We start from the raw sequence: 72,089 nt of genomic DNA, 5'->3' as shown, positions 1-72,089 counted from the left end.
TCATGTCTGCTTTACATACTGGGATCAAGTCTACTTTACGTACTGGGATAATGTCTACTTTATAATCCGGGATCATGTCTACTCTATATACTGGGATAATGCCTACTTTATAATCTGGGATCATGTCTACTCTATATACTGGGATAATGCCTACTTTATATTTGCTAAATGTCCCTATTTATGTAGCACAACTGAAAAAAAGAAAATTAAAAATTGCAGCTTACCTTTTTTGGATGTTCCAGTGTTTGGATGTTTCCAGTGAGTTGAAAGGTTTTGGGAAGCTACGTTTACCACAAGTAACTCCGTCTGGAGGCAGATATCTCATCAGTTGTTCTAGATTTGAATACTGTCTGTCTTAACGGAAGGTTAAAGGCTTAGGAGCTGGGCTCCTTCTCTATTGTATGTTGATAAGAACTGGACTCAGCCAATCCCTAACCCAGCTATTGGGACAGATCAAACTGAGCAAGACACGGTTGCAGTCAGGCATGACACCGTCTCCTCAGAAACATCTAAGAAATGAAAAATGTTTGTTTAAACTTTCTTTTAGGTATGCTATATACATAACATACGGCGTGGTTTTCACAAATTTGAAACTTTGATTTTTTGAGAGGCTGCTATTTTTGTATCCTTTATTCATAATGATTTTTTCGTATTATCACCTTGACCTGAATTGTTTAAATATTTTTCATATCTAACTTCTTTGCATATTTTTGTAGGTCATTGTGTCCATTGAACCTATTTATACTATTCTTTGTAGCAAACTTTAACCCTTCATTTCAGAGGGTTAGACAAATCTTAATGCTTGAAACCAGTTTTGCAACTTTGTGTTGGTAAAACCATGAATATCATTGCATCTGCTTAGTGTATCCAGATATATTATAACTTTTTTTTTCCCAGGACACATTGTCACTTTATTTGGTGGTAACCAGTAATGGAAATCTGTTGCTTTTGTAAATATAAAGCAATGTTAGATGCAGGGCTGCTGTAGAAACCACGGGGCCCCATACAGCCAACCTGACAGGGCCCCCCAAACCACGGGCCCCATACAGCCAACTTGACAAGCCCCCCCCCCATTCCCACAAGAAAACAGTTTACTATGCTTCAATTACGAATGAACACAGTGATTGATTGGTACCAATCACTCATTGAGTTCATTCAGGAAAGGAAGGGGCTGATAAATGTGACTTATTTACCAGACCCTTCCCCCACTCTCCATCCTGAAGGATCCTATTGTGAGCTTGCAGCTGCTGGTGGAAATGAGAGGAGGGAAGCCGACAACATTACAGGGGTGGGGGAAGCAGGGGGAAATGTATGGTGTACAGGGAGGGTGATGAGTGCAATGGGGTGGGGTAGTTACCGTAACCATTTCCCTGTATGGCTCTCTCTGCAGCAGCTGAAAGCCATCGGGAGGGAGAGGGAAGAAGCCAGCTTTCAGCTGCTGCAGAGAGAGCCATACAGGTAAACGGTTTCAGTAATTGCCCCCCCGCCATGCCGGCCAAGTGCATTATCTTTAAAAATGTGATTTATTGATAAAAAGTAAAATACTGACAAAGGAATACAATCAAATGAAGGGCATGTCACAAGAAATGCAGCCTGGTCAGGTCATCCTGAAGGATGTCTGGTGGGGAACTGTAGAGCTCTAGGTGGCTGTTGGCTGATGCGTTTGGAGGCTGTGCCTCTTCCTCAGAGCCTCCGCCATGCCGATCACTCTCCCTGCCCACATCTGATTCACCTAGCTGCCTGGGCCCCTCTGCTGGCCTGGGCCCCGTACAAGAGGACTGGTGGTACCCCCTTATCCACAGCTCTGGTTAGATGTGACAGAGTTGATGTTGCTGGCAATTGTTCTTAATCACTTGCCCTCCAGAGGATTTATCCCCTTCCTGATCATTTTTTGCATTACGGCACTGCGTTACTTTAACTGACAATTGTACGGTCATGCGCTATGTAAAGCCATACAAAATAGTGTGCAGGAGCTGACAGGGGAGAGAACTGTATTGTTTACATACAGTTCTCTCCCTCTGTCAGTAATGCTCCTCAATCAGCGGGTGCCGGCGAGTAATCACCAGCTGGGATCCGGTGATTGACAGCCAAGGCCATGAATTATGGCACGGGTAGGGCATGCGTGCTGCTCTCATACCCCCTACCTGGAAATACAAATCACGTATATATACGTGATTTTGTGCACCCCTGCTACCACCCTGTAGCAGTATATCTGCTCTAGGGCGGTGGGAACGTGGTTATGGAGTGAAAACAGCCAGTACAGTAGAAAGTAGCTGACATTCGGTGCACGTGTACAGGTCCTTGGCTGACAGAAGCTGATCTAATGACCGGCTTCTGTCGATGGAGCATCCTGGAAAACCAGCAGTCAGTTGGCATTCCATCAACACTATCAGTCAATGGCTGCAAGCTCTGACCGGTGTGCTCTGGTGGGGGTTAAAGACATTAGGGTATGAACAAGGTTCAGAAGGGAAGTATTTTCAAAATGAAGTTAAAAGAAAAGAACATGGGGACATGAACTGAAATTAGCAGGGGGAAAGTTCAAAACTAGAAATTTGTTCTATAGGCAACCGTTGGATGGCAGTGTGGTAAAATGGGCAACCGTTGGATGGTAGTGCGGTAAAATGGGCAACCATTAGATGGTAGTGTGGGGTAAAGACATTAGGGTAGGACAAGGTTCAGAAGGGAAGTATTTTCAAAATGAAGTTAAGATAAAGAACATGGGAACATGAACTGAAATTAGCAGGAGGAAAGTTCAAAACTAGAAAATTGTTCTACGGGCAACCGTTGGATGGTAGTGCGATAAAATGGGAAACCGTTAGATGGTAGTGCAGTAAGATGGGCAACCGTTGGAAGGCAGTGTGGTAAGATGGGCAACCGTTGGATGGTAGTGTGGGGTAAAGACATTAGGTAGGAACAAGGTTCAGAAGGGAAGTATTTTCAAAATGAAGTTAAGATAAAGAACATGGGAACATGAACTGAAATTAGCAGGAGGAAAGTTCAAAACTAGAAAATTGTTCTACGGGCAACCGTTGGATGGTAGTGCGATAAAATGGGAAACCGTTAGATGGTAGTGCAGTAAGATGGGCAACCGTTGGATGGCAGTGTGGTAAGATGGGCAACCGTTGGATGGTAGTGCGGTAAAATGGGCAACCGTTGGATGGTAGTGTGGTAAAATGGGCAACGTTTGATGGTAGTGCGGTAAAATGGGAAACCGTTAGATGGTAGTGCAGTAAGATGGGCAACCGTTGGATGGCAGTGTGGTAAGATGGGGAACCGTTGGATGGCAGTGTGGTAAGATCGGCAACCGTTGGATGGTAGTGCGGTAAAATGGGCAACCGTTGGATGGTAGTGTGGTAAAATGGGCAACATTTGATGGTAGTGCGGTAAAATGGGAAACCGTTAGATGGTAGTGCAGTAAAATGGGCAACCGTTGGATGCTAGTGTGGGGTAAAGACATTAGGGTAGGAACAAGGTTCAGAAGGGAAGTATTTTCAAAATGAAGTTAAGATAAAGAACATGGGAACATGAACTGAAATTAGCAGGAGGAAAGTTCAAAACTAGAAAATTGTCCTACGGGCAACCGTTGGATGGTAGTGCGATAAAATGGGAAACCGTTAGATGGTAGTGCAGTAACATGGGCAACCGTTGGATGGCAGTGTGGTAAGATGGGCAACTGTTGGATGGTAGTGCGGTAAAATGGGCAACCGTTGGATGGTAGTGTGGTAAAATGGGCAACGTTTGATGGTAGTGCAGTAAAATGGGAAACCGTTAGATGGTAGTGCAGTAAGATGGGCAACTGTTGGATGGCAGTGTGGTAAGATGGGCAACCGTTGGATGGTAGTGTGGTAAGATGGGCAACCGTTGAATGGTAGTGCGGCAAAATGGGCAGCGTTTGATTTTAGTGCGCTAAATTGGGCAACCGTTGGATGGTACTGCGGTAAAATGGGCAACCGTTGGATGATAGTGCGGTAAAATGGACAACCGTTGGATGATAGTGCGGTAAAATGGGCAACTGTTGGATGGCAGTGCAGTAAAATGGGCAACCTCCTAATTATAGAACAATATTTGTAGGGACAGAAAGTTGGTTAATTAACTTATAATGTTTTTTATACACTTGTCTTTCTGTGCCTATAAAATCCATGATTTTTTCTAGTGTCCTTACTGTTCAAACCCAACCTAGAAAGTGGTATTTTACCAAAAGAGTAGCTGATGCTTGGAATAGACTTCCAGCAAAGGTAGTGAGTGAGTCAGTCCACAGTAAGTGGATTCAAATATGCTTACATTTATGTTTGGAAAAAAAAGAGAAGGCTGACTTGATGGATCACTTGGTCTTTTCTCTGCTGCCACGTCTATGTGTCTGTGATTGGATGCAAAATCCAAACTCCATTGAGATCAATGGCAGCCAAAGTCTAACAAACCAGTAATGGCCATTGTCTAGACTAATAGGCAGCATACTATCAATCAAATGACATGGGAGGCCGGGCACTGCTCCAGGGAACATGTATCAAAGCAAACAATGGTGTTGACTTACTAAAACTGGAGAGTACAAAATCTGATGCTGCCGTAGATGGTCACCAATCAGCTTCTAACTTCTAATATGGTGGGGGCCAGTTGCCTAAATTATGGGGGATGATCTGATGGTAGAAATAAAAATTCAGACGTTTGGCGTGATAGACTTACCTGAAGAGATGGGTGTTTTTCTTTTTTTTATTTAGTATCAGTGTCAGTTAGTGCCAGTGTGTTTTACCCTAGGTTCACACCTAAGCGTTTTCTGCAGCGGTTTGCAGAAACGCAGTACAGTCCATTTAACATGATTTCCTATGGGACATGTTTACATCTCCGTGTTTTCACCCAGTGCGTTTTTTGGAAGGGGTCAGGGACTTTTTTTTAACTCAAAACGTTGCTTGTTTGGTTCTATAGGCTGCAATGGAAATGCTGCAGAAAAGCATGTATTGCGTTTTTGCTGCATTTTTTATTTATTTTGCCGCATTTTTTGATGCGTTTTGCATTTTTAAAGCTACCTAGGAGCAAGAAAAATGGAAAAAAAAAAAACGCAAAATGCATCAAAAACGCAGGTGCAAAAATCAAAAATGCAAGGCTGAAACGGGTCAAATGCAACCTGCATAGGTGTGAACCTAGCCTTAGGTAGGATTAAAAAAATCAAAATACACACTATTATTTCCTGGACCTACTATGGGTACAAACAACAAATAACATATACATATGTGATATTGCTGCAATTGTCAGGAGTAAAACTAGGTTCACACCTATGCAGGTTGCATTTGAGGTGTTCCTGCATTGCGTGTTGAATTTTGCGTTTTGACGCATTTTGCGTTTTTTTTTCTTGTTGCTAGGCAGCTTTCAGCGCTGTCCCATTTTGAATGACAATTGCACAGTCATGCAACATTTTACCCATATGAAATTTGTATCATTTTTTTTTCTCGCAAAAATAGAGCTTTCTTTTGATGGTATTTACTCGCCGCTGGGTGTTTTATTTTTTGTGCTATAAACAAAAAAACTAAAAATTTGAGAAAACAAGTTTTTCTTTGTTTCTATTATAAAATTTTGCAAACAGGTAATTTTTCTCCTTCACTGATGTGCGTTGATGAGGCTGGACTGATAGGTGGCACTGATGGGCACTGATAGGTGGCAGCACTGATGAGGTGGCAGGGATAGGCAGTACTGATGGGCACTGATAGGTTACACTGATGAGCTAATACTGATGAGGCGGCGCTGATATGCTTAAATGATGGGCTCTGATAGTCAGTGCCACCCATCAGTGCTCATCAGTGCTGCCTGACAGTACTGCTGGGAACTGATGGGTGGCACTGGTGGGTGGCACTACTAGGCACTGCTGGGCACAGCTGGGTGGCACTGCTGAGCACAGGTGGATGGCACTACTAGGCACTGATGGACACAAGTGAATGGCACTGATGGGCACTAATGGGCACAGGTAGGTGGCCCTGATGGACACTTGCGAGCAGCACGGTTGGATGGCACTGCTAGGCATTGATCATCAGGGCACTGATCATCCATGCCCTGATGATCGGTGCCGATCCATCCTCTGAGAATTGCCGGTTAACGGCAGTACTTTCCTCATGCTGTGACAGCCAGGGGCGGACTGACCATTTGGAAACTCGGGCACTGCCCGAGGGCCCGGGGTCAGTAGGGGGCCCCATGAGATGCATATATACTATAGGTAGTTATTAAGAGGTTGTTAATTAAGTTATCGTGTCACCCAATGTTTGGTTTCCATTCAGTAGCCAAAAAAGGCATTCAAAAAAGGGGGGTTTGTGAAAAGAGATTCACAGAAAAGCGGCTACATTATGAACAGACCGTGACACTCAGAAAATTTTCCAAAAATTATGCTTTATTACACAGATATAAATATGACATATGGGCATTCGCCCTGGTTTACCATCACCTCAGTATGAGACAATAACACACAGACCTAAAACCATATAAAATGACATCAAGACCGGTCTAAATGTATGTGCAACAGAAAAAGTGACTGCAAGAGTCTAATATCTCTGTAGTACAAACACATAGGTAAACACTTCCCTAAAGAGGTGTATCCAAAAATTATACCATAGGTATACCATAATATTGAATAATGAATTTACACCAATATCATAATGGTGAATCCCGAACAGGGAATCCAAAAATTATACTATGGATATACGTATATCACATGTATGAAATGCAGTAAGCACAATAAGCGTGAAGAGGGGAACAGTAAGCCTCAGGCTTGTTTGGAAAAAGACATAAATGTCAAATATATGATGCAATACATTCCTGTGCCGGCACACGTGGTTGGGGCCCGTTCATCTGTAATGTGAACAGCTGTGTCATAAAGCTCTTGAATGGAAATAAGCCCCATTTATTCCCAGGATGGGAGAAAAGGTGCAGATTGCAGCACTCTGCTTGAAATGGTGTCTTCACCACTGTATGTGAACTACACACCACCCTTTGTAGGAAAAGCAAGACATATCCCAAGGAATCTTCTGCCTGTTGAACTATATGCGGTATGTCCTGTATCCTACACAAAGCACCATAATGTCCCCATCCTGTAGTGAAACAAATAATGTGGGAAGTCACTGACAGAGCTTGCACTCAATAAGATATGTAGGTCATATTAATCACAGAGGACCGTATATCTAATGTCCTGTAACAATCCACTCACCACCTGTGCCGTGGATAAAGGGAATGAAAGAGATGTCCTTCATGGATATTGCCAAACACGGCCACAGAGGCCCAGGAGCCACCGCTGACATCCGCCGATGTACCGCGGGTTCCAGCCCCCTCTCAGCGCCTGTGCTGCTCACGCTTGCCTCATAGCATGTGAAGATGGCTTCCTCCTTATGGGTCAGCGTGCGTTCCACCTAGTGCGCATGACCGGAAGTGACGTATCTGACGTATGACGTCAACGCGTTTCGCCGATGGGCGTATCTCACTCAGCTTCGTCAGGACCAATGGGACAACTGCATTTCAATATCCTATTTATAGTGGGTAAAGACCCACCCATTTATGCAAAAGAGGTGACCTGCAGTTGTTCCTAATGGAAGAAAACAAGGGGGGGGGCTAAATACTTAGCACAGCTACTGGTCTTAATTAAAATTAAAAAGGCAGGCGGCTGGAGTCCACAGAGAGGGGAGAGGCTTAATATTTTTACCAAAACATATATTAATCAAAGGTCATAAATTACATATACCAGTCTGTTGGGGCTTTTGTCACACTTTAACCAGGAGATGGCGATATAAATCAGAGAATCACCAATTCCATCCACTGAATCGGGTTTTTGGGGAGACAATATCAATTATCAAAAGGTACCAACAAATACCACAAGATGGCAATATAATCTGAAAATTCACATGAGGGTCATTATAACAAAAATACCCCAGTTTTTTACATCCATCCTATGGTATGGTTATTATTCAGAGACGAAAGATATTAAGGGACATATAACCAGACAGTGAGTCCTTTTGCATTATTTAGAGCTATATAAAAAACTCAGAGGAAGTAGCAGAAGAGAATATTCATGACAAAAAGGTAATTAATTTGGCCAATTTTCCACTCAAAAGGGAACATATCTCTCTACTAAACAAAGGTATGTCCTTCTCACCAGTGACCCCCATGGACGAGTTCGAGGTATTCAAGGATGTGAACTTATTTCTAAGAAAAGTCTTCTTGAGAATGATACATGGTAATCCTACCATTTTGGAGGATATGGCCTCCGACTCGTCCATGGAGGACCGCAAGATACTGGATATGTTGATATCTCTCATAGAGGAAAATGAGGATGGTGATGAAAGTATAACAGACTTGGATAATTCCAACAATATAATTAGAAAGGTTGATCTAAATATTAGATCGACAAAAATGCCGAAAATTCGTTCCAATATGAGGATCTCGACATTTCTAGATTTTGTTGCTGATGACCTTAAAAATCTTGAGTGGAAAATGCCAATTGGCGACAACCTTACCAAAAAAGAAAGAAAAGCTCTTAAAGAACTAAAAGAGACCAAAGATATTGTCATTAAGAGAAGTGACAAAGGGGGCAATGTAGTGATTTTGAATGAACAAGACTATGTCAGGGAGGTGAAGCGCTTATTGAGTGACTCATCCACATATAGGAAAGTGACTGCGAATCCTTTCCATCTGGTGGTTAAAAAATTAAATTCCATTTTGACACTAGGAAAAGAAGTGGGTTTGTTAACTAAGAAAGAATATGACTATTTGAGAACTGAAGAATTCAATCACCCTACGTTTTACATTATCCCTAAAATACATAAAAACCAAGAAAACCCTCCAGGTAGACCTATTGTTTCAGCCATTAATGGTCCCCTAGATAAAACAGGGAAATATATAGATTTGTTTCTTAAGGATATGGTTCCGAATCTCCCCTCTTATGTGAGGGATACTAAGGATGTGTTGGCTAAGATTGAAAATATGACCATTAAGGATAACTCCATTCTAGTGGGAATAGATGTGGAATCACTTTACACCTCTATCCCACATGAATGTGGCGTGAGATCAGTTTCCTATTTTCTTGAAAAAACATATCCTACTTTGGGAGGACAGAATGAATTCATTAGTGAGTTATTGGAGTTTGCTTTAAAACATAACTTTTTTCAATTTAATAATACCTTCTATCAACAAACTAGAGGTACTAGTATGGGAGCACCGTGGGCTCCGGCCTACGCATGTCTCCATTTGGGGTTTTGGGAGGAACAGGTTGTCTTTAAATCATCAAGATTTCTTGCTAATGTCCAGATCTGGTTAAGATATATAGATGATGTGTTCCTTGTGTGGCAAGGAACATCTGAGGAATTAAAATCATTTTTGGGAGAGTTAAATCAGAACTCCTTCAATATTGGACTTACATATATATGTGACGAAAGATGTATTTCTTTTCTGGATCTGGAGATTAGACTTGAAAATGGAAAACTCCTCACTAAGACATATAGGAAACCTACTGCTGCCAATACCCTATTAGAGGCAAGAAGCTACCATCCACGTTCACTGATCTCAGGGATTCCAGTGGGACAGTTTTTGAGATGTCGGAGAAACTGTTCAAACATCAAAGACTTTAAAATGGAAGCTCAGGATCTCTATAGAAGATTTAGAGAAAGGGGATATTCCCACTCCCAAATTAGAAATGCTCGGAGACGGGCATATCAAACTGATCGTGAGGATTTATTATCTACCAAAAAGGAAGTGAAGGCTAGATTGAGTGATCAGCCTGTGAGAATGATTACCCAATTTGGAGCTCAATGGCAAGATGTTAAATCAATATTGGAAAAACACTGGAAGATTCTTACTCAATGCCCCAGGTTGAGTAAGATTGTAGGTGAACGTCCCCAGATGGTAGCAAGAAGAGCACCAAATCTTGGTGACCTCCTTATTCATTCAGATTATCAACCATTAAAACAAACAACATGGTTAAAATCACGTACCAAGGGGATGTTTAAATGTGGAAAATGTCAAATCTGCAAATATGTGGATCGCACGGATTCCTTTTATGATTCAGGAAATAACACTCACTATAAGATTCAGAGTCTTATAAACTGTTCCACAGTAAGGGTATTATATATCTTAACCTGTCCCTGTAAAAAGATGTATGTAGGTAAGACTAAAAGACAACTTAAAGTAAGAATTGGTGAACACTTTAGAGATATTAGATCAAATGATCCTGATAGTAACCTTGCCCAACATTACGCTAAATATCATGGAGGTAAACTGGACGGCACTAAAGTAAAAGGTTTCTATGCACTGCACTTCCCACAGAGGAGAGGTGATTTTGATAGAGAACTGCTTAAAAAGGAGAAACATTGGATATATAAACTTGATACACTGTACCCTAAGGGGTTAAATGTGGAATGTGATCTCCAAGTGTTTTTGGAAAAATAGGTTTATGGGACTATGTACCGGTGTTGGGAATATTAATGAAAATATGGATGATCTTACGATATGAGTTTTTTATATAGCTCTAAACAATGCAAAAGGACTTACTATCTGGTTAAATGTCCCTTAATACCTTCTGTCTCTGAACAATAACCATACCATAGGATGGATGTTAAAAAACTGGGGTATTTCTGTTATTATGACCCTCATGTGATTGTTCAGATTATATTGCCATCTTGTGGTATTTGTTGGTATTTTCTGATAATTGATATTGTCTCCCCCAAAAAACCCGATTCAGTAGATGGAACTGTTGATTCTCTGATTTACTGCCATGTGGCGGTTAGTTGATGGCATTTCTCAGTTTCTCTTAATGGCTGGAATTGCGATAAACCTGTGTATATTGGGAATATTAACGTAAATATGGATGACATTACGATATGAGTTTTTTATATAGCTCTAAATAATGCAAAAGGACTCACTGTCTGGTTATATGTCCCTTAATATCTTTCGTCTCTGAATAATAACCATACCATAGGATGGATGTAAAAAACTGGGGTATTTTTGTTATAATGACCCTCATGTGAATTTTCAGATTATATTGCCATCTTGTGGTATTTGTTGGTACCTTTTGATAATTGATATTGTCTCCCCAAAAACCCGATTCAGTGGATGGAATTGGTGATTCTCTGATTTATATCGCCATCTCCTGGTTAAAGTGTGACAAAAGCCCCAACAGACTGGTATATGTAATTTATGACCTTTGATTAATATATGTTTTGGTAAAAATATTAAGCCTCTCCCCTCTCTGTGGACTCCAGCCGCCTGCCTTTTTAATTTTAATTAAGACCAGTAGCTGTGCTAAGTATTTAGCCCCCCCCCTTGTTTTCTTCCATTAGGAACAACTGCAGGTCACCTCTTTTGCATAAATGGGTGGGTCTTTACCCACTATAAATAGGATATTGAAATGCAGTTGTCCCATTGGTCCTGACGAAGCTGAGTGAGATACGCCCATCGGCGAAACGCGTTGACGTCATACGTCAGATACGTCACTTCCGGTCATGCGCACTAGGTGGAACGCACGCTGACCCATAAGGAGGAAGCCATCTTCACATGCTATGAGGCAAGCGTGAGCAGCACAGGCGCTGAGAGGGGGCTGGAACCCGCGGTATATCGGCGGATGTCAGCGGTGGTTCCTGGGCCTCTGTGGCCGTGTTTGGCAATATCCATGAAGGACATCTCTTTCATTCCCTTTATCCACGGCACAGGTGGTGAGTGGATTGTTACAGGACATTAGATATACGGTCCTCTGTGATTAATATGACCTACATATCTTATTGAGTGCAAGCTCTGTCAGTGACTTCCCACATTATTTGTTTCACTACAGGATGGGGACATTATGGTGCTTTGTGTAGGATACAGGACATACCGCATATAGTTCAACAGGCAGAAGATTCCTTGGGATATGTCTTGCTTTTCCTACAAAGGGTGGTGTGTAGTCCACATACAGTGGTGAAGACACCATTTCAAGCAGAGTGCTGCAATCTGCATCTTTTCTCCCATCCTGGGAATAAATGGGGCTTATTTCCATTCAAGAGCTTTATGACACAGCTGTTCACATTACAGATGAACGGGCCCCAACCACGTGTGCCGGCACAGGAATGTATTGCATCATATATTTGACATTTATGTCTTTTTCCAAACAAGCCTGAGGCTTACTGTTCCCCTCTTCACGCTTATTGTGCTTACTGCATTTCATACATGTGATATACGTATATCCATAGTATAATTTTTGGATTCCCTGTTCGGGATTCACCATTATGATATTGGTGTAAATTCATTATTCAATATTATGGTATACCTATGGTATAATTTTTGGATACACCTCTTTAGGGAAGTGTTTACCTATGTGTTTGTACTACAGAGATATTAGACTCTTGCAGTCACTTTTTCTGTTGCACATACATTTAGACCGGTCTTGATGTCATTTTATATGGTTTTAGGTCTGTGTGTTATTGTCTCATACTGAGGTGATGGTAAACCAGGGCGAATGCCCATATGTCATATTTATATCTGTGTAATAAAGCATAATTTTTGGAAAATTTTCTGAGTGTCACGGTCTGTTCATAATGTAGCCGCTTTTCTGTGAATCTCTTTTCACAAACCCCCCTTTTTTGAAGGCCCCATGAGATGCCCCTGGTACCTTTTTCATAGGCTTTTTTGAGTTTGGGCAAGGACACAGGGGCCCCATGATCCCCTATTGCCGGGGGCCCCATGAGTTGTCAGTCCGCCCCTGGTGACAGCGTGAGGAAAGTGCAGCCAATAACCAGCAACTGTATTTACCTGTGATCAGCTGTGTCATTGGGCACGTCTGATCACATGTTAAAAGGCTGCTGTGATTGGCCTTTTACTATATCACGTGATCAGCTGTGTCTGTAGGACACAGCGATCATGGAGATCACCGGGTGCGCTCCCCCGGAGGCGCATGGGAGGGTTCGTTCTGGGAGGACGTCATATGACACCCTCCCAGAACTGGCCGGCCGCGGTAAAGCCGTCATTTGGCTACCTGCGGTCAGCAAGTGGTTAATAAAGTATAAACCCAGTCGAAGGAACTTATGTTGTCGGAGTGGTTATTTAAGGTTATGTTTTGTTAAGAGAGAAGTGAACAGTGGATCCGTCAAGCTCTATTTGTGGGGGGGAAAAAAAGGACATAAATTTAATTTGGGTGCAGAGTTGCATGACCGCGCAAATGTCAGTTAAAGTAACGCAGCGCCGTGTCGCAAAAAATGGCCTGGTCAGGAAGGGGGAGAAATCCTCTAGAGGGCAAGGGGTTAAATGAGGTACAAATACAGTAAATGACGGATATCATATGCAATGCAAAGGCGACCCCTTAGATCTGTTATAAAAGAACCCTAGAAGAGACAAAGAAACAATAGTAACAACAGGCCGATCTACTCCTGTGATACTAAATAAATTGTTTGTAAATGCCATTCGTTTTTTTTTTCTTTTGGGGGGGTGGGGGGAGGATTTGGAGCATGGTCAGTGTCCATAAATGGTTAATGCATTTGGGGCACAAGAGGGTTCAAATATGCTTGTGTTGCACATCAGCCAATTGACATTCTGTCTTGAAGCCAATGAATAAGAATGTTGCATCATGTATTGAGAAAGAATTTCTACATTTTTTGCAATCCCAATCGGACACTTCTAGTTTATAAGGAAATTCTTTGGAAAAAAAAACATTTCCTTTCTTACGAATTGCATTTTGGCAGAAAATCTAAACACAAAATGCAAAAAGTCCTTCTGGCCAAAAATCAAGGTAAATAAAAACATGATTAATATATACTTTTATATGTGTCTCGCTTCACTGTGAATAAATTATTACTTTAGTGAAAATATATGTATTTATAACACCGTTAAATAAATAAATAATTAAAATATATTAATGTGCAATTAGTGCTCAAATAAATTAATATACTCAAAATTAATAAGATATAATTATGTCTAAATAAAAAATCAATGCAATAAATATTAAATTCACAATATAGTGTTCAAATCAATAAATCAAACAATTCCAATTGTAGTCCACTCCCTGGCTGTAATCAGAATATATCCAGCTAATTTATGCGCTCACCTCAATTTAAAATAAATTAGCTGGATATATTCTGATTACAATCAGGGAGTGGACTACAATTGGAATTGTTTGATTTATTGATTTGGACACTATATTGTGAATTTAAAATTTATTGCATTGATTTTTTATTTAGACATGATTATATCGTATAAATTTTGAGTATATTAATTTATTTGAGCACTTATTGCACATTAATATATTTGAAAATGTGGCACAGGTATTTAATTATTTATTTATTTAATGGTGTTATAAATACATATATTTTCACTAAAGTAATAATTTATTCACAGTGGAGCGAGACACATATAAAAGTATATATTAATCACTTTCGCACAGTTATATGGGTATGTGTAAAAAGCAGTGGCGAACTGACAACTCATGGGGCCCCCGGGCAATAGGGGATCATGGGGCCCCTGTGTTCTTGCCCAAACTCAAAAAACCCTAGATGACCGGAGACTGCGGACACAGTACAGGAGATGACCAGAGACTGCAGACACAGTACAGGAGATGACCAGAGACTGCGGACACAGTACAGGAGATGACCAGAGACTGCGGACACAGTACAGGAGATGACCAGAGACTGCGGACACAGTACAGGAGATGACCGGAGACTGCGGACACAGTACAGGAGATGACCAGAGACTGCGGACACAGTACAGGAGATGACCAGAGACTGCGGACACAGTACAGGAGATGACCAGAGACTGCGGACACAGTACAGGAGATGACCAGAGACTGCAGACACAGTACAGGAGATGAACAGAGACTGCAGACATAGTACAGGAGATGACCAGAGACTGAGGACACAGTACAGGAGATGACCGGAGACTGCGGACACAGTACAGGAGATGACCGGAGACTGCGGACACAGTACAGGAGATGACCGGAGACTGCGGACATACTACAGGAGATGACCAGAGACTGCAGACATAGTACAGGAGATGACCAGAGACTGCGGACATAGTACAGGAGATGACCAGAGACTGCGGACATAGTACAGGAGATGACCAGAGACTGCGGACATAGTACAGGAGATGACCAGAGACTGCGGACATAGTACAGGAGATGACCAGAGACTGCGGACACAGTACAGGAGATGACCAGAGACTGCGGACACAGTACAGGAGATGACCAGAGACTGCGGACACAGTACAGGAGATGACCAGAGACTGCAGACACAGTACAGGAGATGACCAGAGACTGCGGACATAGTACAGGAGATGACCAGAGACTGCGGACACAGTACAGGAGATGACCAGAGACTGCAGACATAGTACAGGAGATGACCAGAGACTGCGGACACAGTACAGGAGATGACCAGAGACTGCAGACATAGTACAGGAGATGACCGGAGACTGCAGACATAGTACAGGAGATGACCAGAGACTGCAGACACACTACAGAGATGACCGGAGACTGCGGACACAGTACAGGAGATGACCGGAGACTGCGGACACAGTACAGGAGGTGACCAGAGACTGCAGACATAGTACAGGAGATGACCAGAGACTGCAGACACAGTACAGGAGATGACCAGACACTGCGGACACAGTACAGGAGATGACCGGAGACTGCGGACACAGTACTGGAGGTGACCGGAGACTGCGGACACAGTACAGGAGATGACCAGAGACTGCGGACACAGTACAGGAGATGACCAGAGACTGCGGACACAGTACAGGAGATGACCGGAGACTGCAGACATAGTACAAGAGATGACCAGAGACTGCAGACATACTACAGGAGATGACCAGAGACTGCAGACATACTACAGGAGATGACCAGAGACTGCAGACATACTACAGGAGATGACTAGAGCAGGGGCGGACTGAAAACTCATGGGGCCCCCGGGCAATAGGGGATCATGGGGCCCCTGTGTCCTTGCCCAAACTCAAAAAAGCCTATGAAAAAGGTACCATGGGCATCTCATGGGGCCCCCTACTGACCCGGGCCCTCGGGCAGTACCCGAGTTTCCAAATGCTCAGTCCGCCCCTTGGTAAAACGTGTCAGTGAACCACAACAATAGGAAATATTTAATTTTTATTTATTTAATACTACATAGTAGCTCACAAGTACACATACTTATTAACCATTAGCCGCCCGGCCAATGGCCGTTTGGCGGCTTCAAATGTGTTCCTGTATTCCGGGTGCACGCCATTTGGCGTGCTCCCGCACATGCGCGGTTTGCGCTAATGCAGAGCGGCGCAGCAGTGCGATCTGTCACCGGCCGTGCACCTCGGACACGGCCGATGACAGATCCGAGTACCGGTTCCCGTTGCTGGTACCATGTGACCTGCTGTGACCAATCACAGCAGGTCACATGACAGTTGTATTCAATGGATGGCTTCATTCATGATGCCATCCATTGTATACTAGTGCCTACCTGTGAATGGTCACAGCTAATCACATGCACATGACATGTGATTAGCTGTGACCAAATCACAGCTAAGCACAAAAAAAAAAAAAAAAAGCTGAATGAATCGATTTCATTCAGGTAAATGCTTGTTTATAGCAAAGTAATTCTTTGCTATAAGCAAATTGTGTAAAAAAAAAAAAATAATACTGATCACTTCCCCAAAGTAGTACAATGTTACTATGGTAACATTGTACTACTTTAGTCATAGTAAAATATGAAAAAAAATCTTAAAAAAAAAAAAAGTAATTAAAAATTAAATATAATAAAAAAATAAAAATAAAATAAAAAAAATATATATATTTTTTTTCATACTGTCACCAGTCAGTGTCGCTGTTCACCGCCATGCCAGTTATATGATGACGCTGTACTGCACTGGTGACAGTATGTAAAAAAAAAAAATAGTGAAAATAATTTTTTTAATTTTTTCATTTTCCGAAAAATTATGACAAAAAAATACAACTTCAAAAAACTCGCCATGCCTCTTATGAAGTACGTCGGACAGTCTACTCTGCAAAAAGGGGTCATTTGGGGGATATCTGTACTATTCTGACATTCTTGGACCTCAAGAAATTAGATTGGCTGTCAGTACTTCAGAATTGATCAATATTCAGATCTATCCCATAGTTTGTGAACTCTATAACTTTCCTACAAACTATATAATACATCCTAATTTGGGTTATTTTCACCAAAGACATGTAGCAGAATACATCTCGGCCTAAATTTATGAAGAACAATTATTTATTTGTAAACTTTTATAACAGAAACAAAGAAAAATGTGTTTTTTTTTCAAAATTTTTGGATGGCACTGCTGGGCACTGATCATCAGGGCACTGATCATCCATGCCCTGATGATCCGTGCTGATCCATCCTCTGAGAATTGCCGGTTAAAGGCAGTACTTTCCTCATGCTGTGACAGCCAGGGGCGGACTGACCATTTGGAAACTCGGGCACTGCCCGAGGGCCCGGGGTCAGTAGGGGGCCCCATGAGATGCCCCTGGTACCTTTTTCATAGGCTTTTTTGAGTTTGGGCAAGGACACAGGGGCCCCATGATCCCCTATTGCCGGGGGCCCCATGAGTTGTCAGTCCGCCCCTGGTGGACAGCATGAGGAAAGTGCAGCCAATAACCAGCAACTGCATTTACCTGTGATCTGCTGTGTCATTGGACACGGCTGATCACATGTTAAAAGGCTGCTGTGATTGGCCTTTTACTATATCACGTGATCAGCTGTGTCCGTAGGACACAGTGATCATGGAGATCACCGGGTGCGCTCCTCCGGAGGCGCATGGGAGGGTTAGTTCTGGGAGGACGTCATATGACACCCTCCCAGAACTGGCCGGCCGCGGTGAAGCCGTCATTTGGCTACCTGCGGTCAGCAAGTGGTTAATAAAGTATAAACCCAGCCGAAGGAACTTTTGTTGTTGGAGTGGTTATTTAAGGTTAGGTTTTGTTAAGAGAGAAGTGAACAGTGGATCCGTCAAGCTCTATTTGTGGGGGGGAAAAAAAGGACATAAATTTCATTTGGGTGCAGCGTTGCATGACCGCGCAAATGTCAGTTAAAGTAACGCAGCGCCGTGTCACAAAAAATGGCCAGGTCAGGAAGGGGGAGAAATCCTCTAGAGGGCAAGGGGTTAAATGAGGTACAAATACAGTAAATGACGGATATCATATGCAATGCAAAGGCGACCCCTTAGATCTGTTATAAAAGAACCAGAGAAGAGACAAAGAAACAATAGTAACAACAGACCGATCTACTCCTGTGATACTAAATAAATTGCTTGTAAATGCCATTCGTTTTTTTTTTCTTTTGGGAGGGTGGGGGGAGGATTTGGAGCATGGTCAGTGTCCATAAATGGTTAATGCATTTGGGGCACAAGAGGGTTCAAATATGCTTGCGTTGCACATCAGCCAATTGACATTCTGTCTTGAAGCCAATGAATAAGAATGTTGCATCATGTATTGAGAAAGAATTTCTACATTTTTTGCAATCCCAATTGGACACTTCTAGTTTATAAGGAAATTCTTTGGAAAAAAAACATTTCCTTTCTTACGAATTGCATTTTGGCAGAAAATCTAAACACAAAATGCAAAAAGTCCTTCTGGCCAAAAGTCAAGGTAAATAAAAACATGATTAATATATACTTTTATATGTGTCTCGCTTCACTGTGAATAAATTATTACTTTAGTGAAAATATATGTATTTATAACACCGTTAAATAAATAAATAATTAAAATATATTAATGTGCAATTAGTGCTCAAATAAATTAATATACTCAAAATTAATAAGATATAATTATGTCTAAATAAAAAAATCAATGCAATAAATATTACATTCACAATATAGTGTTCAAATCAATAAATCAAACAATTCCAATTGTAGTCCACTCCCTGGTTGTAATCAGAATATATCCAGCTAATTTATGCGCTCACCTCAATTTAAATTAAATTAGCTAATCTAATTAGTACTTCAGGATTGATCAATATTCAGATCTATACCATAGTTTGTGAACTCTATAACTTTCCTACAAACTAAATAATACATCCTAATTTGGGTTATTTTCACCAAAGACATGTAGCAGAATACATCTCGGCCTAAATTTATGAAGAACAATTATTTATTTGTAAACTTTTATAACAGAAACAAAGAAAAATGTGTTTTTTTTTCAAAATTTTTGGTCTTTTTTTGTTAATTTAGCAAAAAATAAAAACCCCAGCGGTGATTAAATACCACCAAAAGAAAGCACTGGTTGTGTGAAGAAAATGATAAAATTTTAGTTTGGGTACAATGTTGTATGACCGCGCCATTGTCATTCAAAGTGTGAGAGCGCTGAAACCTGAAAAATGGCCTGGGCAGGAAGGTGTAAAATTGCACGGTATTGAAACGGTTAAATAACAACATGATGTCGTTAGCCCAACCAACTGCTTTTGGACAGAATCCTATTAAATTATATAAATAGCATGGAGTTGGGGTCTGAATGAGGTACCTTGTATTGGGAGAAAATACTCACACACAGTTGATATAAATCAGTCTTTTATATAAATCTTTCACAGAACTTGTTCATTACTGATATAAGCAACTCCGATTAAAACCAATCTCAGTATTTACAGGTATATACAGTGCTATGTAAAAGCTTTAGGAAAAAATGCTGTAAATTAAGATTACTTTCAGAAAAACGTTATTACCCACTTCAATACCGGTCACTTTTACCCCCTTCCTGCCCAGGTCAATTTTCAGGTTTCAGCGCTCGCACATTTTGAATGACAATTGCGCGGTCATGCAACTCTGTAACCAAATTAAAGTAAATAAACAGAAGGGAAATTCAAAGCAAATCAATATTTGCTGTGACCACCTATTGCCTTCAAACCAGCATCAATTCTTCTAGGTAGACTTGCACACAGTTTTTGAAGGAACTCAGCAGGTAGGTTGTTCTAAACATCTTGGAGAACTAACTACAGATCTTCGGTGGATGTCAGCTGCCTCAAATCCTTCTGTCTCTTCATGTAATTTCAGACAGATTCCATGATGCTGAGATCAGGGCTTTCTGGGGGCCAAACCATCACTTCCAAGACTCTTTGTTCTTCTTTATACTGAATAATGTATGTTGGAGTTGTTGTCCTGCTGCAGAATTAATTTGGGGCCAAACACACACTTCCCTGATGGTATGGTATGATGGATAAGTACTGTATCTGCCTGTGTTTCTCAGCATTGAGGACACAATTGAGCCTGATCAAATCTCCAAGTGAGCAACATGTACTGTATAAATACATCAGTGGTTCATATAGTGAACTCGGTGTAGAGTTATTCACCCTGAGGTCATCACAGAGGACAAGGCTCACGCTTTAAGTCTGGAGGAAAATAAATTTAATCTCCAAATATGGAAAGGTTTCTTCACAGTAATAGCTGTGAAAATGTAGAATAGACTCCCTCAAGAGTTGGTTCTGGCCAGCTCAGCGGATTTCCTTAAAAAAGGCCTGGATTCTCTCCAGGCCTTTTCACGGTTGAAAAACACGAAACAAGAGGAAATCTCCCTAATAGGGACCTAGACAGCTACACTGGATGGACGTTTGTCTTTTTTCAGCCAGACTAACTATGTAACTATATAACTGGATACTAACATTTATAGGTAAAGTTGATCCAGGGAATATCCGATTGTCTCTCGGGGGATCAGGAAGGATTTTTTTCCCAGCAGGAGCAAATTGGATCATGTTTTGCTGGGGTTTTTTTGCCTTCCTCTGGATCAATGGTGGGTATAGGATTATAACTTTTTATGGTTGAACTGGATGGACTTTTGTCTTTTTCCAGACAGACTAACCATGTAACTAAGTCCATTTGCAGAGGAACAACCCCAAACTTGCAAGGAACCTTCACCATGCTTCACTGTTGCCTGCTGACACTCATTTTTGTACCTCTCCCCAGCCCTTTGGTGAACAAACTGCCTCCTGATACAGCTGAATATTTCAAACTTTGACTCAACATCAGGGGCGGACTGACAACTCATGGGGCCCCCAGGCAAAAGTGGTCATGGGGCCCCTGTGTCCTTGCCGAAACTCAAAAAAGCCTATGAAAAAGGTACCCGCAGGCATCTAATGGGGCCCCCTACTGACCCCGGGACCTTGGGCAGTGCCCGAGTTTCCAAATGGTCAGTCCGCCCCTGCTCAACAGTCCAGAGCACCTGCTGCCATTTCTCTGCACCCCAATTCATATATTTTCAAGCATAGTTGAGTCGCTTAACCTTGCTTCCATGTTGGAGGTATGGCTTTTTTGGCCACAATTCTGTCTCATTTAGACCACTTCTGGTCAGACTTTTCCAGACAGTAGATGGGTGTACTGGGTCCCACTGTTTTCCACCAGTTCTGTGCTGATGGCACTGCTGGCCATCTTCTGATGTCAAAGGGAAGTAAGCATGATTTGTCTTTCATGTGCTACATTAAGTTTCCTCGGCCAGCCACTGCGTGTATGGTCCTCAGCGTTGCACGTTTCTTTGTGCTTCTTTAAAAGAGCTTGATGAATTGAACTCATGCTGATTTGAAGCCAAAGTGTACTCACACCAAATATTGATTTGTTTTTGATTTTTATTCTGTTTGAAAACTTGAAATTTTGTAAATTTGTAAATCTCTTCACACCTGCCTATAATGTTTGACAGCACTGTACACTGTATGTTATCAGAGAATGGCTTCTGTTATCAAGGGTAGGGTTTCTTCTTCTTGAATTGGCAGAGGATGTGCTTGCAGTCTGCATTGGCTCCACATCTCTGCCCTGCTTACTGGAGTTTTTCACGTAAAGAAGGAGCCTTCCCTGAGCTATTGTCAGGATCTGGATCACCTTCTGGAGGCACTAGGGTTCCCTGGGCAGAGGGTTTTAATTTGTGACCATTAGCAGGCATCTTCCAGCAGCTAGCAGATCCCAGCAATCAGTCTCCACCTAGTGCTGGCTGCTGGGAGGGTATTTAATTTCCCCTCTATTAGTGCCTCTCACTCCCATCCCTGCTGCTGATTCCTAGCATAAAACTGATGCCCACTAATGATTAGACCAGCTGTACTTGGGAACTGTGAGGCATTTGCTCTGAGTATTTGCTGTCCCTTAAGCTTGTAGGGGAGGCTATTTGTCATGTGGAATTGACATTAGGGAATTAAGACATTTTCTGCTAGATTTTGAAGTTGAATTGTACTAGGGAAAAACTGCTGGAGTATATTTAGATAGCATATTTCTTACTTGATCAGGGCAGATTTTATTTTGGAGAAATACAGCCTTTTGTTTGGGTTTGTTCTGAATTAGGTTTGCCTGCTACATTTCATGGCCACAATGTGTTCACGCTTCCATTTAGTATACTTCAGGTGGAATCTTTGGTATGGTTACTGGAAGATGGCACAGGTTCCTTCTTTGAGCTCTACTCAGCTTGCTCACAACAGGTGCTGTTAGGATGTATTCATTTTTCAAGTCAGACAAGGAAGCTGTAAACTAAACTGTGTTCAGCATCTGCTCCAAGCCTGGTCAAAATTATCCCCAGTTTCAGTTGATTCACACCAATTCAGATCTGCCTCTAAACATCCAGAATCTCTTTGTTTTCCTTAGCAACTACAGCTGCTACTTGGTATTTCTTTCCCCCTGTATAACAGCACCCTGCTTCCATGCTTTGCACATCCTGTGCATTTAACCCATTAAGGGCTCCCTCTCTAGTGCTTTAACCCATAGCAACCTCTCAGACACCTTCTGCTCCCTTTTCCTCTGTGTACCCCAGTACTGTTACTACACTCCCACCAGTAGCTCAATCTGTTCAGCACTCTGCAACCACTCGTAGGACTCCAGCATCTAATACCAAAAAGAAACCTAAGTTTTTACCTACCCATACAATTCTGCCCATATCCACTACTGCCTCCATGCTGCCTGCTCATGGGGTTCAGTCTGCCTCAAAGCCTTCTGATTGGGAACAATCTGCTACCAAGCCTGCATCTGGTAATCCCCTGCCCACTGACAAGCCTGCCTCTAGTGATCTGCTATCCACTGCCAAGCCTACCTCTGTTGATCCCCTGCCAAGCCTGCCTCTGGTGATCTTCTGTCCCTGCCCTCTAGGAGCTTACAACCTAAAGTCCCTAACTCACATTCATACATACACATACTAGGGCCAATTTAGACAGAAGCCAATTAAATTGCTGGGATGTCTTTAGAGTGTGGGGCAAAACCAGTGTACCTGGAGGAAACCAATGCAGGCACAGGAAGAACATGCAAACTCCATGAAGACAGTGCCTAGGTTGGTGATTTAAACCACCTACCCTAATGCTGCTAGGCAGAAGTGCTAATCACTTAGCAAATGTGCTGCCCAATAAACTTCATAGAAACCCTCTGTGACAACAAAAGCGCTTAAATGGAAAAGCAAAGAGAAAAGAACAAAAATTGTCACTCTATAACGGGGTCTGAATAATGACAGGATAACCAGGTATTACTTTAACTATAACTAAGAGTTAAAAATATTGAAAATAACTTTTGTAAGTACATTAGCATGTAAAGTTCATAAAAGGGGTTACATCTACTTCACTAGGTTCACATCTACTTTAACTAGTTGCCGACTGCAGGTAGCTGAATGACAGCGGCACTGCGGCCGTCCAGTTCTAGGAGGCTGTCATATGATGTCCTTCCAGAATGCGCTCTCCTGCGTGCCCCTGGCAATCTCCGTGATCACTGCGTCCTACAGACAGAGCTGATCACATGATGTGGTAAAAGGCCAATCACAGCGGCCTTTTATCACATGATCAGCTGTGTCCAATGACATGCTGATCACTGGCAAATGCCATTGCCGGTTCTTGGTTGCACTTTCCTCACGCTTTCATCGCGTGAGGAAAGTACTGCCAAGAACTGGCAGTTGTCAAGCAGGGATCGGCACCAATCATCAGGACACTGATGATCAATGCCCTGATGATCTGTGCCCAGCAGTGCCACACACCAGTGTTGCCCACCTGTGCCCAGCAGTGCCACCCACCTGTGCCCAACAGTGTCCAGTGCCACCCACCAGTGTCCATCAGTGCCACCCACCTGTGCCCATCAGTGCCCATCAGTGCAGCCCGTCAGTGCCCAGCAGTGCCACCAGTCAGTGCCCAGCAGGGCCACCAGTCTGTGCCGACTATCAGTACCCATCATCAGTGCCAGATCATCAGTGCCAGCTCATTAGTGTTGCCTATCAGTGCTGCGTATCAGTACCCATCAGTGCCCATCAGTGCCTCCTATCAGTGTCTATCAGCGCCTCCTATCAGTGTCTATCAGTGTCTATCAGTGCCTCCTATCAGTGTCTATCAGTGCCCATCAGTGTCTATCAGTGCCCATCAGTGTCTATCAGTGCCCATCAGTGCCTCCTATCAGTGTCTATCAGTGCTGAATATCACTGCAGCTTCAACACACATCAGTGAAGGAGAAAAATTACCTGTTTGCAAAATTTTATAATAGAAACAAAGAAACTTTATTTTTTCAAATTATTTGCTTTTTTTATCTATAGTTATTTGTTTATAGCGCAAAAAATAAAACACCCAGCGGTGAGTAAATACCACCAAAAGAAAGCACTATTTGTGAGAAAAAAATTATAAAATTTCAAATGAGTACAATGTTGCATGACTGCGCAATTGTCATTCAAAGTGCGACAGCTCTGAAAGCTGAAAATTGGCCTGGTAAGGAAGGGGGTATAAGTGCCCTGTAGGCAAGGGGTTGCACTATTTATATCTATGCATTGGCAAATTTGAAAAAAATGGATCGGCCAAAGAAATAAACAGAAAGGCATGAATTTTCACAGCAGCGTGCACCACAAAGTACCTGCTATTATATTTATAAAACAGAACTCTCTCTTCTGTGTCACTTTGTGTTTAGCTTCACTATGTTACTCGGGTCTGACTCTTCCTTACATCATGGCTACATTCTTTGAACTGCCATTCCTCGGTTAACATATAACTAATGGCTCCTGACAGTCTGAACAAGTTACACATCCAGTTACAATGATACACACAAGCCTGATAAAGTAAACAAAAAAAATCCTTGACCTTTCCTGATTGTGCCAACTCTCCCTCTGTTCACTCCTCCATCTTTCTTAAGAAAAATCATACACCCCGTTTATAAGGAAATTCACTGGAAAAAATATTACCTCTCTTACAATTTACATTTCTGCAGAAAATCCAGTTACAGTTGAGCTAACTTGACATTTCATCCCAAATATTAGTTGGCACCCTTGATTTTGCAATTTGGGTAGTGGCAAGCTTAAGGGTGGCAAGTCATCAGGGTCATCAGATGGACACCCTCATTCTTTGACTTTTCATTCATGAGTCCACAGGACCAGCGGGTTTCCACTTGTCAGGGTTAGTGGCTTAGATACTCCTAGGTTCAAATAAAGGTAAAATACAGAAAACAACAAAATCAAATGCAGAAAATATTGTTGCTAAAAGGTTGAATGTGAGAAAAGGAAGCCATACAATTGCAGAGATCAAAGCAGTGCGAACCATCCAAAATATGACCATGTGTAACGTCAGACCAGTCAGAGACAGTTGTATCACAAGCGAGTGGCAAGGATTTGCCTTGAGGGTCAACACCTGAGAGACCATCTAGTCTTTGCCAGAGCTCCTCTCCTAACTGTGGAGTTGGGTCGGTATGGCTTGCAGTCCCATTTTAGCTTTAGAAGACTATATATTTGGATCATCAAGTTGACGCACAACACAGCACATACTACATCAATCAGATTGAAAAGAATATTGGGTATATTAGAGTCATTGATAACTCAGTTTTAATACAGTCTCTGCAGGAGTAGACTGTGGTGGTGGTGGTGGTGGTGGGGCTCAGAATTCAAATCAGAAATGATGATAGGGGCCTCAGAGACCTTTAGAGGTGAAGAGGTCCTGCTAGAAGGAAGCTGGAGTACATCCAAAATATTGGGTATATTAGAGTCATTGATAACTCAGTTTTAATACAGTCTCTGCAGGAGTAGACTGTGGTGGTGGTGGTGGGGCTCAGAATTCAAATCAGAAATGATGATAGGGGCCTCAGAGACCTTTAGAGGTGAAGAGGTCCTGCTAGAAGGAAGCTGGAGTACATCCAAAATATTGGGCATATTAGAGTCATTGATAACTCAGTTTTAATACAGTCTCTGCAGGAGTAGACTGTGGTAGTGGTGGTGGTGGTGGTGGTGGTGGGGCTCAGAATTCAAATCAGAAATGATGATAGGGGCCTCAGAGACCTTTAGAGGTGAAGAGGTCCTGCTAGAAGGAAGCTGGAGTACATCCAAAATATTGGGCATATTAGAGTCATTGATAACTCAGTTTTAATACAGTCTCTGCAGGAGTAGACTGTGGTAGTGGTGGTGGTGGTGGTGGTGGGGCTCAGAATTCAAATCAGAAATGATGATAGGGGCCTCAGAGACCTTTAGAGGTGAAGAGGTCCTGCTAGAAGGAAGCTGGAGTACATCCAAAATGTCTGCAAACAGATTGTGTTAGGGGTGACCTTGGGATCTAAAATCCCTGGTGTGGATACCAGTAGTTTTCTCCCCAGAACACCTCCCCAGAGGTCACCAATAGCAGCAAGACTATCCTCAGAGTGTGTTTTAACAGACATGTTGCATCAATTAGCAGAAGGCAAGTACACTTAAAATGGGTCAAGGCCCAGCATACTCACAGCTTAGGTAGTAGATAATAATGAAATGTCTGAATATTATCTATTCATTTAAGGTAGACAGAGAAGCAAGACCACAGAGTGGATAAGCAACAGCAGTGGGAAGAATTTTTTAAGAAAAAGCATTATCTTAGCTGTTAAAAACTATGGGGTAATTCCTGCTGCTGCAGCTCAAACTGCCTTAGTAATTAACCCCTTGGTGCCAGTGCCTCCTGGTCCTTTAAGGGGTTTCAGATGCCGGGAGGTGGTTCAGAGCTTGTGATCATGTGACCGTCAGGATTGGCTGTCACAGTGGTCACATGATCGGAAAGCTTCCAATCTCAAGTAGAGTTCAGGAGCTTTCCATTAGCTGGCAGTAACTTTGCCAGGAGAGCGCACAGTGCACGCTCTCCTGGCACATTTCTGTTTTACCCTGGGTGTGCATATATGTGGCCTCTTGGTGTTAAGGCCCATCCACCGAGAGGCTGAATATATGCGTACAGCTGGCGGGAAGGTGTAAATGAGTTGACAGATGCTGTACATGGGTGGCTAGAGTACATTGGAGGCTAGCAGTTTTCCTTTATATTACACAAGGGACTTGAGGTGGAGCCTAGTGTATAGGTCTCATACAAAAGGTAGAGTGACACAGTACACTGTGACTAGAAGGGATAACCCCAAATGGTATGTATTAGGAAAGTATGGATGGGTGATGTGCTACAACTCTAGAAATGGGGAGCAGTCTGCAATTCGGTAGCCAATATGCCGGTCTGGGAAAGTAGATCTCAGTGCCTAAAGGCATCAGAACATGTTATCTGCATCATAATTAGGGATGAGCCAAACTGCCCTGAGTTCTGTCCAAGCAGGGTTTGGCAAACTTCAAAGAAGTTAGGACACTAAATCCAAAGGCCACTGAAATCAATGGAAGCGGAAGCTGTGAAATTGAAAATGCCTAGGTTGTTGGCTAATAGTCAAGGGGTTGTAAAAATTTGCATAGGGTGGGGGGACCCAACTCTGGGTAAGATATACCAAAGGAAATGTTTTAAAAAATTCCATTTGGCCAGGGCAGTGATTTTTTCATTGCTTAACTACTTGCCCTACAGAGGATTTATCCCCCCCTTCCTGACCAGGCCATTTTTTTGCCATATGGCACTACGTTAAATTATCTGGCAACTGCGCAGTCATGCAACGCTGCACCAAATTTAAATTTACAACCTTTTTTCCCACAAATAGAGCTTTCTTTTGGTGGTATTTGATCGCCTGTGCGTTTTTATTTTTTACGCTATAAAAAAAAGACTGACAATTTTGATAAAAAAACAATATTTTTGTCTTTTTGCTATTAAACATGTCCAGTAAAAAAAAAATTTTAAAAATCAAATTTTGTCTTAAATTTAGGCCAAAATGTATTCTGCTACATGTCTTTTCTAAAAAAAAATCCCAATACATGTAAATTAATTGGTTTATGGGAAAGTTATAGCGTTTAAAAATGGTGGTATATATACAGGAATTTAACCTCCCTACCGATATGATTATGTCAGTATTTCTGTGCTCAAACTGGTACATTATTTTCAAAGGAAATATGTTGTTTTTTTATTGTAGGCCTGTAGTTCTTAGGAATAATGCACTGAAATCTGTTTAAACAATAGTCTAGTAGACATCCTGGGTGCAATATTGTTTAATACATTAAATCATAAATTATAATATAATAAATAATTATAAAAATAATAATATAATAATAAATGAAATAATGTAATCAAATCAAACTCGCAGAACTCTGTCCAAACAAGGGTGCAATATTATATAGACACTGCATATTGTTCTAGAAAACATCCCGGGTGTGGTATATTTTGAAACACGGGACTGCACAAAGTCCAACATCACAATCAGGACAGTGGGACCTCTTTTCTTTGCGGATTTTTTTTCAACTCTCATCACGCTGAGAGCAACATACCACGTACATCCGTGTAGGTGCGGCCTTTTTTTGGGTTGGTGGGATGTGGTCCATAAAGTGATGTCCAGTCAGGCATTCTGGGTTGGCATCTCCCATAGCACATAGTCTGAATCTACCTACAGACATTGATGGCATTTGGTGTTTCAGGAAGATGGATTCCGTAACTTTCCATATAAAGTCCGTATGAACCACAGGCTTGTAACTGTTTTTGCGGAACAGAACGTAGGCATTCCGCAAACACTGTTCTAGAAGATGACAGAAAATCTTTTTGTAGTATTTCCTCTGCTGCTTTCTCATTGCTGGATAGGAAGTCATAGCTTGGTCAGCTCTGTCGACACCTCCCATGGTGCTGTTGCAGTCAATAACAACCTGCAGCTTCTGAATGTTTTTCCCACCTTTTGATTGTACCATCACTGTGGAGGCATTGTGAATGGTACTCATTAGGTACACATACAGTACTTCTTGTCCCGCCATCTCAGTGCCATCATTTTGCCTTTCTGTCAGGCAACTAATTCTCCCGACTTCAGTTTGCTTTTTGAAAACATTGATGGCAGGTTGCGCTGGTTAGCCCTAACTAATCCATATGCATCCGTTTTGTGCTGCAGAAGAACCTCGTAAAGTTCTGGAGAGGTGTAGAAATTGTCCATTGTTACACAGTAGCCTTGGTTTAGCAGAGGCTCAATTAGTGACAGAATGGAAGATGTTGCCATTCCATAGTTGCTGTACTTTGGATCAAATTTTGTTCCTTTGCCGGTGTAATAATTGTGTTCCAGATGTAGCCAGTAGAGGATTTGCACAGCAGGTAGGATTTGACACCAAATCGTCCTCTCTTGGATGCGATCTACTGTACCCAGTTGAGCCTTCCCTTGTAGGCCATTAGACTTTCGTCTATACTAATGTCTCACTCTGCCACATAGCTCTGCTGGAAATTCCTGAGAATTATTTGGGCGACTTCTCAAATTTTCTTTAGTTTGTGGGTCAGATGAGTCGATTCGTCAAAATCGTCATGGTTTGCGAAAATTTCATGATGAGTGAAAAGCAGTACTCCGACATGACTGTGCCAAAGAACAGCGTGGCAAGCATTTTTTGGTGGTCCAATACAACTTCTGCAGAGGTTTCCCCACCACTCCTTGAAGAATAATTAGGCAGAGAAACAGCCAAATGTCCTCTTTGGTCACATGTTCCCACTTTCTGCTTCGTGAAAACCTGCTCTATGGAGCAGCTAATTGTTGTGCTGCGTTCCTATTTGTCTCCGTCACGATTATTTCAATAGCCACATCGGTCAGAAACAATTCTAAGTACACCAAGGGGTGGTCACCTTCAGCATGGACTTTCATACCAGGTACGCCGGTAAACAGGAATCTTGGCGGCGCTGGCATACCACAATCAATAGTGCACCACGTTCGCAGATCACTCACGTCAATTTCAGATTCGGCACTGTCTTCACTGTCGGTGTCTGAAGACAAATTTCCAAAGAGTCACTATCGCTCAGTTCAAGTAGCTCCTCACTGTCGCTGTTTGCTAGCTCATCAAAAACAGCGTGCGCAATATAAATGCGCATGTAAATCAGATCAGATAAGCCAGAGGTTCCCTCAATTCCGAGAAAGATGCAGCCTGGAATGGACAACCTCTTCTATAGCTTCTAGAGGTACCCTTTAGGTCTGCCTCTAGAGGGTCTGCAACAGATGTCTCTCCTCTGGGCCCTGGGATGGTCACCTTGGGTTCCTGGGGGATAAAGTGCTCGGTACAGAGAAAAAAATGGTGCCCATAGTGTAATATTTCACATATAAAATGTTTAATTTAGTAGTGAAAATGGCAAATGAACACACATTCAAATAATACTCATGGGTCAGTATGGAGTAAAATCTGCAAATAGGTAGCATGCAGCCTAAAAGCTGCTGGGTGCACTAACCAGCTTGTTAAAAAGATAGCCGCTGGACCTCCGTGATCCGGCGGCGTGACCTGTCAGCGTGCGGGGCTTCTCCTTAATGCATTTTGTACCAAACGTACATTTTCAAAAGGGGTGTGCGCCATAGCAGCCGGACATCAATTTGGAGCTATTTATAGTAGCTGGGCGCTGTTGTTGATTGAACCAGCGCCATTTTTCCAGTGATCAGAGCCAATTGCGCATGTGCGGGATCGCGGGCGCCATTTTGCCGGTGATCCACGCTTAACCACGTATGCGCAGAACTGCGGGCGCCATTTTTCCTGCAATCCGCATAAACCGCGCATGCGTGAAAACACAAGCGCCATTTTCTCGTGGATTATTGCAACCCAGAGAGAGAGATTTCCTCGTGGGTTACTGCAACCAAAAAGCAGCTGACGATCATGAACGAGGCAACTGGTATTAACGATTAAGATCATGTAGATTTAGCGCTGCACTACATGTTTTATACGGTTTATAAACGGCCACCTGCCCCTGCACTGCCACCGTCTGGCCGTTTATATACAACGGTCGGAATGGAAGTGGTTAAACTTGCGTTCTAGGTCAAGGACAGATCTAATCACCAACCAAAGGTCTAGGAACCTGTGAAGTATAAGGTCTCAGGCCGATAGCTTACCCCTTATACTCAAGTGGAATTGCATAAAATTCAAAAGTCATAAACATACAGTATGGACAGAATGTCATCAAACACTTTCTCTATTTATCTAGTGTGTGAAGGTCACCCAGCTGTGACAAAGTTCATCTGCATGATGTACAGTTGTGTTCAAAATAATAGCAGTGTGTTGAAAAAAGTGAATAAAGCTCAAAATCCTTCTAATAGCTTTTATTTCCATCCACACAATTGCATTGGGAACACTACACATTCTATTCCAAATCAAAACATGAAGAAAAATAGATCAAATTTGTGTTGTTCTTCTAAAAAAAAATTAAAGAAAAGTGAATATTAGACTGTTCAAAAAAATAGCAATGTTTGTATTCTTCTTTACAAACTCAAACATTCACTATATAAACTGAAAAATGTTTGAAGATTTTGCTTTCCTTTGAATGACTTCATGAATATTTGGTTGTAGTCGCACTGTTTCTGAGAACTGCTGTACATCTGTGTTGCATGGAGTCAACCAACTTCTGGCCCCTGTGATCAGGTATTCCAGCCCAGGATGATTGGACGACATTCCACAGTTCTTCTCTATTTCTTGGTTTTGCCTCAGAAACTGCATTTTTGATGTCACCCCACAAGTTTTCTATTGGATTAAGATCCGGGGATTGGGCTGGCCACTCCATAACGTCAATCTTGTTGGTCTGGAACCAAGATGTTGCACGTTTACTGGTGTGTTTGGGGTCGTTGTCTTGTTGGAACACCCATTTCGAGGGCATTTCCTCTTCAGCATAAAGCAGCATGACCTCTTCAAGTATTCTGATGTATTCAAACTGATCCATGATCCCTGGTATGCGATAAATAGGCCCAACACCGTAGTATGAGAAACATCCCCATATCATGATGCTTGCACCACCATGCTTCACTGTCTTCACAGTGTACTGTGGCTTGAATTCAGTGTTTGGGGGTCGTCTGACAAACTGTCTCCGCCCACTAGACCCAAAAAGAACAATCTTACTTTCATCAGTCCACAAAATGTTGCGCCATTTCTCTTTAGGCCAGTCAATGTGCTCTTTGGCAAATTGTAACCTCTTCAGGACGTCTTTTTTTCAACAGTGGGACTTTGCGGGGGCTTCTTGCAGATAGCTTGGCTTCACATAGGTGTCTTCTAATTGTAACAGTCCTCACAGGGAACTTTACACCTTCTTTCATCTTCCTGGAGCTGATTGTTGGCTGAGTCCGCGCCATTTTGGCTATTCTTCTATCCATTCCAATGGTAGTTTTTCACTTTCTTCCACGTCTTTCAGGTTTTGGTTGCCATTTAAAGCATTTGCGGTCATTTTAGCCGAGCAGCCTATCATTTTCTGCACTTCTTTATATGTTTTCCCCTCTCCAATCAACTTTTTAATCAAGGTACGCTGTTCTTCTGAACAATGTCTGGAACGACCCATTTTCCTCAGAATTTCAGAGAGAAATGCACTGTAACCAGCCTGTACAACATTTGCTGCCTTCCTTCCTTAAATAAGGGCAATAATTGCCACCTGTTTTTCAAAGAATGAATGACCTCACTAATAGAACTCCACACTGCTATTATTTTGAACATGCCCCTTTCAATGAGTGATTCAATGACACAGAATCAGCAGCATGCATGTCATGACTGTTGGGTCTGTTGGATTTCTATTACTCTACTACACCTGCTAGTAAATTATTTGCCATGTAGAAATATCATTTCTACCAAAAACAGTGATTGATCCGGTTAGTAATGTCTGACAGCTATTATTTTGAACACAACTGTGTATATATATATATATATATACAGTATATATGTGTGTATGTGTGTGTGTGTGGTTTTGCACATCTCTTCCGCCTTGTAGCAGTACTTCTGCTATAGTGCGGTCAGGAAGCGGTTAACCCCTTCCTGCCTAGTGCCATTAGTACAGTGTCAGTGCTTTTTATTGGCACTGATCACTGTATTGGTGTCACTGGGGATGTCAGTGGCAGTTAGTTCCCACCCAGTGTCAGAATTCCCACCGCAGTATATATATATATATATAATACGTGATTATGCATTTCCGGGTAGGGGGCGGCTACAGCTGTCCATCACTGGATCCTGGCTGGAGATTCCAAGCCAGCACCCGGCGATTGCCAAAGAACACTGACAGGGGAGAGGTCTGTATGTAAACAATACAAATCTCTCCCCTGTCAGCACCAGCATGCTGCTTTGTAGTGCTCTGCATATCAGAGCAATACAAAGCAGCATTATTAGATAGTAAAGCACACATAGACAACACTGTAAAACACAAACAGCCCACATAGTAAAACAGCACACAGTTAACCCTTTCATCGCTCCACATGTTAATCCTTTCCTGCCCAGTGCCATTAGTACAGTGTCAGTGCATTTAATTAGCACTGATCACTGTATTGGTGTCACTGGGGATGTCAGCGGCAGTTAGTTCCCATCCAGTGTCAGAATGTCCGCCGCAGTCCCGCTATAATTAGCTGATCATCGCCTTTACTAGTATAAAAAAAAAATTCCAGTATATATACCTTTATAACTTTCATGTAAACCCATTCATTTACATGTATTGGGATTTTTTTTTTAGCAAAGACATGTAGCAGAATACATTTTTGCCTAAAATTATGATGAAATTTGATTTTTTAAATTTTTTACTGGATATGTTTAATAGCAAAAAAGTCTATTTTTTTAATTTTAGTATTAGACATATTTTATAGCAAAAGGTGAAATAAAATTTTTTTTTTTCAAAATTGTCAGTCTTTTTTTGTTTATAGCTCAAAAAAATAAAAAAAGGACAGGCAATGAAATACCACCATAAGAAAGCTCAATTCGTGGGAAAAAAGGCCGTAAATTTAATTTGGGTGCAGCATTGCATGACTGCGAAATTGTCAGTTAAAGTAACGCAGAAAAATGGCCTGGTCAGGAAGCGGGGTAAATCATCTGGAGGGCAAGGGGTTACCTGCCATTGCTTGAATAAATAAGTTTGGGTTTTCTGAATTAAATTTGAACTGAAGACTTTTACAAACACAAATTATTAAAATTCCTTTCGATGAATTTCCACAATAAACAAAGACAATTGATCCTCGTTACGTTATATGGAAGCTGTCCAAAAGAGACAAGTTCTGTTTCTGGGAAATGGGAACTGTTCTGAAGAAACAGGGTGAAACTACCCCGCCCAACTGCCATTGGACATAACCCAGATAACTCATATAAATAGCAGGTAACTACAAGCAATGTTCAGACAGAAGGAAAAAAAGGAATCAACGCTATTTAGAGGTAAATATTTTTCAGTTACTTTTTGCTGCTTTTATTTCATTGCTCTTCTGGTATTTGTCTTTATTGTAGAGTACATAACATGGTGATGGCTCACTATTTAATGGTTGCTGCATCGGGCATAGGGGTCAATTCACCAAGCGTTAACCATTTCAATACCGTGCAATTTTACACCTTCCTGCCCAGGCCATTTTTCACGTTTCAGCGCTCTCACACTTTGAATGACAATTGAGCAGTCATACAACACTGTACCCAAACTAAAATTTTATCATTTTCTTCACACAACTAGAGCTTTCTTTTGGTGGTATTTAATCACCGCTGGGGTTTTTATTTTTTGCTAAATTAACAAAAAAAGGCCAAAAATGTTGAAAAAAATACACGTTTTTCTTTGTTTCCGTTATAAAAATTTACAAATAAATAATTGTTCTTCATAAATTTAGGCCGAGATGTATTCTACTACATGTCTTTGGTGAAAATAACCCAAATTAGGATGTTTTATTTAGTTTGTAGGAAAGTTATAGAGTTCACAAACTATGGTATAGATCTGATTATTGATCAATCCTGAAGTACTGACGGCCAATCTAATTTCTTGAGGTCTAAGAATGTCAGAATAGTACAGAAATCCCCCAAATGACCCCTTTTTGCAGAGTAGACAGTCCGACGTACTTCATAAGAGGAATGGCGAGTTTTTTGAAGTTGTATTTTTTTTGTCATAATTTTTCGGAAAATGAAAAAATTAAAAAAATTATTTTCACAATTTTTTTTTTTACATACTGTAACCAGTGCAGTACAGCGTCATCATATAACTGGCATGGCGGTGAACAGGGACACTGACTGGTGACAGTATGAAAAAAAAAAAAATATATATTTTTTTAATTTTTAATTTTTTTTATTATTTTAAATTTTTTATTACATTTTTTAAGATTTTTTTTCATATTTTACTATGACCAAAGTAGTACAATGTTACCATAGTAACATTGTACTACTTTGGGGAAGTGATCAGTATTTTTTTTTTTTTACACAATTTGCTTATAGCAAAGAATTACTTTGCTATAAGCAAGCATTTACCTGAATGAAATCGACTCATTCAGCTTTTTTTTTTTTTTTTGTGCTTAGCTGTGATTTGGTCACAGCTAATCACATGACATGTGCATGTGATTAGCTGTGACCATTCACAGCTAGGCACTAGTATACAATGGATGGCATGAATGAAGCCATCCATTGTATACAACTGTCATGTGACCTGCTGTGATTGGTCACAGCAGGTCACATGGTACCAGCAACGGGAGCCGGTACTCGGATCTGTCATCGGCCGTGTCCGAGGTACACGGCCGGTGACAGATCGCGCTGCTGCATTAGCGCAAACTGCGCATGTGCGGGAGCACGCCAAATGGCGTGCACCCGGAATGCAGCAACACATTTGAAGCCGCCAAACGGCCATTGGCCGGGCGGCAAATGGTTAAGGCAGCCAGACGAATGAAGCCAGCTGAATGAAAACAAATCAAGCGGTAAGCTGTTAAGTCCAATTCACAAACAGAAAGTAAAAAAAGATGTGATATTTATCACCAGGGTTTTGCTGGTGTATCACATGCGGTATTTTTTCAGATGCAGCGAGGGGTTCCCACTGTTATGAATATTAAGGGGAATCCTATGCCAAATTTTCTTTTTTAAATGGCTTGGAGTCCCCCCAGATCCATACCAGACCCAAAATCCCTTAGGATTGTGAGGGAACCCACACACCATTTTTTTTTTAATGTTGGTGTGGGATTCCCCCGAAATACATATCAGACCTAAGGGCCTTTTTTTTTATTTTGGTGTGGGGTTTTCCTAAAAATCCACAACAGACCCAGAGGACCTGGTATGTAAGAACGGGGGCTCTTCCATGGGTGGACTGACCATTCGGGAACTTGGGCACTGCCTGAGGGCCCAGGGTCAGTATGGCGCCCCATGAGATGCCCCTGGTACCTTTCTTAGGCTTTTTTGGACTGACCATTCGGGAACTTGGGCACTGCCTGAGGGCCCGGGGTCAGTATGGCACCCCATGAGATGCCCCTGGTACCTTTCTTAGGCTTTTTTGGATGTGGTTTGAGTGCGGGCAAGGACACAGGGGCCCCATGATCGCCTATTGCCTGGGGGCCCCATGGGTTGTCAGTCCACCCCTGGGCTCTTCCATACCAGGCCCTCTGGGTCTGGTGTGGATTTTAAAGGAAATTCCCACACCAAAATAAAAAAAAAAAAAAAAACGGCCCTTAGGTCTGGTAAGGGATTTTGGGTTTGGTATGGATCTGGGGGGACCCCAAGCCATATAAAAAAGAAAATTTGGCATCGGATTCCCCTTAATATCCTTAACAGACCCCTAGGGGTTGGGGGGGACCCTCTCGCTGCATCTGAAAAAATACTGCATGTGATACCGGCAGCAAAACCCTGGTGATAAATACATCATCTTTTTTTGCTTTCTGTTCTATTTGTGAATTGGACTTAGCAGCTTACCGCATGTTTTTTTGTGGTATTTAACACATTTTTAATTTAGCATTAAATACCGCAGAATCTTTTTTTTTTTTCTTGTAAATTGGACATTATCACATGTAACCTTTAGTGAATTGACCCCATAGTTTCTGCAACTTGCTATAAGGAGTAATAAATAATATAGTGCAGCGCTGTAATACTGAGGTACAAATCCAAATAGGTAAATAAAACAGGGTAAATGAAAGTTCATAAAGTTCTTTATACAGTATAAACGGTTGCAAGCAAGAGTGCTGTGAAGACCTCCTCAGCATTAGATAAGTGACTGGAACCATATAGAAAAAATGCACACTCACCGACCGCGCATTAAAAATGCGCATGTATGCAGTTATTTATCCAGGTGACCGGCCAGACATATGGATCAGCCAAACGCATGTATCATCCATCTCAGGTAGAACATCAGCCTTGGGTGCAGTGATATGCTACTAGGTCCTGAGAGCCTTCTTGCCCAGTGTGTAAAGGTAGGATGAGCTCCCTCTCCTGGTTGCAAGGTGCCCTAGGGATTGGCTGCTGTGGATGCCCTAGGGATTGGCTGCTGTGGATGCCCTAGGGATTGGCTGCTGTGGATCTGGAACCCTCCAAAAAGAGGGTCAAAAATAGAGAGGGAATGCCGATAGTGTAGTAGGTTCAGGCTGATTTATTTGATCAAAAGTAACATACTAACCAGGGTTTTGTGCATATACAAATATATATAATTCAAGCGGACAGATTAAAAGATAAAAATATATATAAACAAATATACATGATGTTCTACCTGAGAGGGATGATACATGCGTTTGGCTGATCCATATGTCTGGCCGGTCACCTGGATAAATAACTGCATACATGCGCATTTTTAATGCGCGGTCGGTGAGTGCGCATTTTTTCTATATGGTTCCAGTCACTTAACTAATGCTGAGGAGGTCTTCACAGCACTCTTGCTTGCAACCGTTTATACTGTATAAAGAACTTTATGAACATTTTAATTAACCTGCTTTATTTACCTATTTGGATTTGTACATCAGTATTACAGCACTGCACTATATTATTTATTATTTATGCTATGAGGTCCAGTGATTCCTTGGAGTGTTCCAGCAGCTGATTTTATGAGCGCTCGCTTTACCCATCCCACTTGCTATAAGGAGTATCTGCATTGAGTACTAAAAATATTTTGATGAGTGGGATAGGGGGGGGTTGTGTAAAATAAGGGCTCATGTACACGAGCAGCTCCTAAACTCGAGTTTAGGAGCTTTTGGCATGTTTTTGCCAAAACTCCTAAACTCAACTCCACATGTACACATCGGCTTTTAGCAGAGTTTAGGAGCTGCCATATTTAGGTGAAGTTAAACCTCTCCCTCCTGAACACGGAAGAATCACATTCAGGATAGGAACATTTTGACCACTGACCGTGGAAAAACGCAAAACGCGGTACCGCAGTTGCCACGGTTTTGCCGTGATTTGTGTTTTCCCGCGATTTGCGTTTTCCCGCAGCCACCAGTCATGGTAAGGCTCATGTACATGGAGCCTTAATATCAAACACATGTTGTTTGCATGTTCCATTCTACCTTCTTGCATATTTGCTGTTGATGGTTAAAATGTGCAGAGAATGCACAGTAAAGTCAATCTGAATTAAAGTAGATGCAGGGATTTTTTTCCAGCGGGAGTGTGGGGGAACGCACCTCCATCATTAATATATGAAATGGCAAGGAGTCCTGTGGTGTGCTGAAGGGTCTATTGATGCTGGCTGCTGGGGGATCTATTGTTGCTGGAGTTAATCTATTTTTGAAGAGAGGTCTATTGTTTCTGGGTAGGTCTGTTGTTGCTGATGGAGGAATCTATCATTGCTGGGGGTTTGTATTATATTGACGAGGGGGGCTACTGTTACTGGGAGGGGTCTACTGTTGAGGGTGGGGTCTACTGTTGCTGGCTGCTGAGGGGTCTACTGATGCTGGCTGTGGGGAGATCTGTTGTTGCTCCTGGGGGTCTATTATTGCTGGGAGGTATTTTGTTTCAGATGACCCATTGTTGTTGGGGGGATCTTTTGTCACAGAAAGGGGGGGCTATTGTTGCTTACTGCAGGAGATCTATTTTACTGCATTTTTTTGTCATCATTAACAAATTCCATACAAATTACTTAACACCACAAAATGACCCTTGGTTCTGTTTTCTCTAAAATGAGTGGTACTGGGAGGTGGGTAGGGGGTGGAACCAAGGAATGGTGCTCGGAGGTGGGTAGGGGGTGGAAACAAGTAATGGTGCTCAGAGGTGGGTAGGGGGTAGAAACAAAAGATAGTGTTCGGAGGTGGGTAGCGGTGTAACCAAGGAATGGTGCTTGGAGGTGGGTAGGGGGTGGAACCAAGGAATGGTGCTCAGAGGTAGGTAGGGGGTGGAAACAGGGGATAATGTTTGGAGGTGGGTAGGGGGTGGAACCAAGGAATGGTGCTTGGGGTTGGGTAGGGGGTGGTACCAGGGAATGATGCTCGGAGGTGGGTAGGGGGAGGAAACAAATAATGGTGCTCTGAGGTGGGTAGGGAGTGGAAACAAGGAATGGTGTTCAGAGGTGGGTAGGGGGTGGAACCAAGGAATGGTGTTCAGAGGTAGGTAGGGGGTGGAACCAAGGCATGGTGCTCAGAGGTGGTTAGGGGGAGGAAACAAAGGATAGTGTTTGGAGGTGGGTAGGGAGTGAAACCAAGGAATGGTGCTCGGAGGTGGGTAGGGGAGAAATCAAGGAATGGTGTTCGAAGGTGGGTAGGGGGTGAAACCAAGGAATGGTGCTCAGAGGTGGGTAGGGGGTAGAAACAAGCGATAGTGTTCGGAGGTGGGTAGGGGTGTAGCCAAGGAATGATGCTTGGAGGTGGGTAGGGGGTGGAACCAAGGAATGGTGCTCAGAGGTAGGTAGGGGGTGGAAACAAGGGATAATGTTTGGAGGTGGGTAGGGTGTGGAACCAAGGAATGGTGCTTGGAGTTGGGTAGGGGGTGGAACCAGGGAATGATGCTCAGAGGTGGGTAGGGGGTGGAAACAAGGAATAGTGTTCGAAGGTGGGTAGGGGGTGGAACCAAGGAATGGTGCTCAGAGGTAGGTAGGTGGTGGAAACAAGGGATAGTGTTTGGAGGTGGGTAGGTGTGTAACCAAGGAATGATGCTTGGAGGTGGGTAGGGGGTGGAACCAAGAAATGGTGCACGGAGGTGGGTAGGGGGTGGTAACAAGGAATAGTGTTCGAAGGTGGGTAGGGGGTGGAACCAAGTAATGGTGCTCAGAGGTAGGTAGGGGGTGGAAACAAGGGATAGTGTTTGGAAGTGGGTAGGGGGTGGAACCAAGGAATGGTGCTCGGAGGTGGGTAGCGGGTGGAAACAAGAAATGGTGCTCGGAAGTGGGTAGGAGGTGGTAACAAAAGGTGAGTCATAAAAGGCGACTTCCAGCACCTATTCTCTGAGAAAAAAAACCCTGAGTAGATGTATATGCTAACTGAGGTTTGCTAAAGTACTGTATCATAAATAAGAACCTTTTAACATAAAATACTGTTTTGACCTTTTTCATCCTTTGTTACATCTCAGTACTGCAAATCACCTGCAGCTCATTTACAGCCACTTCCTACCTACATGAATTTCAGCAATAGCTGCAGGGCATTTCTCAAGGTGGGTTTTCTGCAGGTGACAACAGTGCATTATACCTGCATATTATGGCTGAAAATAACCCCTCATAATCTCCATTGGAAGCCCATGTGACACAATTGGGGAAGCACAACCACAGTATAGCTATAACAGGTGCACAGTAGGATAACCAGGTATCATTTTATTCAAATCAGAAGATTTAAACAGATTGAAAATTACTTTTGAAAGTACATTCGCAAATTACAGTTGAGTTTTTAGGGACTGGGCTCACATCTACTTTAGTTGCATTATTTATATCTATGTATTGGCATCCAGCACTTTTTTTAAATCCCTATTTACTTATTTGCAGTTTAATGAGGCAACTGTTTTACTTCACATACTGGAATGGGCTGACAACACATTCTAACATGCTGAAAATCAGATGTGACCTGTTTTTTAGAATGCAACCCATCGCAATGCACTGCCTTTTGTTTCCGTGCATTGAAGTGTTATACCCCTTAGATGATACCCCTCAGACACTTATGTTGGTGGGAGGCCCAAAGTGTTTTGATATAATTCTTGAAGGCAAGAGGCCCATGCTGTTTAAAAAAAAAAAAACTGAGATTGAGCTCTGCAGTCACTTTTGCAGCAGTTGTTTTCTTATTCAGGGTCACAATCCTGCGCAATGTCCTTTTGTGTCTTTTGGTCAGTTAACCATTTTGACACTGCTTATGTATATCAGACCAGGGGCGGACTGACAACTCATGGGGCCCCCGGGCAATAGGGGATCATGGGGCCCCTGTGTCCTTGCCCAAACTCAAAAAAGCCTATGAAAAAGGTACCAGGGGCATCTCATGGGGCCCCCTACTGACCCTGGGCCCTCACACAGTACCCGAGTTTCCAAATGGTCAGTCCGCCCCTGTATCAGACGCTGGTTTCCCAGAATCTGTATATGCTGTCATAATCTTTGTTGTATGGTACAGTGTTGCATGTTTAAATCATAAATCCTTTTTAGTGTCAATCAGACCCTTCCAACAATCTTCAAAGTGATATTCCAAAAATGAAATTGTGGTTTTTCCATTATATACATGTAAGCACAACCAATAAAAGTCTGGATATACTTATGTGACATATTACACTATATGGTTATTCTCTCTTCCATGGGTGTGTACCTGTGATTGGCTGGGGGAGGTTATATATATCAAATCTGGCATTTGACATAACGTTGGAGGTTGTAATGAAGGAGTGGTGACAATTGAATAAGGCTTTTTGATCACATATTGATGGTAAGAGTATTCGCTCTAGCAACATAGAAGTGTTTTTTCACGGAGTAATGTTTTTGTTGGAGTGTACACGGAGTTCTGCACTATAATCATGTGTCCTTACGCAGTGTTTATATTATGCTTTTCGCAATATTTTCACATATGTATATATTGTAATGCAGGCCATAGATGGGGGAGAAAACCGGCTGATTTTTCTTTAAAAAATGAAAAATCGGTCGTTCAATCGGCCGACGTTACCAGGAACGGTAAAAAAAAAAATCGGACGATTTTCATCCCGTCTACAGCCAGGAAAAAAGTGTCTCTGTAGAGAGCTCTGCAATTTCTTTGACAGTTCTTTGACATTTATAGAGGCTGCAACATTGTATCTATTTGTATCCATTTTGGATACAGATGTTTTTATTCGGAAACAGATACAATGTTGCAGCCTCTATAAATGTCAAAGAACTGTCAAAGAAATAGCGGAGCTCTCTGCAGGGACACTTTTTGCCGGACTGGAATTCCTCTTCTCCTTCATCCTCTTCTTCTTCTTCATCCTCTTCTTCCTCTTCTTCTTCATCTTCTTCTTCATCCTCTTCTTCCTCTTCTTCTTCATCTTCTTCTTCATCCTCTTCTTCATCCTCTTCTTCATCCTCTTCTTCCTCCTCTTCTTCCTCCTCCTCTTCTTCCTCCTCTTCTTCTTCTTCATCCTCTTCTTCTTCTTCTGTCTTCCTCTTGCAAGTCACGGCTCATACGCAAATTTTTTATTTGGAAAAAGATTGAATGATTTGCCCATAATTGCCACGAAAATCGGCCGATCGGCAAATCAGACGATCTTTTTCCAACTTTACCGATAAAAAATATCTGCCAAAATACCGAAAAGCGGCCGACCTATTAACCCACTAACGATCCGAAAATCGTCCGATTTTATTTTCGGCCGAAAAATCGGCCGATTTTCGACCCATCTATGGCCTGCATTACACTGAGGATAATACACTATTTCAGCTTTTGTTTTTTTTGAGGTTCACTGCGATGTTGGATTTCATTTTTGGAATATCACTTCGAAGATTGCTGGAAGGGTCTGATTGACACTAAAAAGGATTTATGATTTAAACTTTGGACTTTCAGGGGTGAAAGTGTGACTTTTAAGAGTTAAAGGGAAGGGTATTCATTTTTCATAATTTGTCACAATTTTTCATATTTTTACTTATATCTATAAGTTTTGCACATTTATTTGTATAATTTAAAAAAAAAACATTATAATATTTGGATACTGATTTATTCAGTTTATACAGTGTTGCATGACTGCGCCATTGTCATTCAAAGTGCAACAGCTCTGAAGCTAAAAATTGGCCTGGGCAGGAAGAGGGTGAAAGTTCCCAGTATTGAAGTGGTTAATGCATTCTATGCATGAAAGTAAAAAACATTCTGGGTGCAGCTACCTTCTCAGCCTCCCCCAACTTTATCCAGAGATGTGCATGAGAGCCATGGCTCTCTTGGCTCTCTCTTTCCTCAATGGCTCACACAGCAACAGGAGCCAGTTGGTCCTATTGATTTCAATCACAGCCAGGGAGCCAATGAGGAGAGAGTGAAGGTGAGGCTGAGCCATGCTCTGTGAGTGAATGGACAATGTCCATTCTACAAGAGCACGGCTTGGGAGCATGCCCCCAGAGCAAGAGGCTTGGTTGCGGGCAGGAGCCAAGGCCACCAATGGGGAACTCAAAAAGAAGAGGATAAGGGTTGCTCTGTGCAAAACCATTGCATAGAGCAGGTAAGTATAACATATATATATATATATATATATATATATATATATATATATATATATATTCACACATTTACATTCAGCATATATCTCTTAATTGCAGGTTAAAATGGGACGTGCCATCTTGCCATTGCTGTGCCTATGGAGTTTCATCGTGACTGTCACTCCTCTTACTGATACACAAGTTTTCAGAGCAACGGAATACATCTACAGCAAATTCAAACTGTAAGCATTGTTACTTGTATGTGTAATAATTGTGATATTGATGAACTAAAGTAAATCTGCCAGATAATCACCAACCCAACCTATCCCTGTTACCATTTGGAAACTCGGGCACTGCCCGAGGGCCCGGGGTCAGTAGGGGGCCCCATGAGATGCCCCTGGTACCTTTTTCATAGGCTTTTTTGAGTTTGGGCAAGGACACAGGGGTCCCATGATCCCCTATTGCCCTGGGGCCCCATGAGTTGTCATTCCGCCCCTGCCTGTTACCCTTCAGGCTCCCAACCTTTTTTTTTTCTACCATATCCCCTGTTCTCAGTTCCCCACCACTGCCCTTGCTTACCCTCAGTTCACACCAGTGCCGATTTGCGGGCCACGGAATGGCAGCCCAATTATTTGAAAGGGCTGCTGTGCCTCGCAAAACACCTTTGCAGAAATGGCAGCCTGCACTGGGAACCATATTGTAGTGCGGTGCGATTTCCAGTGTGGGTAGCATGCGATTAACAGTAATGGCAGTCGCCCCTGGGTCCCGTTTTTTATTGCAGCTGTGGGACAAAGTGTGGGTCCCACAGCTGCTTCCACCCACAGTAGTGTGAACCAAGGGTTAGTCACCAGCAGTGATGGGCCGAACACCCCCCGTTCAGTCAGAGGTCAAACATCCCAACCTACAGAATGTTCGACCGCGAACACGAACCAAAGGACTGAGCGGCATCTTGGGGCATCTGAGTAGGTATTAAGATCCCCTTCAGTTACTAAAATTCTGCATGAGTTATATTATGAAGTCATGCGGTATTTTAGTAGTGAAACATTCATTCATGTTTTAGCTTTCCGTGGGTTTCCCCGCTGACAGCTGAATGTAAAAAGAATTGTCGGCATTGCCCGACAATTAAATTTATTTATTTTTTTAAATGGCGTGGGGTCCCTCCTCCCATCCATATCAAGCCCTTCAGGTCTGGTATGGAGTTTGAGGGGAACCTCCATGCCAAAATGTTTTTAAAAATGGCTTGGGGGTCTCCTCTAAATATAAACAGGTCAAACGCAGGTCAGAAGGAGGCCACATGGACCCTTAAAGTGGAAGAAAAGCCTGACTATCGATTGTAAAAAATGTTCCTTCTCCCCTCCTCCTACCTATCCTTCCTAACCTGTATTAACCGCTTTAGGACCACCCTATAGCAGATATACTGCTACAGGGCAGGATCACATACATATATGTCATTCTGCATTTCCAGGTAGGGGGTGCGCGTGAGCTGAGTGTGCCATACCTGCGCCGCCATTCGTGGCCGATGATATCAATCACCGGGTCCCAGACGGTAATTACCCGCCAGCTCCTGTTGATTACCGAGCATCTCCGATGGGAAGGAAGATTGTTTTGTTTACAAACAATCTTCCTCCCTGTCAGCTCAAGCACACTGCTCGGGATGGCTGTGCACAGTACAGCCATCCCAATCAGTGTACTTACAGTGAAGCACACCCCCCCCCTTGCCCCCCTAGTAAAACACTCCCAGCACACAACTGACCCTTTGATTGCCCCTCACATCAATCCTTTCCTACCCAGTATCATTAGTATAGTGGCAGTGCTTTTTTTTAGCACTGATCACTGTATTGGTGTCACTGGGGTGTCAGTGACACCAAGTTAATTCCCCCCCTCCCAGTCTCAGAATGTCGCCGCAGTCCCACTAAAAGTCACTGATCGCCGTCACTAGTAGAAAAATAAAAATCCTAATATCTATACCGCCATTTGCAAAATTTATAACTTTCACGTAAACCAATTAATTTACACGTATTGGGATTTTTTTTTAACAAAGACATAGAGAAGAATACATTTTGGCCAAAATGTATGAAGAAATTAGATGTTTAAATTATTTTTACTGGACATGTTTAATCACTTCCTGTCCGGCCCATGTATATAAATGACCGGATGGGAGCAGTGCATGGACGGATGGTCGTTTATAAACATCCTCCCCGCTTCCCTGCTTGTGCGTGCTCCCTGGGAGCGCGCAGCACCGCGATCCGGTGCCAGCTGTGTGCCAATCAGTGATCACATGAATAGGTGTAAGCAAGATGTCACTTCCTGACATCATTGCTTACTACGTGTGAAATCTGTGAATGATCACAGAGTTCACATGGTACAAGGCTAATCACAACAGCCTTGTACCATGTGACAAGCTGTGACCAATCACAGCTCACACAGTAGTTCTCAATGGCTGCAAGAATGCAGCCAGAAAGAAGGAGAAATTATTAACCCCCACCCCCACCCCCACAAGTAGCACAGTGTCACTATGGTGACAGAATGTTTAAAAAAAACCAAAAATAATAATATCAAAAAATAAAATAAAAATGTAAAGAAATGTTTTGAAACATTATAATTTTTGGTTACAAACTAATTTGGGTTTTTTTTTTTTTTTTTTTTTACTAAAAAGATAGATGAATACATTTTGGCCAGTATTTATGAAGAAAGATTATTTATTTGCAAAATGTTATAATAAAAACACTTTTTTTTTTCATTTATATAGCAAAAAAATTAAAATCCCAGTGGTAAATAAATACCACCAAAATAAAAGTTTTATCTGTCTCAAAAAATGCTAAAAAATTCATATGGGTACAGTGTTGCATGACCGCGCAATTGTCATTCAAAGTGTGACAGCACTGAAAATTGGGCTGGACAGGAAGAAGGTGAAAGTGTCCGGACTTGGTGGTTAAAGTGGTTCTAAAGGTTCCAGGTTTTGTACTTTCATGCATTCCCGATGTTGTCAATCACAGTCAGTAAGCCAAATGGAGAGGGAAGGAGCAAGGCCAAGCCGTGGCTCTGTGTGTGAATGGAGGCTGGGGCTCGAGAATGTGCCTGCTCAGGTGCCCCCATAGCAAGCTGTTTGCTATGTGGGGCACCCAACAGGAGGGAGGGCCAGGAGCTCCGGCAGGGGACCCAAGAAGAGAAGGATCCGGGCTGCTCTGTGCAGAACACATGCATACACATGTTTGTTATATAAAAAACAAATAAATAAACAAGATTCATCACGATATCACTTCAAATCAGCTAAATTGAAAGTTGGCCTTACAGGGCTTGAATTCAGGGAAAATTGGCCAGAATTTAGAGCACCACCCAACTAGCCAAACTGCGATTAAAAAGCCAAGGGGTTAGGTTGAAAATTATTGGCCAAACAGTGACTGCATCCGGTCGATTGCAATCACTGTCCCGGTTTTCAGACAGCTGCGGATACTATGGCTGAATACAGCAACGGGTCGGGGAGATTCCTCCATCCATGTAATGTAGTGTAGTTGGGGAAATTGAGAAATTTCCCTTGAGAGAAATTTAAATCTAAATGTGTATGACTAGCCTTACAGTTCGTTCTCTTTAGAAAGCAGCTACAGTTTGAGAAGAAAAGCCTTTTTTTCATGCCAGTATGCTGTAGAGAAGAACCCTGGCCATATGGAAGAAAAATATATTTGAAATATATTTTAAAAATATTCTTCCCAAATATATTGCCATATATTTGAAATGCTACAATTTGGGCCATATTCAATATATTTCAATAGAGCTATATGTTATTATTATTATTACATCGAGTTTATATAGCGCCAAAGGGTTTGCTCAGCGCTGTACAATAGAGGGGGGGACAATACATGGCACAGTACAACAACAACAAACAACGTACGAGGGGTAAGAGGGCCCTACTCTTTCGAGCTTACAATCTAGGAGGGAGGGGGTAGTGGTACAGTAGGAAGTGGCTGAGGGGAATGAAGTGGTGGGAGGAATGAGGGGGAAAGGCCGTTAGGTGAGGGTGGGATAGGCTTCCCTGAAGAGATGGGTTTTGAGGGAGCGCCTGAAAGTGAGGAGGGAAGGCAACAGTCTGATGGATTGGGGCAGTGAGTTCCAGAGGATGGGGGAGGACCTGGAGAAGTCTTGCAGTAGTGCATGGGAGGAGGAGACCAGGGAGCAGGATAGAAGGAGGTCCTGTGAGGAGCGAAGGGTACGGGTAGGGCGGTACTTGGGGATCAGGTTGGTGAGGTAGTCAGGGGCAGCGTTGTGAATGGCTTTGTAGGTCAGGGTTAGAAGTTTAAATTTGATGCGTTGGGCAATAGGGAGCCAGTGGAGGGATAGGCAGAGGGGGCTGGCAGTGGTGGAGCGGTTGGTGAGGTGGATGAGTCTAGCCGCTGAGTTCAGGATGGTCTGAAGCGGGGAGAGCTTCCACTGGGGTAGGCCGGTGAGGAGGGAGTTGCAGTAGTCAAGGCGTGAGATAATCAGGGAGTGTACGAGTATTTTAGTGGTGTCTGGAGCTGAAGCCTGCATGTGTTTGTAAGTGATTTGACATGAGGTTGGAAGGAGAGGTTCGAGTCAAGAATGACGCCAAGGACTTTGGCTTGTGGGGCGGGAATGATAGTGGTGTTGTTGGTGATGATGGATAGGATGGGGGGGGGGGTGTGGGCAGGGGGAAAGACGAGGAGCTCGGTTTTGGAGAGGTTAAGCTTGAGGAAATGGAGCGACATCCAGTCTGAGATGTCGTTTAGTAGGTGAGTGATGCGGGCGGAGATAGTGGGGGTGAGGAGAGGGGTGGAGCTGTAAATTTGAGTGTCATCGGAGTAGAGGTGATAGTTGAAGCCGTGGGAGTGTATGAGTTTGCCCAGGGAGGAGGTGTAGATGGAGAAAAGAAGGGGTCCAAGGACAGAGTCTTGGGGGACCCCAACAGAGAGGGGTAGGGGGAGGTGGCATCATTGTAGGTGACGCTGAAGGAGCGTCGGGATAGGTAAGATGAGAACCAGGAGAGAGCGGTGTCTCTGATGCCAAGGGAGAGTAGTTTGTTAAGGAGGAGGGGGTGGTCAACTGTGTCGAAGGCCACAGAGAGGTCCAGGAGAAGGAGGACAGAGTAGTCGCCCTTGGCTTTGGCGTTTAGTAGGTCGTTAGTGATTTTGAGGAGGGCAGTTTCAGTGGAGTGTAGGGGATGGAAGCCGGACTGTAGTGGGTCAAGGAGGTTATTGTCAGTAAGGTGGGCACTTAGGCGATCGTAGACTATGCGCTCAAGGAGCTTGGAGGTGAGTGGCAGCAGGGAGATGGGTCTGAGGTTGTTGGGGTCCGCGGGATCCAGGGAGGGCTTTTTGAGGATGGGGGTGATATGCGCGTGCTTTAGGGGGGAGGGGAATGCACCAGTAGAGAGGGAGAGATTGAAGATGTGGGTGAGGGAGCGGATGAGGGAAGAGGGGGGTGACCGGAGGAGTTGAGAGGGGATAGGGTCCAGGGGGCAGGTAGTGAGGCGGGCTTCTGAGAGGACCTTATCGACTTCCTCAGTGGTGACAGGGCTGAGGGAGTGCAGTGCAGGAGGGATTACGGTGGGCGGGGCCTTGGGAGAGGAGGGGGGCAGTGCGGTTGTGAGGGCAGAGGAGGGGGGAGATGAGGGGGTGACGGGGGTGGAGAGGCTAGGTGGGGAGGTAGATTGCGAGTTGACAATGTTCTTACGGATAGCGTCAATCTTGTTGTGGAAATGGGTGGCAATCTCGTGGGCGGTGAGTGAGGTACTGGGTGGAGGAGGGGGGGGAGAGCAGGGAGTTGAAGGTGAAGAAGAGTCGGCGAGGGCAGGAGGAGAGGGTGTTGATCAGGTTAACAAAGTAGGCCTGCTTGGCGGCGTGGAGGGAGGAGGTGTAAGTGAGGAAGGGAGATTTGTAGAGGGAGAATGCATGAGGGGACCTGGTTTTGCGCCACAGTCCCTCCAGTGCGCGACTGCGATGTTTGAGGCATTTAGTGCTGTCATTCTGCCAAGGTTGAAGCGGCATATATGAGTGTTGCCTTTCAGTGCCCATCAGTGATGCCTGTGAATGCCCATCTGTGCCACCTACCAGTGCCTCCTAATCAGTGCCCATCAGTGATGCCTGTGAATGCCCATCAGTGCCACCTACCAGTGCCTCCTAATCAGTGCCCATCAGTGATGCCTGTGAATGCCCATCAGTGCCACCTACCAGTGCCTCCTAATCAGTGCCCATCAGTGATGCCTGTGAATGCCCATCAGTGCCACCTACCAGTGCCTCCTAATCAGTGCCACCTACCAGTGCCTCCTAATCAGTGCCCATCAGTGCCATCTATCAGTGTCCATCAGTGCAGCCTATCAGTGCCCATCAGTGCAGCCTCATTAGCGCACATCAGTAAAGGAGAAAAATCACTTATTTACAAAATATTATAACAAAAACTAAGAAAAAACATTTTTTTTTCAAAATTTTCAGTTGTTTTTGGTTTGCTATGCAAAAAATTATAAAACCCAGAGGTGATTTAATACCACCAAAAGAAAGCTCTATCTGTCTCAAAAAAGTGATAAAAATATCATATGGGGACAGTGTTGCATGACCGCGCACTTGTCAATCAAAGTGTGACAGCGCTGAAAGCTGGAAATTGGCCTGGACAGGATCGGGGTATTATTATTATACAGGATCTATATAGCGCCAACGGTTTGCTCAGCACTTTACAATATAACGGGAGACAATACAGCAACAATACAGTTCAATACAAGAGGGATAGGAGGGCTCTGCTCCTCTGAGCTTACAATCTAGGAGGGCTGGGTGAATGGTACAATAGATAATAACTGTGGGGGATGGAGTGGTTGGAAGAGTAGAGGATTCCAGTAGCAGAGGGTGGGATAGGCTTCCCTGAAGAGATAGGTTTTCAGTGATCGCCTAAAGGTAAGTAGAGTAGGTGATAGTCTGATAGTTTGGGGTAGGGAGTTCCAGAGGATGGGTGACGCCCTGGAGAAGTCTTGCTATAGGGGTATAAGTGCCATGTAGGCGAGGGGTTAATAGCAAAAAGCCAAAAATATTGGGGTTTTTTTTCTCAATATTGTCGGTCTTTTTTAGTTTATAGTGCAAAAAATGAAAAACGCACAGGCTATCCAATACCACCGAAAGTAAGCTCTATTTGTGGGGAAAAAAGTCGTAAATTTCATTTAGGTGCAGCGTTGCATGACCGCGTAATTGTCAGTTAAAGTAACGCAGAGCCGTATCGCAAAAAATGGCCTGGTCAGGAAGAGAGGGAAATCCTCAGGAGGGCAAATGGTTAAAGATAAAATTGGTACAATGATGACAATTTAACATGGTTTCCTATAGAACACAGGGGCGGACTGACCATTTGAAAACTCGGGTACTGCCCGAGGGCCCGGGGTCAGTAGGGGGCCCTATGAGATGCCCCTGGTACCTTTTTTCATAGGCTTTTTTGAGTTTGGGCAAGAACACAGGGCCCCATGATCCCCTATTGCCCGGGGGCCCCATGAGTTGTCAGTCCGCCCCTGATAGAACACGTTCACATCTGTGCTTTTTTGGGCCGCTGTGTTTTTGGAAAGGGTCAGGACTTTTTAAAAAGCAAAAAGCAAAGTTTTTGCTTCAATAGATTTCAATGGAAAATCTGTGAAATGCATGGTAGTAAGTTTTTGCCACGTTTTTGCTGAGTTTTACATTTTTATTCTGCCCAGCAACAAAAAAATTTTATTTCAGTGCAGCGTTGCATGACCGCGCAATTGTCAGTTAAAGTAACGCAGCGCCGTATCGCAAAAAATGGCCTGGTCAGGAAGAGAGGGGTTAAATCATTTTGCGGGCAAGTGGTTAAAATAAAATGTTTTCTTTTTTTATTGATTGATTGATTCACATCTATGCTTTTTTGGGCCGCTGTGTTTTGGAAAGGGTCAGGACTTTTTAAAAAGCAAAAAGCAAAGTTTTTGCTTCAATAGATTTCAATGGAAAATCTGTGAAATGCATGGTAGTGAGTTTTTGCCACGTTTTTGCCACGTTTTACATTTTTATTCTGCCCAGCAACAAAAATTTTTTATTTCAGTGCAGCGTTGCATGACCGCGCAATTGTCAGTTAAAGTAACACAGAGCCTTATCGCAAAAAATGGCCTGGTCAGGAAGAGAGGGAAATCCTCAGGAGGGTAAATGGTTAAAGTTAAAATCGGTACAATGATGACAATTTAACATGGTTTCCTATAGAATACAGGGGCGGACTGACCATTTGGAAACTCGGGCACTGCCCGGGGTCAGTAGGGGGCCCCATGAGATGCCCCATGAGATGCCCCATGAGATGCCCCTGGTACCTTTTTCATAGGCTTTTTTGAGTTTGAGTTCGTTGCATGACCGCGCAATTGTCAGTTAAAGTAACGCAGCGCCGTATCGCAAAAAATGGCCTGGTCAGGAAGAGAGGGGGTAAATCATTTTGCGGGCAAGTGGTTAAAATAAAATGTTTTCTTTTTTTATTGATTGATTGATTGATTGATTGATTTTTTTTTAATACATGTAGTGCTGGGGCAAAGCAACATGCCTATGTTGCTCTTTTCTCCCAAGTCGAATGTGACAGTCTATCTTCCAATAACAACAATCTCCAAATCTTGAAGAATGAAGACGCCAAACAAATTACCGAAGCCTTAAAAAGAGACGAGAACATCTACCAAGGAAGTCAGTTGGTTTTGGCAACATTCAAGAGGGAGACGGGATATGACATTCATTCTGAATATCGTCTGTTGGACGCAACATCTAGCAACGGGATCTCCCCCATCCAGCAATTGGTGAATACTAATCAGAACGCAGCCTGCGCCATCTTCTACACTCTTAACTCCCCATGTGTGGGCAAGTGCGCCAACCCAGACAACGCCAGGAATATCATCAATAAACTTTCTGTCTTTAATAAATTTAACAAAGCATTTGTATACAGTAAATTATATGTTAAAGATGTCAGGGATAAAGGAAAAGACGACATTTGGGATGGATTGACGCAAGTTAATGGCAAGATGGATGTGTACCGCTGCTCTAACAGCGGATGCCTCAAATGCTTTGAAAAGGAGCAAAACAAACTGAAGAACAAAGACAACTGTCTTAAATAGATGAGCAGGAGTTACTGGTACCTGAAGAAAATTCAAACTGGCGGCCCTCAAGCTGTTGAGAAACTGCAAGTCCCATCATGCCACTGCCTTTGGCAGTCATGCTTGTAATTGTCAGTCTTGCAATGCCTCACGGGACTTGTAGCTTGCCAACAGCTGGAGGGCCGCCAGTTTGACACCCGAGTGCAGGGGCGGACTGACAATTCATGGGGCCCCCGGACAATAGGGGATCATGGGGCCCCTGTGTCCTCACCCACACTCAAACCACTCCCAAAAAAGCCTATGAAAGGTACCAGGGGCATCTCATGGGGCCCCCTACTGACCCCAGGCCCTCGGGCAGTGCACGAGTGTCCGAATGGTCAGTCCGCCCTTGCCCAAGTGTCTCGCATCTCTGAACGCTCAGCTTCATTCCAATTTTTTTTTTAGCTTTACAAACAGCGGGGAAGGTCTAGAACCTCTGTCTGGCCCTTACAGCTGTCTAGGTTCCTATTAGGGAGATTTCCTCTAATTTTGTGTTTTTCAACCGGGAAAGAGGAAGTAATGGCGAAATCTCCATTCTGAGGACAAAAGCAATAATAAAGAAAAAAAAGAAAAAAAACATACTGCTTCTACAGGGGTTAGACAAAAAATATGGAAATGCTTCATAGTTACATAGTTAGTCTGGCTGAAAAAAGACCATCCGGTTCAACCATTAAAAAAAAGTTATAATCCTATACCCACAGTTGATCCAGAGGAAGGCAAAAAAAACAGCAAAGCATGATCCAATTTGCTCCTGCAGGGAAAAATATCCTTCCAGATCCCCCGAGAGGCAATCAGATATTCCCTGGGTCAACTTTACCTATAAATATTAGTATCCAGTTATATAGTTACATAGTAAGTCTGGCTGAAAAAAAAGACAAAAGTCCATCCAGTTCAACCATCAAAAAAAAAAAAAAAAAGTTATGATTCTTTACCCACCATTGATCCAGAGGAAGGCAAAAAAACCCCCAGCAAAGCATGATCCAATTTGCTCCTGCAGGGAAAAAAATCCTTCCTAATCCCCCGAGAGGCAATCGGATATTCCCTGGATCAACTTTACCTATAAATGTTAGTATCCAGTTAAATAGTTACATAGTCTGGCTGAAAAAAGACAAAAGTCCATCCAGTTTAACAATTAAAAAAATAAAAGTTATAATCCTACACCCACAGTTGATATTCTATATACACAGTTATATTCTGTGTATCCTAGATTGTAAGCTCCAAGGATCAGGGCCCTCCTATCCCTCTTGTATTGAACTGTATTGTTGCTGTATTGTCTCCCGTTATATTGCAAAGCGCTGAGCAAACTTTTGGCGCTATATAAATCCTGTATAATAATAATAATCTATGATTTGCAGGTGTGAAAGTGATGACATGTTTGTTGTTCAAAGTGGAAGTGATGTAACATTTTTTTGCTTCTGCTGTGGGATGAGACACCTGGCTAAAAGGTGGGAAGCCTCACTTTCCTCATTTGCTGTGTGACTGCTAGGAATCATGTCAGAGCTTACTGAGCTCTGCTCTGTGAGGCTTTATTTACCCCTTTAAAAACATTCAGAAATTTTACGTATCTTTTAATTGGCTATTATAATTACATGCTTCTCTGATTGGCTCATTTTAAATTCCTCAATCTGAATATTAAAAGAGGCAATTACGAATATATACCCTATACTATGATGTCACCAATAGAGAAGAGGGGACGGGATGGCCGCGATCCCATAAATGTAGGCACATTTTTGTGTCCTCTTTTCAATCATTCTTTTGCTTCCGCTGTGTGATGAGACACCTAGCTAACAGGTGGGAAGCCTCACTTTCCTCATTCACTGCATACGTTGCTAGTAATACGGAGTCATGTCAGAGCTTACTGAGCTTCAAAGGGGGCAAATTGTTGATGTCGCTTAGCTGGTGCCTCTGTGACTGAAGTTGCCAATTTATTTGCCGTGTCACGAGGTGCCGTAACAAAGGTTATGATGACATATACAGTTTCCGGGAAAACGGCGTCCGATATGCATACGTGCGGTCGACATGGTCAACTGACCGACAGAGACGAAAGGACATTGCTCAGAATTGTGACCTGGAATAAGAAAACAACTGCTGTAAATGTGACTGCAGAGCTCAATCTCAGTCTTCACGGGACTCAGTCTTCACGGGACTCAGTCTTCATGGGAATCATTCTTCATGGGACTGAGATTGAGCTCTGCAGTCACTTTTGCAGCAGTTGTTTTCTTATTCCAGGTTACAATCCTGCGCAATGTCCTTTTTGTCTCTTTCGGTCAGTTGACCATGTTGACCGTGCTTATGCATATCGGATGCCGTTTTCCCGGAAACTGGATATGCCGTCATAACCTTTGATACGGCACCTCGAGACATGGTAAATAATTTCGAAATTTCAGTCACCAGCTAAGCGGCACCAACAATTTGCCCTCTTTGAAGCTCAGTAAGCTCTGACTTGACTCCTTATTACCAGCAACGTACGCAGTTAATGAGGAAAGTGAGGATTCCCAACTGTTAGCTGGGTGTCTCATCACACAGCGGAAGCAATATAATGTTTTATATATTTTCCGCTTTCAATGCAAAACGTGTCATCACTTTCATACCTGCAAATCATACAGTGTTTCCATTTTTTGTCGAACCCCTATATGTCCTGGAAAGGGAAATTGACTCTCACTTTCTGTTTACTCTGTATATATCAACCAAGCAGGAAGTGAATGAAAATACCCCCCCCCCCTCCAAAGATGAGGGTATTTGTGTAATCCTTTATATGTCTCATATATCGTCTTTGATTTTCCTGTCAAAAAATAAAAGTATAATCACTTCATGGCAAAGATGGACTTGGATCCTTTTATTTTTGTGTAATATATGGCTGAACATCTAAAAAAAGAGCTCACTGGGTCTCGATTCATTATCCTAAAGTGGTAACAATAAAACCCATTATATTGCAGCCTGTCAACTCCTAGATGGGGGGGCTGGGTATTGGTGTCACTGGGTTATTTGATTTCTTTATTTTCACCTGCTGATCTGCCTAGTAAGTCTACTTTTTAAACTTCATTTAACAGGCCAAGCTGTCTAGCAGTTAGAAGGTTGATACCAGGGCAGGGACAAGGCGGGGGACAGGAGGGAAAGTTGCCCTGGGTGCAGTGGTTTAGTGTGGGCTGGTGCATGGTATGTTCCCTTTGCGACAGCCTGCCAGGAGTAGTGACATCAGAAAGCCAGGAGAAGGTGCAGGCTGTGCTCTCTCCCCATCAGCTCCTCCTTCCTTCCACTGCAGCACTTTTGCATTTGTGCAAACACAGCTGTCGGGTTGATAATACAGGAACACCATCAGCTAAGAGCTGCAGGGTTGCACGTCCCCCTACTGCCATTTTACACCCTTAGCCACCTTGGCCACCTCCTTCCTAGACTGCTATTGTCTCAGTGGCAGAAAATGAGGGGAGAGGGTGTGTGAGCAAATCCTGCAATATCCAGATTTGACAGCACTTCTGTATTAACTGCTTACGTACCACCCTATAGCACAAATACTGCTACAGGGCAGCACGGGTGTGCAAAATCATATATACATATCATATCATATATATGTGTATGTATGTATATACATATACATATGTATATGTATATGTATGTATATGTATATACATATACATACATATATATACATATACATATATATATATATATATATATATATATATATATACACAAGCGTGATTTTGCAGTTCTGGGTAGGGCCTACCTGTGCAAACATATGCGGCCTTGGCTGTCAATCAGCGCGTCCCAGCTGATGATTTCTCACCCAGTGATCGCCGAGTATCTCCAACGGGGGGCGAGACCTGTGTGTAAACACAGATCTCTCCCCTGTCAGCTCCTGCACACTGCTTTGTATGGCTCTACAGTATGCAGTGAAGCACCAATACACCGCCCCCTAGTAAAACACTCCCATCACACAGTAAACCCTTTGATTGCCCCACATGTTAACCCCTTCCTGCCCAGTGCCATTAGTACAGTGTCGGTGCTTTTTATTAGTACTGATCAATGTATTGGTGTCACTGGGGGTGTCATTGACACCAAGTCAGTCCCCCCCAGTGTCAGAAGGCCCCAGGGTTTGGCTCTATCAGACTTGTTTTGGAGGCATACAGAGCAAGATCTAACATAGTCTTTACAATCCTTCATTAAATTTGGCCACCAGAAGGAACGGGAAACCAAATTTGAGGTCTTGTGGATACCAAAGTGACCCACTAAAGGATGATTATGGCACCTTTGGCAGACTAAGGACATGGCTAACTGGAACCATGTCCTGTGGTCTGATGAGAACAAGATAAACTGATTTGGTTTAGATGGCGTCAAGCGTATGTGGTGGCAACCAGGTGAGGATTACAAAGACAAGTCTGTCTTGCCTACAGTAAAGCATATGTCACGGAGAAGTACTTATCTGAGCCCAAAAGCCTACACGGCGAAGAGGAATGTTGACTCACTCAGTCAGCCATTAGGATTGGAGCGTTGATCCGGATGGGGATCAGGGTCATCCAGGGGTGGTTGATCAGTTGCAGGTGAGGATACTGGGGTTCCTGGTGGACAAGGAGAGTCACCGCTTGCACTGGGCACTCTTAGTGACAACCAAGCTGGGGAGCAGAGTAGGTGGAGGCTGTCTATATGGTGTTGAACCTCTCCAAGATCAGTGTCCAGATATGTTCAGTTCTGGAATGTGAAACTGAGCTTGAAAGGAAAGCCCCATTGGTAAGGAATGTGATGGCATTACAGAATTTGCAAAGCTGGCTTCATCTAATCATGCTTAGTTATGGTAGAGGGGGTCACATCTGCAAAGCCCAGGAAGGATAAAGTGGGCTTGTGCCTTTGGGCTTGCTTAATGACTTTTCTGGTGCAAAAGTAGAGGAATTTAACAATGATGTCCCTTGGAGGACCCGAGGTTGGTTTGTGGACAAGCGGCCTGTGTATATGCTCAAATTCAAGGTGCTCTATAGGAATCGCCGGGATCAATTCCTGGATGCATGCAGTCACTTGTGGATTGAAGGTCATTGATGTGTTTGGGAACGCCACAGAATCCCAGATTAGACTGTCTGGACCAGTTTTCAAGGTCTATCATTTTGTAATGCAGAGTGGCATTTTTAAAACCTAAGAGCCTCAAGCTCCTTTTTACATTTCTTAAGGGCAGCAGTGTGGTCATCCATACTGGCCTCCAGATCTGATGCTCTTTGCCCCATTTCTCAGATCTCTGTGAGAAAGAGATCTGTAATTTGCTTGGAGGTGTGCTGGACAGCCTTGTGAAGCATGCTATTTTTCTGCTGCAGAATATCATTGTAATCTGTAGGATCCCTGTGTGATAAGGGAGAACAAGCATGGCTATCTGCTTTATCCTCCCCACAGGAGTCAGTGTGGGCAGCCTGGAGAGGGAACGATGTAGTGTAGGTGTGATAGGAGTTGCCTATAAGTGCCTCCTCATCAGTGTCTTCTATCAGTGCTCATCAATGCCCCCTATCAGTGGCCATCAGTACCGCCTCATCAGTGCTGCATCATCAGTGCCCATCAGTGTCGCCTCATCAGTGCAACCTATCAGTGCCCATCAATGCAGCTTATCAGCGCACATCAGTGAAGGAGAAATATTACTTAAATACCACCAAAAGAAAGAACTATCTGGCTAAAAAAAAAAAGATAAAAATGTCATATTGGTACAGCGTTTCAAGACCGCGCAATTGTCATTGTGAGATAGCGCTGAAAGTCATCATCCAACATAGACGTTAGGATCTGAATCCTATTAAGGCCATTGGGGAGCTAAATTGTAGGGATCAGTTGTGGCCATTTTCTGGGATGCTAGTCAAGGAATTGTAAAACAAAGGGTATGGGAAGCTGGGCAGTGACCTGGGGGCATGTATCAATTGAACAAATTGTTAGAATTCATACTTCAGTGGGCAGGGGGTGTTTTCAGACAGCCTAAAGGACAACTTTGGAGATACAAAAATTCTGTCCTGTTTCACAGAACATTACAGTTCTCAGGGACAGAATTAAAGACACTTTATCGTGGCATCATATACTGTAATTTGCATCTGTAATTATTTTTTTTACATTACATCATTAATCAGCTTACATACAGCATCAGCAGGAGCAGCAGCCCAATATGGTTGACTTCCACAAGAAAAAGATATATTGAGTAGTTTTTCCAAGGACAACATTTTTTGGGGGGTTGGCAGTGAGGGACCATTACTGTGTGCTGGAAGTAGCAGCAATAATATAGCTAAAATCTAACACCATCAGCTTCATATAAATTGCCAACCCAGAGCACACCAAAACATGTTAAACTCACAAACCTACATTCTATAGATGAAGCAGTTGTTAAGGTAAACTACAAAAATACAGGGCCATGTTTCAAAGACAACAGCCAAACATATAAAAGTGGCTAGAGAATATATAAACAGTTTGACTGAGTTTTGAGGCAGCAATGTAAGAGAGAGAGAGATAAGTTAATTTTTTTTTAAGAAATAACAGATTCTGAAATTTCAAAAACAGCAGCCATAAATATCATATAGGCTTGCATTACATTGTGATGGAAACCTATATAATACTGTACTTGTCCACAATGTTGGGGGAAAAGATGAGGCATATGTTTTTTCTAAAAGAAATTGTTTATTTTGCCACAATCAGGAGCCAGAAATATTTTACTTACAGGAGCCAGAAATATTTTACTTACACGCTGCACACGTGTAAGTGTTTTTACTAGGCCACAATGCAAGACAGAGAGACTTAGCAGGTCTTATATTTAAAGTGTTACTAAACCCACAACAGTAAAATCAATCTGTATATGCAGTAAAGAATGCTTGTTATACTCACTATGGAACCTAAGAGGTTAATCCTCTGCAATCCGTTAACGGGGCTGTTAGAAAAACAGAAAAAAAACCCCACATCATCCTTCATTACCTCATCCAACCAGGCAGAGGATCTTTGGAAAAAATGTTTAAAAATATTTTTTAAAGTGGGGGATGGGAGTGGGGGGAGTTGCTGGAGGAGAGAACAGAATGATGGGTGGTATAAAAATCTATATCTCCACTTTAAGGCTTAAATACCAGTGTATGATTTGCTTGGAAAGGTGCTACGTAGTGGTCTACAAATTGCAACTTTCAATCAGGCATTTGCCTAGTGATTATGTTTCCTTGTTGTGTTCTCCGCTTTTTTTTTTGTTTTATCTTTTTTGTGTTCCTGCTGTCCTTCCAGGGACCTGCTTTCTAACTGTGGATACTTTTCTGAATGTTCAATTTCCTGTCCTTCCCTTTGGCTTTTTTAATTTTGTTCTCGAAGAAGCTGCCCTGTGCCCAAGTGGGGCATACCTGCTGATTCTGATTAGCTAGGCCCATAAGGGAGTTTGGTCAGGTGATGACCTCCTAATTGGTCTTGAATGTTCCTCATTAACCTTGTCATTGCCAAGTTCCAGTATTCTTTACTCCTCTCTCAGGCTACCTTACTCCTCGTATTTCCTAGTCTCAGTTTGTGTAGACCTTGCTGCTTCTTTGAAGCTGTTTGCTCTTGACCTATAAAAGGTGTCCAGATCTGACTTTTTTGTCCTGACCAAGCTTTTCTCTTGCATGTCCTAACCCTTGTTATGTTTCTGCTCAAGGTCTTGGTTTGGATGCTCACATTTTATTACCCCCAATAAAAAATATTAAGACACCCTCACTGGAGAACTGCCTTCTTGTAAAGACCAGATAATCCACTTAACTGAGTACTAATGCATGTGTAAAAAGTGTATCTGAAAGGTGAATGCTAAGGATTAGGTACCATAGTTGTCACCTGATCTCAGCAAAGGCTTGGCCCCGCTCTTGGAGCTTAACCTCCCTGGCGGTATTCCAGAGTGTAGCTCGGGGTAAAGTTTCAGTACCAAAAGCGGTAACCCCGAGCTACACTCGGGCTTACCATGCGGTGTTACACAGGGATTCCCTACAGCCCTTACCTTGTCCTGCGCTCCCGCGATGCATCCCCTGCAGCGTCCCTGGCCATCTCCTCCGGCCGATGCCGGCATCTGGCTTCCGTGTTCTGGTCCCTGTGACGTTGGGACGTACGGGCGCCGGAACCGGCGGCAAATTTGAAAATTTTTTTAAAAACGATTATTTCATAGCAAAACATTCCTGTATCAAAGCATTTCACATACATTTTGTGCCGAGTGCTTTGTCCGGCGCCCTGCCTGCATTTTGACTGTTCTTTCTGCCTAGAAACTTAGAAAAGTCCACGGCGTCCAAAAAGCGTCCCTTTAGGTGAAAATCGGTTTTAGACCAGCTAGAGAACAGCGATAGTAAATCAGAACTACTTGCAGAATTGAGTGATAATGATTCGTGGGGGAGATTCGTCATCAGACACTGAAAACGATTTTGCGACTTTGCTCAGTGATGTGCGAACATTGCGCTATATTTCAAATTTCAGTGTTTTTGGTTTGATTATATTATTGAATTAAATTTATTATTATATTATTATTTTTTATGAGTATTAAATTATAATTTATGATTTCGTGTTTCAAGTTTTATCATATCCGGAATGTTTACTAGACTCTTGTTCGGACAGATTTCAGGGAGTTATTCCTAAATTACAGGCCTACAATAAAAAAAAAATACATATTTTCATGCAAAAAAATGGTACCGCTTTTGGTACAAAATTCCTGACATAATCATACCACCAGGGAGGTTAAAGTATAGCTAAAAGGTAAAAGTTTTTTAGATTTGGATAAAGTGGGGGAGTTGCTATAGCCCGTCAGGGTGACAGGATGACTAGGTGTCCCAGTCATGGAGATTCATGAATTTTTGTGGTTGCCAGTGCCACCAGCAATGAAAGTGATGTTAAAGCTAAAATTGTAGCTGACACCAAAACAGGGATAGAGTGTAAATCTTCCAAAGGATACATTTGTTCCTCAGAAAACTGACTAACAGGACAAAAAAATTAAGAAATAACTAATGAATGACACATAGATAGCAAAAGGAAAAAGCAGGTTTAACTCTCTCCTACTGTATTCAAAATGTAAAAAAAATGGGTATAAGATATACTTAGAGTTTACACTTTTAAAAGTACCGTGATATGGGGGTAGTTAACTCACATGGTAGATGACTTTTTTACAGTGAGTTCACAGCAGACAGGAACTATAGTTAAGGGCCCTGTAGCCCATTTTTATTAAAAACAAAACAAAAGTCCCACATAAAGATTCCAACACAGGGGTTCTTCTCCAGCAAAAATAGAAATACTGGGACATTCTAGCCCACCATGCTACTCCTGAATGCCTGTGCTCCTTTATGCTGGTCACCCAGACCCCAGCTTCTTCAATGCAAACGACTTCACTCTAAATCACACAGCTTGAAGCTTCTTGGATGCACAGAGCATCTCTTGCAGACAATCATGCTTTGGCTTGCCCCATATAGCATCCCTGACTCAAGGAGAGACTGGAGTCCTCCTGACTCCTGGACAAGACCTCCTTTTTCTCTTGGGTGGAACCCTGAGGTTTTCCAAAACCTTTATTATAAGTCCTTTGTACACCTGGGCACACACCCAGTTGGTCCTCCACAAAACTCAGACACTGGGTTGGAGAGTCCATCCCACCCACGTCTCTTTGGAAACTCCAAACTACAGAGCCCCATCCTAAAATACTAAAATCCAGAGAAAGATGTAAAATCAGTTTTCTGCACTCATAATAGACTCTTAGGGGTTTATTTACTAAAGCTGGAGAGTCCAAAATCAGACTCCCTTCTGCATAGAAACCAATCAGCTTCCAGGTTTCATTGCCAAAGCTTCATTGAACAAGCTGAGGTTAGAAGCTGATTGGTTTCTATGCGGAATGGACTCTGATTTTGCACTCTTCAGCTTTAGTAAATAAACCCCTTAGTCTTGCACCCTGTGTCCTTTTCTTGATCAATTCCACAGTGACACAGCCTTGTACTGCCACAATACTTTGTTTTTTTTTTTTTTTAAAGCAATGATAAAGTTTAAGACTTCTTAGTAAGTGTTAATCAATTCCCAAACATGAAAAAATAATTTTCCGTAAGGACAGATAAGACTTTGGGGAACTAAACATCAAACACTCATTAGACTCTGAATACTGGAATAAAAACCTCCTCTAATCCATGTATTATTACACTAATGTGCAATCTACAGGAAGACACTGATCTCATGATATCTTTTCTTGAAATATCAAGACAAAATGGACCGATTATGAGCAGCTCTATTATTATTACTATTTTCCTAATCATTATTTTTATTAGTATTTCATGTTAAAAGTAAAACGAGCTGAATAGAAAGGTACATTTAAGCATTTTGTATCATTTTCTATCTATTTCTATAATATTGAAAGATAGTCTGTAAACTAATAATTTGTTATTCACAATAAAATATCTTGATGTCATTTTAAAAATGCATTGCTCAATTTTTTTGAATTGTCATATAGTGTTATGATGGAGCTTGTAAAATGACTTATTTACAAGTAGAACGAATTTTTCTTTATATATCAAAATATATCAAAAAGACTTTTCTTTTTCAAATACAAAACACATACAAGTGTCCAATATAACAACTAAATACCCCAATGTCTTAAACACCACACACAAAAGTGAATTTTCTTCTTTCAAATAAATATCTTTCTTATTCCATGACGTTTCCAGTGACCATAAACCTCAAAGAAAAACAAACTCACAATAGTGTTATATCCTTTAACATATAATAATATGTGCCACACACTGTGCAACTGAAAAAAAAAAAAATGTATTACTTCCACAAATTTAAATGTATATCCAAAATCTCAAATGTGATCTCAAACGTGATGTTTTAAATTAAATTTAAATCAAATTTAAAAACGTGATACACTCAAATCGTGTCCACTGCAACAAATCCGTGAAAAAAAATATTTTTTTTGTGTGTATGACCACACTCTCTATACAATAGTGATACCCTTAAACCCTTTTCAACCACAAAAATACTCCAACTCGTGTAGTAGTGGATAATTACCCTATGGTTATATCACACGGGCATATCACAGATATGGGAAAACATCTTTCTTCATAATCTTATAGATTTTTCTTCCATTTTCCTCATGGACAAATCAGCAATTAGATATGGCAGATCAAAATGCAAAAACCAATTTATTTAGTAACTTACATTCAGATTTGAAAAGAGCAGCTCCTCATGTTAAACAAGATCAAACAAGGGAACAGTAACCACATGTTCCCACTTTCAAAATGGCTGCAATCACACTTCCGGTTTGATGTCGATGTGTCAGGGTCACGTGTCTCTGACGCGTTTCGTCACTTCCTTTGACTTTTTCTGAAGGGTCAAAGGAATAAAAAAGATATTTATTTGAAAGAAGAAAATTGACTTTTGTGTGTGGTGTCTAAGACATTGGGGTATTTAGTTGTTATATTGGACACTTGTATGTTTTTTGTATTTGAAAAAGAAAAGTCTTTTTGATATATTTTGATTAACTTTCAAGGGTGGAAGTGAATTACTTTTCTTTAAGATTGGGATTTATGTAGTGGTGCTGATTGATAAATATATATTACTTTATATATCATTTCAAATAAAATGGATGACAATAAGGTAGCCTATACATGCCCTAGTGGTTGCAAGTAAACCTATAAACGTGAGCATCTCTTGTGATGAGAAATGATCACTGAGGTTAATTGGTGAGATTCGAACTGTCTATGGCCGGCTTTATGTTCCCTCCAAAAAAGATGTACTAATGAGGAGCTGAGTTAGGGTTCATGTACACTGCAGCTGATAAACTCACATTCAGGAGCAGGGGCGGACTGACAACTCATGGGGCTCCCGGGCAATAAGGGATCATGGGACCCCTGTGTCCTCGCCCACACCCAAAAAAAGCCTATGACAAAGCCAATAAAAAAAAAAAAGCCAATGAAAGGTACCTTTCAGTGAGGCATCTCATGGGGTCCCCTACTGACCCTGGGCCCTCGGGCAGTGCCCGAGTGCTCGAATGGTCAGTCCACCCCTGTTCAGGAGCTTTTCTGCATTTTTTTTTAGCAGCCCCTGAACTCTCCCTAATGTTTTCCAATGTGTCCATGTACACCTCGTCGTTTACAGTCGTTTACAGGCAGTTGAGTTTACAGTTGTTTTTTTGAACGCACCAAACTTGCTTTCAGGAGTAGCTTTTATCAGCGTTTCAAGCGCCAAATGCTTGTAAGCGCGGCTAAACGCGGCTAAACGCGGCTAACCGCGTTTATAAGCGTTTGTGTTTAGAAGCGTTTTTTAACTGTTCCATGTCCAGATGCTGTCCAGAGCCTTTTTTCATCATCAGAAATGCATGCAAAGCTTTTTCCATGTATCCGAATGGACCTGGTACACCAGCGCAGTCAGTTCCAGATTTTGCGTGAAGGAAAAAATGGTAAAACGTGCCGCATTATGCTCATGATGGGATCCATAGTGAATACAACCAGAAAAGACAGGTCATCTCAACAAATACTGCTCTCTCTTCTTCTGCTCTCTCTATTTCTCTCAAAATGTCCGAAATGGTTACTTTTTTACTGTTTTTCAGTGCATTCTGGGCATTTTGGAAAGTCTCCTGAGGTCATCTTTAAAAAACGCTTCTAACCGCAAACGCACATAAATGCGCATAAACGCGGCATGCAAACACGGCTAAACAGACGTCTTTTAACCTACGTTTTCCAGCAGTTTCCATCATTCAGAAGTGTTCTCCAAATGTTCCGTGTACATGGAGCATTATGCTAACTACAGGGGATGGGGAAATTATTCAATGCTGGATGAGATTTAGATTTGAATAGATGGAATAGGTAGGCTCACCAATCTGGATGGCCCCATCCAATTCTATGAGAGAGGTTTATATCAAGTTGGGCCTTGGATGGAGAGAAATACTAAGATTATCATAGGGCCCCCAATGCTATATATCTGATATCAGACATCTCTTTGGTACCAGGGGCGGACTGACTATTTGGAAACTCGGGCACTGCCTGAAGGCCTTGGGTCAGTAGGGGGCCCCATAAGATGCCCCTGGTAACCTTTTCATAGGCTTTTTTGAGTTTGGGCAAGGACACAGGGGCCCCATGATCCCCTATTTTGCATTAGCGTTTAGCTGCGTTTTTGCACATTTGCATTTCTTTTGCTTTTTTTTTACCCCCCACATTTTTTCTCAAAAAAAGTCCAAAAACGCCAGTTTTACTGTGTTTTACCGCATTCTACAGCATTTTACCGCGTTTTACCATGTATTTCAACGTTAGAGCATTTTTACAGCTAAAAAACTCCTCTAAAAACCACTAGTTCTAGTTTTTTTTTCATCCAAAAAACACCCCTGCCAAAAAATGCTGATAAACGTCTAGGTGTGCATAGACACATAGGATAACATGCTGGGGAGTTTACTGGCTGTAGAAAAAAACACCAAAAGCCAAAAACAGCCGCTGTAAAAATGTCCAGTGTGCATTAGGGCTTAATATCATGTAATAGTATGTTCTATAATTCCTATGTTTATTTGTTTTTCCCTTTTTTTGCAACTAGATAGATTGCTGTTTGTTAGCTTTAGACGTTCATACTATTTATCAATACATTTCTGTTGTTGTGTTGAAGCTTTCACTCATGATCAAAAACTTTCATTTACCAAATCAGGTCAGAGAGATAATAAATCTCAAAATATAAACTGTGGGTAATGTACATATACTGTATATATATATATATATATACACACACACACCGGGTACACCTGTTCAATTGCTTGGTAACACAAATTGCTAATCAGCCAATCACATGGCAGCAACTCAATGCGTTTAGGCATCTAGACGTGGTGAAGACGACTTGCTGAAGGCCAAACTGAGCATATAAATTGGGAAGAAAGGAGACTTTGAACGTGACATGGTTGTTGGTGCCAGACGGGCTGGTCTGAGTATTTTAAAAACTGCTGATCTACTGGCATTTTCATGCACAACCATCTCAGGGGTTGATTTACTAAAGGCAAATAGACTTTGCACCATACAAGGTGCAGTTGTACTCTGCAAGTGCAATTGCTCCAGAGCTTTGTAAATGAAATAAAGATTCACTTTGCAAGGAATACCCAATCATATGCAATGGAAATTGAAAAAAAAAGTACTTTTGGCTTGCACATGATTGGATGATGGAAGTCAGCATAGTGTCTGTTTATTTACTAAGCTGTGGAGCAACTGCACTTGCAGAGTGCAACTGCACTTGTAAAGTGCACAGTCTATTTGCCTTTAGTAGATCAACCCATCAGAGTTTACAGAGAATGGTCTGAAAAAGAGAAAATATCCAGAGCGACAGTTGTGTGGACGAAAATGCCTTGTTGATGTCAGAGGTCAGAGGAGAATGGGCAGACTGGTTCAGCCATGACATTCAGATGGTAGGGTCAGAATTTGGTGTAAACAACATGAAAGCATGAATCCATCCTGCCTTGTATCAATGGTTCAGGCTGGTGGTGGTTTAGTGGTGTGGGAGAGATTTTCTTGGCACTATCAAGGTGAACCTAATAAAGTGGCCAGTGAGTGTATATTGTATATTTAAACTGTATACACTGTAATACTTTTTTTTCTGAACTGAGGTATGTTTTAATACTGACTTTTTGAAAAGTGGTGGCTTGTCCATAACTTTCTGGTTTTCCTCCTAGTCTGCTTGTGGCATTTATAGTCTAATTACCTCTAACTGACTATATCAGTTTGCTACTCTTCCTTCATAGAGGAGAGGAGGAGAGGATAGAAGGGGTGAAGGAGAGGATAGAACGGGTGAAGGAGAGGATGGAAGGGGAAAAGTTGTGGAGCAGAGAGAAGGGCAGAAGGAGAGGATAGAAGGGGAGAAGGAGAGGAGAAAAGAGGAGAAGGAGAGGAGAAAAGAGGAGAAGGAGAGGAGCAGAGAGAAGGGCAGAAGGAGAGGACAGAACGGATGAAGGAGAGGATAGAAAGGGTAAAGGAGAGGATAGAACGGGTGAAGGAGAGGATGGAAGGGGAAAAGTTGAAGAGCAGAGAGAAGGGCAGAAGGAAAGGATAGAACGGGTGAAGGAGAGGATAGAAGGGGAGAAGGAGAAGATAGAAAGGGAGAAGGAAAGGAGAAAAGAGGAGAAGGAAAGGATGGAAGAGGAGAAGGAGAGGAGAACAGAGGAGAGGGAGAGGAGAGAAGAGCAGAAGGAGAGGAGCAGAGAGAAGGGCAGAAGGAGAGGATAGAAGGGGTGAAGAAGAGGATAGAAGGGGTGAAGAAGAGGATAGAACGGGTGAAGGAGAGGATAGAACGGGTGAAGGAGAGGATAGAACGGGTGAAGGAGAGGATAGAACGGGAGAAGGAGAGGATAGAAGGGGAGAAGAAGAGGATTGAACAGGTGAAGGAGAGGATAGAAGGGGAGAAGAAGAGGATACAACGGGTGAAGGAAAGGATGGAAGGAGAGAAGGAGAGAGAAGAGGATAAGGAGAGGAGCAGAGAGAAGGGCAGAAGGAAAGGATAGAACGGGTGAAGGAGAGGATAGAACGGGTGAAGGAGAGGATAGAAGGGGAGAAGGAAAGGATGGAAGGGGAGAAGGAAAGGATGGAAGGGGAGAAGGAGAGGAGAGAAGGGGAGAAGGAGAGGAGGTGAGAGAAGGGCAGAAGGAGAGGATAGAAGGGGTGAAGGAAAGGATAGAAGGGGAGAAGGAGAGGATAGAAGGGGTGAAGGAAAGGATAGAAGGGGAGAAGGAGAGGATAGAAGGGGTGAAGGAAAGGATAGAAAGGGTGAAGAAGAGGATAGAAGGGGCGGAGGAGAGGATAGAAGGGGAGAAGGAGAGGAGCAGAGAGAAGGGCAGAAGGAGAGGAGGGGGGAAGGAGAGGAGGGTAAAAGGAGAGGAGGGTAAAAGGAGAAGGGATGGAATGGCCTCCTCATTGGCTCCTGCTGCTGTCAATCACAGCCAGTTAGCCAATGAGGAGAGAGGGAGCGGGGCCAAGCCATTTCTCTGTGTGTGAATGGACACACGGAGCAGTGTTTGTCCCCATAGCAAGCTGCTTGCTGTGGGGGCACCTGACAGACAGGAGGAGCCAGGAGACCCAAGAAGAGAAGGATCCAGGCTGCTCTGTGCAAAACCACTGCACACAGCAGGTAAGTATAGACATGTTTGTTGGTTTACAACAAAAAAAATTAACCTTTAGAATCACTTTGGCTGAACATATATTCAAGATAAATTATTGAGATCCTGAGTCTAGTGTTTTTATCCGGAGATCCTATTTACATGAAGCTACCAACAGAAAGGTCTGTATGTTGAAGAGAACATTCTCCATAGGTGTGTGGGTTACACTTTTAACTTTTTATGTCTGATAAACGCCTAAAACTTTGACAGATTGTTGATATTCATACATTTTCTGTTATGCAAAACAGGTTAAAGGTTTCTTCAATTATTTATGTACTGAAAAATGGCAGTATTAGCATTTACAGTATATTATCACATGTGATGACTTTATATAATCCAAGAATATTTCTTCATCACAGTTTGGAGTGATTGATATGTACACCCAAAATCAAAGTACTGTCACAGAGTTCATTCTTCTTGGACTCTCATCGGATCCTTTCATACAAGTCCTGCTGTTCCATATTTTCCTGGTAGCTTACATGATCACACTGACTGGTAATTTCCTTCTCATTCTGGCTGTGAAGACTGACAAACGTTTGCACACCTCCATGTACATCTTCCTTTCTAGTCTCTCTTTCTTGGACATCTGCTACACTTCCTCCATTGTACCCAAAACATTAGTAAATTTTCTTTCACTGAGAAAGAGTATTTCATTCACTGGCTGTGCTGTCCAGTTCTTTTTTTCCCTATTCTTGGGAGAAACTGAATGTCTTCTTCTGGCATTCATGGCCTATGACCGATATGTGGCTATCTGCATCCCTCTGCATTACAATATGATCATGAACACAATGGTCTCTTTTCGTATGATCAGCATATCATGGTTGACTGGTTGCGTCATTTCATCTGTTGACACGTATTTTACATTCAGCTTAACCTTCTGTGGCCCTAACACCATCAACCACTTTTTCTGTGAGCTCCCTCTGTTGCTTCAGCTCTCTTGCAGTGACATCTCGGCATTGAACATTATAAAACTGGTGGGCACGACCATCTTGCTTTTCATCCCACTTGCATTAATCCTCATTTCATATATCCGAATCATAACTACTGTCATGACAATTCGTTTGGGAAGAAGTAAAGCATTTTCCACATGTATTTCACACCTTGTGGTGGTGGTCATTTTCTATGGGACGGCCATGTTTATGTACGCTAGACCTGAACATTTAGTCACTGAGGACACTGACAAAAGGGTGGCAGTGTTTTACACAGTGATCACCCCGATGCTGAACCCCTTGATCTATAGCCTGAGGAACAAAGATGTTCACAGAGCCATGAAGCGGCTGATAAGAGTTTAGAGGAATTTGCAGTTGATTAGGTTAGCTTGGTAACCGAATCTCCAACGCCCTATAGCAGATATACTGCTACAAGGTGGCATGGGTGAGCAAAATCACATATATATACATGATTTTGCATTTCCAGGTAGGGGGTGCATGCGCCCTACCTGCTCCACCATTCATGCCCATGGCTGTCAATAACCGGGTCCCGCCTGGTGATTACACTGTTCAACAGGTAAAAAGTTTTGGGCATAAAATTAGCTAATCTTACATAATTTTGGGGTGCTGAAAACGAAAATGACCCTAAAAAATGTTGATTGGCTCTAGTTTCCATGATATATTCACCCATCTAATGACGTAAGCCATTCAAAATTATGATGCAACTTCAGCTGCATATTGCGCAATTGATACTGGTGACCAATAGAAAATTGCATGTATACTGAGATGATGCAATATTAGCCTTTAATTGCATCACTTCACTGCATAAAAGCTGCAGTATCTGTAGCTGATTGTAGTTCGACAGCGTCTTTACATTTCGTTTTATGCTTCTATAGGCTACTCAGTAATGCCTCGAACTTGTGTGAATAAAGCAGATAATTTCTGCTATATCTGTGGTGAAATAACTTTTATCTCACAAAAAAGGAGGATAACAGGAATGATTAAGAAAGCCTACAACTTGTATTTTGGCTGCAAGATAGGAGACCAGGACAAGAGCTGGGCACCACATATATGCTGCAATTCTTGTGGGACGGCACTGGAGCAATGGTTGAATGGAAAAAAGGCATCTATGCCTTTCGCTGTGCCAATGATTTGGAGAGAGCCAACAGATCATGTTAGTAACTGTTACTTTTGTATGGTGCTTCCAATTGTAAAAGGGCTAAATAAGAAGAAAAAGTTATCTGTGCACTATCCAAATATTCCATCGGCAATACGTCCAGTTCCTCATGGAGAGGGGCTACCAATTCCTAAAGCACCAGAATCCTTCGTGGTTGAGTCAAGTGAGGAAGAACCTGAAGCGTGTAGTCACGTGCAGTTGTAAGAGATAGCCCTTTCCTCGAATACAAGAGAAAAGCCAAGAGAAGCAAAACCGACACAAACTGAAGACAAAACTAGTGAGAATCCTAAGTATTAAAATGATTCAACTTAGCTTATGGCTATAATTTTTCTTGGTAATCCTATGCAATATATTATGCCATTTAGGCTTTGTTATGTAGTCAATATCACTTGCTTTATATTTGTGGAAAGACATCTATCTATATAATTATTGTGCATTATGTAGTCATTACGCCTATAGTAGAAAACTTTCCGTTTACAGAAAAACTAGAGCCAATTGACAAATTTCATTGTTATATTTGAAGTCAGAATGTGAAATTCATTAAGAAATGGATCCTTTTGTTTCCAAAACTGGCAAAAAATAAAAAATTGTTGAACAGTGTTACCTGCCGGTTCCTGGAGTTCACCGAGCATCTCCGATGGGGAGGAGGACTGTTTTGTTTACTAACAGTCCTTCTCCCTGTCAGCTCAGGCACACTGCTTTGGATGGCTGTGCACAGCACAGCCATCCAGAGCAGTGTGCTTACAGTGAAGCATCAACACAACACCCCCTAGTAAAACACTCCCATCACACAGTTAACCCTTTGATTGCCCCTCATGTTAACCCCTTCCTGCCCAGTGCCATTAGTACAGTGTCAGTGCTTTTTTTTAGCATTCATCACTGTATTGGTGTCACTGGGGATGTCAGTGACACAAGTCAGTTCCCCCCCAGTGTCAGAATGTCCGCCGCAGTCCTGCTGTAAGTCACTGATTGCCGCCATTGCGAGTAGAAACAAAATTCCAGTATCTATACCACCATTTGTAAATGCTATAACTTTCATGCAAGCCAATTAATTTACACGTATTGGGATTTTTGTTTAGCACAGGCAGGTTGCAGAATACATTTTAGTCTAAATTTGTGATGAAATTAGATTTTTTAAATAATTTTTTTACTGGACATATTTAATAGCAAAAGGTCAAAAATATTGTTTTTTTTCTCAAAATTGTCAGTCTTTTGTTTTTATAACACAAAAAAATTAGAAATGCACAGACGATAAAATACTGCCGTAAGAAAGCTCAATTCGGGGGAAAAAAAGAACATAAATTTTATTTGGGTGCAGCATTGCATGACCGCGCAATTGTCAGTCAAAGTAATGCAGTGCCGTAACGCA

General features: G+C 42.4%; 2 protein-coding genes across 3 annotated transcripts; both read left to right on the top strand.

The window, feature by feature from the left end:
* The first annotated feature begins 34,227 nt into the window (after window positions 1–34,227).
* On the top strand, window positions 34,228–55,355 carry LOC149443293 (uncharacterized). Of its 2 annotated transcripts, XM_089655651.1 has the most exons (3): window positions 34,228–34,342; window positions 43,560–43,681; window positions 51,939–55,355. In XM_089655651.1, exons 2-3 carry the CDS (start codon window positions 43,566–43,568, stop codon window positions 52,516–52,518), a joined length of 696 nt encoding a protein of 231 aa, XP_089511777.1. In that variant the 5' UTR covers window positions 34,228–34,342; window positions 43,560–43,565; the 3' UTR covers window positions 52,519–55,355. The 2 variants fall into 2 exon arrangements, with proteins under 2 accessions (XP_089511777.1, XP_089511778.1); XM_089655652.1 differs by lacking the exon at window positions 34,228–34,342 and having other exon boundaries at window positions 43,541–43,681.
* Window positions 55,356–63,262: 7,907 nt separating this feature from the next.
* Window positions 63,263–69,906, top strand: LOC149443292 (olfactory receptor 13D1-like). The gene is made up of 2 exons (XM_089655642.1): window positions 63,263–63,330; window positions 68,961–69,906. Exons 1-2 carry the CDS (start codon window positions 63,263–63,265, stop codon window positions 69,904–69,906), a joined length of 1,014 nt encoding a protein of 337 aa, XP_089511768.1.
* Window positions 69,907–72,089: the final 2,183 nt, after the last annotated feature.

This window comes from Staurois parvus, unplaced genomic scaffold (genome assembly GCF_062004578.1).
Source record: "Staurois parvus isolate SC_StPar_1 unplaced genomic scaffold, SC_StPar_1.0 ptg000860l, whole genome shotgun sequence".
Taxonomy (NCBI): domain Eukaryota; kingdom Metazoa; phylum Chordata; class Amphibia; order Anura; family Ranidae; genus Staurois; species Staurois parvus.
This window is presented reverse-complemented; position numbering and strand designations above follow the sequence as displayed.

Excerpts from the sequence above, each read along its gene's own strand:
- LOC149443293 (XM_089655651.1), top strand. The coding sequence starts at position 43,566 with ATGGGACGTGCCATCTTGCCATTGCTGTGCCTATGGAGTTTCATCGTG. Across the intron at positions 43,682-51,938 it reads ATCTACAGCAAATTCAAACT|TGCTGGGGCAAAGCAACATG; the intron begins GTAAGCATTGTT and ends TAATACATGTAG.
- LOC149443292 (XM_089655642.1), top strand. The coding sequence starts at position 63,263 with ATGTATTACTTCCACAAATTTAAATGTATATCCAAAATCTCAAATGTG. Across the intron at positions 63,331-68,960 it reads ATCTCAAACGTGATGTTTTA|TTCTTCATCACAGTTTGGAG; the intron begins AATTAAATTTAA and ends ATCCAAGAATAT.